Source organism: Lagenorhynchus albirostris, chromosome 18 (assembly GCF_949774975.1).
Source record: "Lagenorhynchus albirostris chromosome 18, mLagAlb1.1, whole genome shotgun sequence".
Lineage (NCBI taxonomy): Eukaryota > Metazoa > Chordata > Mammalia > Artiodactyla > Delphinidae > Lagenorhynchus > Lagenorhynchus albirostris.
Window position 1 is genome coordinate 79,488,045 of NC_083112.1, and position 67,373 is coordinate 79,555,417.

The window sequence follows — 67,373 nt, forward strand, 5'->3', positions numbered from 1 at the left end:
GCTTCGGGGAAGGGTTAGGGTTAGGGTTCGGGCTAGGGTTAGGGTTAGGGGACGGGGACGGTTTAGGGTCCAGGTGAGGTGCCGACAACGCTTTAGGGGGAGCGTGCGTGTGAGGGCGCGGGTTAGTGTTAGCGTACGTCTTAGGATTAGGGGACGGGTGAGGGTCATGCTTCGGGGAAGGGTTAGGGTTAGGGTTCGGGCTAGGGTTAGGGTTAGGGGACGGGGACGGTTTAGGGTCCAGGTGAGGGTCCGACAACGTTTTAGGGGGAGCGTGCGTGTGAGGGGGCGGGTTAGTGTGAGCCTACGGGTTAGGATTAGGTGACGGGTGAGGGTCAGGCTTCGGGCAAGGGTTAGGGTTAGGGTTCGGGCTAGGGTTAGGGTTAGGGGACAGGGACAGTTTAGGGTCCAGGTGAGGGTCCGACAACGCTTTAGGGGAAGCGTGCGTGTGAAAGCGTGGGTTAGTGTTAGCGTACGGGTTAGGATTAGGGGACGGGTGACGGTCAGGCTTCGGGGAAGGGTTAGGGTTAGGGTTCGGGCTAGGGTTAGGGTTAGGGGACGGGGACGGCTTAGGGTCATATTGAGGGTCCGACAACGATTTAGGGGGAGGGTGCGTGTGAGGGCGCGGGTTAGTGTTAGCGTACGGGTTAGGATTAGGGGACGGGTGAGGGTCAGGCTTCGGGGAAGGGTTAGGGTTAGGGTTCGGGCTCGGGTTAGAGTTAGGGTACGGGGACGGTTTAGGGTCCAGGTGAGGTTCCGACAACGCTTTAGGGGGAGCGTGCGTGTGAGGGCGCGGGTTAGTGTGAGCCTACGGGTTAGGATTAGGGGACGGGTGAGGGTCAGGCTTCGGGGAAGGGTTAGGGTTAGGGTTCGGGCTAGGGTTAGGGTTAGGGGACGGGGACGGTTTAGGGTCCAGGTGAGGGTCCGACAACGCTTTAGGGGGAGCGTGCGTGTGAGGGCGCGGGTTAGTGTGAGCCTTCGGGTTAGGATTAGGGGACGGGTGAGGGTCATGCTTCGGGGAAGGGTTAGGGTTAGGGTTGGGGCTAGGGTTAGGGTTAGGGGACGGGGACGGTTTAGGGTCCAGGTGAGGATCCGACAATGCTTTAGGGGGATCGTGCGTGTGAAGGCGCGGGTTAGTGTGAGACTACGGGTTAGGATTAGGTGACGGGTGAGGGTCAGGCTTCGGGGAAGGGTTAGGGTTAGGGTTCGGGCTAGGGTTAGGGTTAGGGGACGGGGACGGTTTAGGGTCCAGGTGAGGGTCCGACAACGCTTTAGGGGGAGCGTGCGTGTGAGTGCGCGGGTTAGTGTTACCGTACGGGTTAGGATTAGGGGACGGGTGAGCGAAAGGCTTCGGGGAAGGGTTAGGGTTAGGGTTCGGGCTAGGGTTAGGGTTAGGGGACGGGGACGGTTTAGGGTCCAGGTGAGGGTCCGACAACGCTTTAGGGGGAGCGTGCGTGTGAGGGCGCGGGTTAGTGTTAGCGTACGGTTTAGGATTAGGGGACGTGTGAGGGTCATGCTTCGGGGAAGGGTTAGGGTTAGGGTTCGGGCTAGGGTTAGGGTTACGGGACGGGGACGGTTTAGGGTCCAGGTGAGGGTCCGACAACGCTTTAGGGGGAGCGTGCGTGTGAGGGCGCGGGTTAGTGTTAGTGTACGGGTTAGGATTAGGTGACGGGTGAGGGTCAGGCTTCGGGGAAGGGTTAGGGTTAGGGTTCGGGCTAGGGTTAGTGTTAGGGGACGGGGACGGTTTAGCGTCCAGGTGAGGGTCCGACAACGTTTTAGGGGGAGCGTGCGTGTGAGGGCGCGGGTTAGTGTTAGCGTACGGCTTAGGATTAGGGGACGGGTGAGGGTCATGCTTCGGGGAAGGGTTAGGGTTAGGGTTCGGGCTAGGGTTAGGGTTAGGGGACGGGGACGGTTTAGGGTCCAGGTGAGGGTCCGACAACGCTTTAGGGGGAGCGTGCGTGTGAGGGCGCGGGTTAGTGTTAGTGTACGGGTTAGGATTAGGGGACGGGTGAGGGTCAGGCTTCGGGGAAGGGTTAGGGTTAGGGTTCGGGCTAGGGTTAGGGTTAGGGGACGGGGACGGCTTAGGCTCCAATTGAGTGTCCGACAACGCTTTAGCGGGAGCGTGCGTGTGAGGGCGCGGGTTAGTGTTACCGTACGGGTTAGGATTAGGGGACGGGTGAGGGTCAGGCTTCGGGGAAAGGTTAGGGTTAGGGTTCGGGCTAGGGTTAGGGTTAGGGTACGGGGACGGTTTAGGGTCCAGGTGAGGTTCCGACAATGCTTTAGGGGGAGCGTGCGTGTGAGGGCGCGGGTTACTGTGAGCCTACGGGTTAGGATTAGGGGACGGGTGAGGGTCAGGCTTCGGGGAAGGGTTAGGGTTAGGGTTCGGGCTAGGGTTAGGGTTAGGGGACGGGGACGGTTTAGGGTCCAGGTGAGGGTCTGACAACGCTTTAGGGGGAGCGTGCGTGTGAGGGCGCGAGTTAGTGTGAGTGTACGGGTTAGGATTAGGTGACGGGTGAGGGTCAGGCTTCGGGGAAGGGTTAGGGTTAGGGTTCGGGCTAGGATTAGGGTTGGGGACGGGGACGGTTTAGGATCCAGCTGAGGGTCCGACAACGCTTTAGGGGGAGCGTGCATGTGAGGGCGCGGGTTAGTGTTAGCGTAAGGGTTAGGATTAGGGGACGGGTGAGGGTCAGGCTTCAGGGAAGGGTTAGGGTTAGGTTTCGGGCTAGGGTTAGGGTTAGGGGACGGGGACGGTTTAGGGTCCAGGTGAGGGTCCGACAACGCTTTAGGGGGAGCGTGAGTGTGAGGGCGCGGGTTAGTGTGAGCCTACGGGTTAGGATTAGGGGACGGGTGAGGGTCAGGCTTCGGGGAAGGGTTAGGGTTAGGGTTCGGGCTAGGGTTAGGGTTAGGGGACGGGGACGGTTTAGGGTCCAGGTGAGGGTCCGACAAAGCTTTAGGGGGAGCGTGCGTGTGAGGGCGCGGGTTAGTGTTAGCGTACGGGTTAGGATTAGGGCACGGGTGAGGGTCATGCTTCGGGGAAGGGTTAGGGTTAGGGTTCGGGCTAGGGTTAGGGTTAGGGGACGGGGACGTTTTAGGGTCCAGGTGAGGGTCCGACAACGCTTTAGGGGGATCGTGCATGTGAGGGCGCGGGTTAGTGTGAGCCTACGGGTTAGGATTAGGTGACGGGTGAGGGTCAGGCTTCGGGGAAGGGTTAGGGTTAGGGTTCGGGCTAGGGTTAGGGTTAGGGGACGGGGACGGTTTAGGGTCCAGGTGAGGGTCCGACAACGCTTTGGGGGAGCGTGCGTGTGAGGGCGCGGGTTAGTGTTACCGTACGGGATAGGATTAGGGGACGGGTGAGCGTCAGGCTTCGGGGAAGGGTTAGGGTTAGGGTTCGGGCTAGGGTTAGGGTTAGGGGACGGGGACGGTTTAGGGTCCAGGTGAGGTGCCGACAACGCTTTAGGGGGAGCGTGCGTGTGAGGGCGCGGGTTAGTGTTAGCGTACGTCTTAGGATTAGGGGACGGGTGAGGGTCATGCTTCGGGGAAGGGTTAGGGTTAGGGTTCGGGCTAGGGTTAGGGTTAGGGGACGGGGACGGTTTAGGGTCCAGGTGAGGGTCCGACAACGCTTTAGGGGGAGCGTGCGTGTGAGGGGGCGGGTTAGTGTGAGCCTACGGGTTAGGATTAGGTGACGGGTGAGGGTCAGGCTTCGGGCAAGGGTTAGGGTTAGGGTTCGGGCTAGGGTTAGGGTTAGGGGACAGGGACAGTTTAGGGTCCAGGTGAGGGTCCGACAACGCTTTAGGGGAAGCGTGCGTGTGAAAGCGTGGGTTAGTGTTAGCGTACGGGTTAGGATTAGGGGACGGGTGACGGTCAGGCTTCGGGGAAGGGTTAGGGTTAGGGTTCGGGCTAGGGTTAGGGTTAGGGGACGGGGACGGCTTAGGGTCATATTGAGGGTCCGACAACGATTTAGGGGGAGGGTGCGTGTGAGGGCGCGGGTTAGTGTTAGCGTACGGGTTAGGATTAGGGGACGGGTGAGGGTCAGGCTTCGGGGAAGGGTTAGGGTTAGGGTTCGGGCTAGGGTTAGGGTTAGGGGACGGGGACGGTTTAGGGTCCAGGTGAGGGTCCGACAACGCTTTAGGGGGAGCGTGCGTGTGAGGGCGCGGGTTAGTGTGAGCCTTCGGGTTAGGATTAGGGGACGGGTGAGGGTCATGCTTCGGGGAAGGGTTAGGGTTAGGGTTGGGGCTAGGGTTAGGGTTAGGGGACGGGGACGGTTTAGGGTCCAGGTGAGGATCCGACAATGCTTTAGGGGGATCGTGCGTGTGAAGGCGCGGGTTAGTGTGAGACTACGGGTTAGGATTAGGTGACGGGTGAGGGTCAGGCTTCGGGGAAGGGTTAGGGTTAGGGTTCGGGCTAGGGTTAGGGTTAGGGGACGGGGACGGTTTAGGGTCCAGGTGAGGGTCCGACAACGCTTTAGGGGGAGCGTGCGTGTGAGTGCGCGGGTTAGTGTTACCGTACGGGTTAGGATTAGGGGACGGGTGAGCGAAAGGCTTCGGGGAAGGGTTAGGGTTAGGGTTCGGGCTAGGGTTAGGGTTAGGGGACGGGGACGGTTTAGGGTCCAGGTGAGGGTCCGACAACGCTTTAGGGGGAGCGTGCGTGTGAGGGCGCGGGTTAGTGTTAGCGTACGGTTTAGGATTAGGGGACGTGTGAGGGTCATGCTTCGGGGAAGGGTTAGGGTTAGGGTTCGGGCTAGGGTTAGGGTTACGGGACGGGGACGGTTTAGGGTCCAGGTGAGGGTCCGACAACGCTTTAGGGGGAGCGTGCGTGTGAGGGCGCGGGTTAGTGTTAGTGTACGGGTTAGGATTAGGTGACGGGTGAGGGTCAGGCTTCGGGGAAGGGTTAGGGTTAGGGTTCGGGCTAGGGTTAGTGTTAGGGGACGGGGACGGTTTAGCGTCCAGGTGAGGGTCCGACAACGTTTTAGGGGGAGCGTGCGTGTGAGGGCGCGGGTTAGTGTTAGCGTACGGCTTAGGATTAGGGGACGGGTGAGGGTCATGCTTCGGTGAAGGGTTAGGGTTAGGGTTCGGGCTAGGGTTAGGGTTAGGGGACGGGGACGGTTTAGGGTCCTGGTGAGGGTCCGACAACGCTTTAGGGGGAGCGTGCGTGTGAGGGCGCAGGTTAGTGTGAGCCTACGGGTTAGGATTAGGTGACGGGTGAGGGTCAGGCTTCGGGGAAGGGTTAGGGTTAGGGTTCGGGCTAGGGTTAGGGTTAGGGGACGGGGACGGTTTAGGGTCCAGGTGATTGTCCGACAACGCTTTAGGGGGAGCGTGCGTGTGAGGGCGCAGGTTAGTGTTAGTGTACGGGTTAGGATTAGGGGACGGGTGAGGGTCAGGCTTCGGGGAAGGGTTAGGGATAGGGTTCGGGCTAGGGTTAGGGTTAGGGGACGGGGACGGCTTAGGCTCCAATTGAGGGTCCGACAACGCTTTAGCGGGAGCGTGCGTGTGAGGGCGCGGGTTAGTGTTAGCGTACGGGTTAGGATTAGGGGACGGGTGAGGGTCAGGCTTCGGGGAAGGGTTAGGGTTAGGGTTCGGGCTAGGGTTAGGGTTAGGGTACGGGGACGGTTTAGGGTCCAGGTGAGGTTCCGACAATGCTTTAGGGGGAGCGTGCGTGTGAGGGCGCGGGTTAGTGTGAGCCTACGGGTTAGGATTAGGGGACGGGTGAGGGTCAGGCTTCGGGGAAGGGTTAGGGTTAGGGTTCGGGCTAGGGTTAGGGTTAGGGGACGGGGACGGTTTAGGGTCCAGGTGAGGGTCCGACAACGCTTTAGGGGGAGCGTGCGTGTGAGGGCGCGGGTTAGTGTGAGCCTACGGGTTAGGATTAGGGGACGGGTGAGGGTCAGGCTTCGGGGAAGGGTTAGGTTTAGGGTTCGGGCTAGGGTTAGCGTTAGGGGACGGGGACGGTTTAGGGTCCAGGTGAGGGTCTGACAACGCTTTAGGGGGAGCCTGCGTGTGAGGGCGCGGGTTAGTGTGAGCCTACGGGTTAGGATTAGGGGACGGGTGAGAGTCAGGCTTCGGGGAAGGGTTAGGGTTAGGGTTCGGGCTAGGGTTAGGGTTAGGGGACGAGGACGGTTTAGGGTCCAGGTGAGGGTCCGACAACGCTTTAGGGGGAGCGTGCGTGTGAGGGCGCGGGTTAGTGTGAGCCTACGGTTTAGGATTAGGGGACGGGTGAGGGTCAGGCTTCGGGGAAGGGTTAGGGTTAGGGTTCGGGCTAGGGTTAGGGTTAGGGGACGGGGACGGTTTAGGGTCCAGGAGAGGGTCCGACAACGCTTTAGGGGGAGCGTGCGTGTGAGGGCGCGGGTTAATGTTACCGTACGGGTTAGGATTAGGGGACGGGTGAGCGTCAGGCTTCGGGGAAGGGTTAGGGTTAGGGTTCGGGCTAGGGTTAGGGTTAGGGGACGGGGACGGTTTAGGGTCCAGGTGATGGTCTGACAACGCTTTAGGGGGAGCGTGCGTGTGAGGGCGCGGGTTAGTGTTAGCGTACGGCTTGGGATTAGGGGACGGGTGAGGGTCATGCTTCGGGGAAGGGTTAGGGTTAGGGTTTGGGCTAGGGTTAGGGTTAGGGTACGGGGACGGTTTAGGGTCCAGGTGAGGGTCCGACAACGCTTTAGGGGGAGCGTGCGTGTGAGGGCGCGGGTTAGTGTGAGCCTACGGGTTAGGATTAGGTGACGGGTGAGGGTCAGGCTTCGGGGAAGGGTTAGGGTTAGGGTTCGGACTAGGGTTAGGGTTAGGGGATGGGGACGGTTTAGGGTCCAGGTGAGGTTCCGACAACGCTTTAGGGGAAGCGTGCGTGTGAGGGCGCGGGTTAGTGTTACCGTACGGGTTAGGATTAGCGGACGGGTGAGCGTCAGGCTTCGGGGAAGTGTTAGGGTTAGGGTTCGGGCTAGGTTTTGGGTTAGGGGACGGGGACGGTTTAGGGTCCAGGTGAGGGTCCGACAACGCTTTAGGGGGAGCGTGCGTGTGAGGGCGCGGGTTAGTGTGAGCCTACGGGTTAGGATTAGGTGACGGGTGAGGGTCAGGCTTCGGGTAAGGGTTAGGGTTAGGGTTCGGGCTAGGGTTAGGGTTAGGGGACGGGGACGGTTTAGGGTCCAGGTGAGGGTCCGACAACGCTTTGGGGGAGCGTGCGTGTGAGGGCGCGGGTTAGTGTTACCGTACGGGATAGGATTAGGGGACGGGTGAGCGTCAGGCTTCGGGGAAGGGTTAGGGTTAGGGTTCGGGCTAGGGTTAGGGTTAGGGGACGGGGACGGTTTAGGGTCCAGGTGAGGTGCCGACAACGCTTTAGGGGGAGCGTGCGTGTGAGGGCGCGGGTTAGTGTTAGCGTACGTCTTAGGATTAGGGGACGGGTGAGGGTCATGCTTCGGGGAAGGGTTAGGGTTAGGGTTCGGGCTAGGATTAGGGTTAGGGGACGGGGACGGTTTAGGGTCCAGGTGAGGGTCCGACAACGCTTTAGGGGGATCGTGCGTGTGAGGGCGCGGGTTAGTGTGAGCCTACGGGTTAGGATTAGGTTACGGGTGAGGGTCAGGCTTCGGGGAAGGGTTAGGGTTAGGGTTCGGGCTAGGGTTAGGGTTAGGGGACGGGGACGGTTTAGGGTCCAGGTGAGGGTCCGACAATGCTTTATGGGGAGCGTGCGTGTGAGGGCGCGGGTTAGTGTTACCGTACGGGTTAGGATTAGGGGACGGGTGAGCGTCAGGCTTCGGGGAAGGGTTAGGGTTAGGGTTTGGGCTAGGCTTAGGGTTAGGGGACAGGGACGGTTTAGGGTCCAGGTGAGGGTCCGACAACGCTTTAGGGGGAGCGTGCGTGTGAAGGCGTGGGTTAGTGTTAGCGTACGGGTTATGATTAGGGGACGGGTGAGGGTCAGGCTTCGGGGAAGGGTTAGGGTTAGGGTTCGGGCTAGGGTTAGGGTTAGGGGACGGGGACGGTTTAGGGTCCAGGTGAGGGTCCGACAACGCTTTAGGGGGAGCGTGCGTGTGAGGGCGCGTGTTAGTGTGAGCCTACGTGTTAGGATTAGGGGACGGGTGAGGGTCAGGCTTCGTTGAAGGGTTAGGGTTAGGGTTCGGGCTAGGGTAAGGGTTAGGGTACGGGGACGGTTTAGGGTTCAGGTGAGGGTCCGACAACGCTTTAGGGGGAGCGTGCGTGTGAGGTCGCGGGTTAGTGTGAGCCTACGGGTTAGGATTAGGTGACAGGTGAGGGTCAGGCTTCGGGGAATTGTTAGGGTTAGGGTTCGGGCTAGGGTTAGGTTTAGTGGATGGGGACGGTTTAGGGTCCAGGTGAGGGTCCGACAACGCTTTAAGGGGAGCATGCGTGTGAAGGCCCGGGTTAGTGTTAGCGTGAGGGTTAGGATTAGGGGACGGGTGAGGGTCAGGCTTCGGGGAAGGGTTAGGGTTAGGGTTCGGGCTAGGGTTAGGGTTAGGGGACGGGGACGGCTTAGGGTCAAATTGAGGGTCCGACAACAATTTAGGGGGAGCGTGCGTGTGAGGGCGCGGGTTAGTGTTAGCGTACGGGTTAGGATTAGGGGACGGGTGAGGGTCAGGCTTCGGGGAAGGTTTAGGGTTAGGGTTCGGGCTCGGGTTAGAGTTAGGGTACGGGACGGTTTAGGGTCCAGGTGAGGTTCCGACAACGCTTTAGGGGGAGCGTGCGTGTGAGGGCGCGGGTTAGTGTGAGCCTACGGGTTAGGATTAGGGGACGGGTGAGGGTCAGGCTTCGGGGAAGGGTTAGGGTTAGGGTTCGGGCTAGGGTTAGGGTTAGGGGACGGGGACGGTTTAGGGTCCAGGTGAGGGTCCGACAACGCTTTAGGGGGAGCGTGCGTGTGAGGGCGCGGGTTAGTGTGAGCCTACGGTTTAGGATTAGGGGACGGGTGAGGGTCATGCTTCGGGGAAGGGTTAGGGTTAGGGTTCGGGCTAGGGTTAGGGTTAGGGGACGGGGACGGTTTAGGGTCCAGGTGAGGGTCCGACAATGCTTTAGGGGGATCGTGCGTGTGAGGGCGCGGGTTAGTGTGAGCCTACGGGTTAGGATTAGGTGACGGGTGAGGGTCAGGCTTCGGGGAATGGTTAGGGTTAGGGTTCGGGCTAGGGTTAGGGTTAGGGGACGGGGACGGTTTAGGGTCCAGGTGAGGGTCCGACAACGCTTTAGGGGGAGCGTGCGTGTGAGGGCGCGGGTTAGTGTTACCGTACGGGTTAGGATTAGGGGACGGGTGAGCGTCAGGCTTCGGGGAAGGGTTAGGGTTAGGGTTCGGGCTAGGGTTAGGGTTAGGGGACGGGGAAGGTTTAGGGTACAGGTGAGGGTCCGACAACGCTTTAGGGGGAGCGTGCGTGTGAGGGCGCGGGTTAGTGTTAGTGTACGGGTTAGGATTAGGGGACGGGTGAGGGTCATGCTTCGGGGAAGGGTTAGGGTTAGGGTTCGGGCTAGGGTTAGGGTTAGCGGACGGGTACGGTTTAGGATCCAGCTGAGGGTCCGACAACGCTTTAGGGGGATCGTGCATGTGAGGGCGCGGGTTAGTGTGAGCCTACGGGTTAGGATTAGGTGACGGGTGAGGGTCAGGCTTCAGGGAAGGGTTAGGGTTAGGGTTCGGGCTAGGGTTAGGGTTAGGGGACGGGGACGGTTTAGGGTCCAGGTGAGGGTCCGACAACGCTTTAGGGGGAGCGTGCGTGTGAGGGCGCGGGTTAATGTTACCGTACGGGTTAGGATTAGGGGACGGGTGAGCGTCAGGCTTCGGGGAAGGGTTAGGGTTAGGGTTCGGGCTAGGGTTAGGGTTAGGGGACGGGGACGGTTTAGGGTCCAGGTGAGGGTCCGACAACGCTTTAGGGGGAGCGTGCGTGTGAGGGCGCGGGTTAGTGTGAGCCTACGGGTTAGGATTAGGGGACGGGTGAGGGTCAGGCTTCGGGGAAGGGTTAGGGTTAGGGTTCGGGCTAGGGTTAGGGTTAGGGGACGGGGACGGCTTAGGGTCCAATTGAGGGTCCGACAACGCTTTAGCGGGAGCATGCGTGTGAGGGCGCGGGTTAGTGTTAGCGTACGGGTTAGGATTAGGGGACGGGTGAGGGTCAGGCTTCGGGGAAGGGTTAGGGTTAGGGTTCGGGCTAGGGTTAGGGTTAGGGTACGGGGACGGTTTAGGGTCCAGGTGAGGTTCCGACAATGCTTTAGGGCGAGCGTGCGTGTGAGGGCGCGGGTTAGTGTGAGCGTACGGGTTAGGATTAGGGGACGGGTGAGGGTCAGGCTTCGGGGAAGGGTTAGGGTTAGGGTTCGGGCTAGGGTTAGGGTTAGGGGACGGGGACGGTTTAGGGTCCAGGTGAGGGTCCGACAACGCTTTAGCGGGAGCGTGCGTGTGAGGGCGCGGTTTAGTGTGAGCCTACGGGTTAGGATTAGGGGACGGGTGAGGGTCAGGCTTCGGGGAAGGGTTAGGGATAGGGTTCGGGCTAGGGTTAGGTTTAGGGGACGGGGACGGTTTTGGTTCCAGGTGAGGGTCTGACAACGCTTTAGGGGGAGCGTGCGTGTGAGGGCGCGAGTTAGTGTGAGGGTACGGGTTAGGATTAGGTGACGGGTGAGGGTCAGGCTTCGGGGAAGGGTTAGGGTTAGGGTTCGGGCTAGGGTTAGGGTTAGGGGACGGGGACGGTTTAGGGTCCAGGTGAGGGTCCAACAACGCTTTAGGGGGAGCGTGCGTGTGAGGGCCCGGGTTAGTGTTACCGTACGGGTTAGGATTAGGGAACGGGTGAGCGTCAGGCTTCGGGGAAGGGTTAGGGTTAGGGTTCGGGCTAGGGTTAGGGTTAGGGGACGGGGACGGTTTAGGGTCCAGGTGAGGGTCCGACAACGCTTTAGGGGGAGCGTGCCTGTGAGGGCGTGGGTTAGTGTTAGCGTACGGGTTAGGATTAGGGGACGGGTGAGGGTCAGGCTTCGGGGAAGGGTTAGGGTTAGGGTTCGGGCTAGGGTTAGGGTTAGGGGACGGGGACGGTTTAGGGTCCAGGTGAGGGTCCGACAACGCTTTAGGGGGAGCGTGCGTGTGAGGGCGCGTGTTAGTGTGAGCCTACGGGTTAGGATTAGGGGACGGGTGAGGGTCAGGCTTCGTTGAAGGGTTAGGGTTAAGGTTCGGGCTAGGGTTAGGGTTAGAGTACGGGGACGGTTTGGGGTCCAGGTGAGGGTCCGACAACGCTTTAGGCGGAGCGTGCGTGTGAGGGCGCGGGTTAGTGTGAGCCTACGGGTTAGGATTAGGTGACGGGTGAGGGTCAGGCTTCGGGGAAGGGTTAGGGTTAGGGTTCGGGCTAGGGTTAGGGTTAGGGGACGCGGACGGTTTAGGGTCCAGGTGAGGGTCCGACAACGCTTTAGGGGGAGCGTGCGTGTGAGGGCGCGGGTTAGTGTGAGCCTACGGGTTAGGATTAGGGGATGGGTGAGGGTCAGGCTTCGGGGAAGGGTTAGGGTTAGGGTTCGGGCTAGGGTTAGGGTTAGGGGACGGGGACGGCTTAGGCTCCAATTGAGGGTCCGACAACGCTTTAGCGGGAGCGTGCGTGTGAGGGCGCGGGTTAGTGTTAGCGTACGGGTTAGGATTAGGGGACGGGTGAGGGTCAGGCTTCAGGGAAGGGTTAGTGTTAGGGTTCGGGCTAGGGTTAGGGTTAGGGTACGGGGACGGTTTAGGGTCCAGGTGAGGATCCGACAATGCTTTAGGGGGAGCGTGCGTGTGAGGGCGCGGGTTAGTGTGAGCCTACGGGTTAGGATTAGGGGACGGGTGAGGGTCAGGCTTCGGGGAATGGTTAGGGTTAGGGTTCGGGCTAGGGTTAGGGTTAGGGTACGGGGACGGTTTAGGGTCCAGGTTAGGGTCTGACAACGCTTTAGGGGGAGTGTGCGTGTGAGGGCGCGGGTTAGTGTTAGCGTACGGGTTAGGATTAGGGGACGGGTGAGGGTCAGGCTTCGGGGAAGGGTTAGGGTTAGGGTTCGGGCTAGGGTTAGGGTTAGGGGACGGGGACGGTTTAGGGTCCAGGTGAGGGTCCGACAACGCTTTAGGGGGAGCGTGCGTGTGAGGGCGCGGGTTAGTGTTAGCGTACGGCTTAGGATTAGGGGACGGGTGAGGGTCATGCTTCGGGGAAGGGTTAAGGTTAGGGTTCGGGCTAGGGTTAGGGTTAGGGGACGGGGACGGTTTAGGGTCAAGGTGAGGGTCCGACAACGCTTTAGGGGGATCGTGCGTGTCAGGGCGCGGGTTAGTGTGAGCCTACGGGTTAGGATTAGGGGACGGGTGAGGGTCAGGCTTCGTTGAAGGTTTAGGTTTAGGGTTCGGGCTAGGGTTAGGGTTAGGGTACGGGGACGGTTTAGGGTCCAGGTGAGGGTCCGACAACGCTTTAGGCTGAGCGTGCGTGTGAGGGCGCGGGTTAGTGTGAGCCTATGGGTTAGGATTAGGTGACGGGTGAGGGTCAGGCTTCGGGGAAGGGTTAGGGTTAGGGTTCGGGCTAGGGTTAGGGTTAGGGGACGGGGACGGTTTAGGGTCCAGGTGAGGGTCCGACAACGCTTTAGGGGGAGCGTGCGTGTGAGGGCGCGGGTTAGTGTTAGTGTACGGGTTAGGATTAGGGGACGGGTGAGGGTCAGGCTTCGGGGAAGGGTTAGGGTTAGGGTTCGGGCTAGGGTTAGTGTTAGGGGACGGGGACGGTTTAGGGTCCAGGTGAGGGTCCGACAACGCTTTAGGGGGAGCGTGCGTGTGAGGGCGTGGGTTAGTGTTAGCGTACGGCTTAGGATTAGGGGACGGGTGAGGGTCATGCTTCGGGGAAGGGTTAGGTTTAGGGTTCGGGCTAGGGTTAGGGTTAGGGGACGGGGACGGTTTAGGGTCCAGGTGAGGGTCCGACAACGCTTTAGGGGGAGCGTGCGTGTGAGGGCGCAGGTTAGTGTGAGCCTACGGGTTAGGATTAGGTGACGGGTGAGGGTCAGGCTTCGGGGAAGGGTTAGGGTTAAGGTTCGGGCTAGGGTTAGGGTTAGGGGACGGGGACGGTTTAGGGTCCAGGTGAGGGTCCGACAACGCTTTAGGGGGAGCGTGCGTGTGAGGGCGCGGGTTAGTGTTAGTGTACGGGTTAGGATTAGGGGACGGGTGAGGGTCAGGCTTCGGGGAAGGGTTAGGGTTAGGGTTCGGGCTAGGGTTAGGGTTAGGGGACGGGGACGGCTTAGGCTCCAATTGAGTGTCCGACAACGCTTTAGCGGGAGCGTGCGTGTGAGGGCGCGGGTTAGTGTTACCGTACGGGTTAGGATTAGGGGACGGGTGAGGGTCAGGCTTCGGGGAAAGGTTAGGGTTAGGGTTCGGGCTAGGGTTAGGGTTAGGGTACGGGGACGGTTTAGGGTCCAGGTGAGGTTCCGACAATGCTTTAGGGGGAGCGTGCGTGTGAGGGCGCGGGTTACTGTGAGCCTACGGGTTAGGATTAGGGGACGGGTGAGGGTCAGGCTTCGGGGAAGGGTTAGGGTTAGGGTTCGGGCTAGGGTTAGGGTTAGGGGACGGGGACGGTTTAGGGTCCAGGTGAGGGTCTGACAACGCTTTAGGGGGAGCGTGCGTGTGAGGGCGCGAGTTAGTGTGAGTGTACGGGTTAGGATTAGGTGACGGGTGAGGGTCAGGCTTCGGGGAAGGGTTAGGGTTAGGGTTCGGGCTAGGATTAGGGTTGGGGACGGGGACGGTTTAGGATCCAGCTGAGGGTCCGACAACGCTTTAGGGGGAGCGTGCATGTGAGGGCGTGGGTTAGTGTTAGCGTACGGGTTAGGATTAGGGGACGGGTGAGGGTCAGGCTTCAGGGAAGGGTTAGGGTTAGGTTTCGGGCTAGGGTTAGGGTTAGGGGACGGGGACGGTTTAGGGTCCAGGTGAGGGTCCGACAACGCTTTAGGGGGAGCGTGAGTGTGAGGGCGCGGGTTAGTGTGAGCCTACGGGTTAGGATTAGGGGACGGGTGAGGGTCAGGCTTCGGGGAAGGGTTAGGGTTAGGGTTCGGGCTAGGGTTAGGGTTAGGGGACGGGGACGGTTTAGGGTCCAGGTGAGGGTCCGACAACGCTTTAGGGGGAGCGTGCGTGTGAGGGCGCGGGTTAGTGTTAGCGTACGGGTTAGGATTAGGGGACGGGTGAGGGTCATGCTTCGGGGAAGGGTTAGGGTTAGGGTTCGGGCTAGGGTTAGGGTTAGGGGACGGGGACGTTTTAGGGTCCAGGTGAGGGTCCGACAACGCTTTAGGGGGATCGTGCATGTGAGGGCGCGGGTTAGTGTGAGCCTACGGGTTAGGATTAGGTGACGGGTGAGGGTCAGGCTTCGGGGAAGGGTTAGGGTTAGGGTTCGGGCTAGGGTTAGGGTTAGGGGACGGGGACGGTTTAGGGTCCAGGTGAGGGTCCGACAACGCTTTGGGGGAGCGTGCGTGTGAGGGCGCGGGTTAGTGTTACCGTACGGGATAGGATTAGGGGACGGGTGAGCGTCAGGCTTCGGGGAAGGGTTAGGGTTAGGGTTCGGGCTAGGGTTAGGGTTAGGGGACGGGGACGGTTTAGGGTCCAGGTGAGGTGCCGACAACGCTTTAGGGGGAGCGTGCGTGTGAGGGCGCGGGTTAGTGTTAGCGTACGTCTTAGGATTAGGGGACGGGTGAGGGTCATGCTTCGGGGAAGGGTTAGGGTTAGGGTTCGGGCTAGGGTTAGGGTTAGGGGACGGGGACGGTTTAGGGTCCAGGTGAGGGTCCGACAACGCTTTAGGGGGAGCGTGCGTGTGAGGGGGCGGGTTAGTGTGAGCCTACGGGTTAGGATTAGGTGACGGGTGAGGGTCAGGCTTCGGGCAATGGTTAGGGTTAGGGTTCGGGCTAGGGTTAGGGTTAGGCGACAGGGACAGTTTAGGGTCCAGGTGAGGGTCCGACAACGCTTTAGGGGAAGCGTGCATGTGAAAGCGTGGGTTAGTGTTAGCGTACGGGTTAGGATTAGGGGACGGGTGACGGTCAGGCTTCGGGGAAGGGTTAGAGTTAGGGTTCGGGCTAGGGTTAGGGTTAGGGGACGGGGACGGCTTAGGGTCATATTGAGGGTCCGACAACGATTTAGGGGGAGGGTGCGTGTGAGGGCGCGGGTTAGTGTTACCGTACGGGTTAGGATTAGGGGACGGGTGAGCGAAAGGCTTCGGGGAAGGGTTAGGGTTAGGGTTCGGGCTAGGGTTAGGGTTAGGGGACGGGGACGGTTTAGGGTCCAGGTGAGGGTCCGACAACGCTTTAGGGGGAGCGTGCGTGTGAGGGCGCGGGTTAGTGTGAGCCTACGTGTTAGGATTAGGGGACGGGTGAGGGTCAGGCTTCGTTGAAGGGTTAGGGTTAGGGTTCGGGCTAGGGTTAGGGTTAGGGTACGGGGACGGTTTAGGGTCCAGGTGAGGGTCCGACAACGCTTTAGGGGGAGCGTGCGTGTGAGGTCGCGGGTTAGTGTGAACTTACGGTTTAGGATTAGGTGACAGGTGAGGGTCAGGCTTCGGGGAATTGTTAGGGTTAGGGTTCGGGCTAGGGTTAGGTTTAGTGGATGGGGACGGTTTAGGGTCCAGGTGAGGGTCCGACAACGCTTTATGGGGAGCATGCGTGTGAGGGCCCGGGTTAGTGTTAGTGTGAGGGTTAGGATTAGGGGACGGGTGAGGGTCAGGCTTCGGGGAAGGGTTAGGGTTAGGGTTCGGGCTAGGGTTAGGGTTAGGGGACGGGGACGGCTTAGGGTCAAATTGAGGGTCCGACAACGATTTAGGGGGAGCGTGCGTGTGAGGGCGCGGGTTAGTGTTAGCGTACGGGTTAGGATTAGGGGACGGGTGAGGGTCAGGCTTCGGGGAAGGGTTAGGGTTAGGGTTCGGGCTCGGGTTAGAGTTAGGGTACGGGGACGGTTTAGGGTCCAGGTGAGGTTCCGACAACGCTTTAGGGGGAGCGTGCGTGTGAGGGCGCGGGTTAGTGTGAGCCTACGGGTTAGGATTAGGGGACGGGTGAGGGTCAGGCTTCGGGGAAGGTTTAGGGTTAGGGTTCGGGCTAGGGTTAGGGTTAGGGGACGGGGACGGTTTAGGGTCCAGGTGAGGGTCCGACAACGCTTTAGGGGGAGCGTGCGTGTGAGGGCGCGGGTTAGTGTGAGCCTACGGGTTAGGATTAGGGGACGGGTGAGGGTCATGCTTCGGGGAAGGGTTAGGGTTAGGGTTCGGGCTAGGGTTAGGGTTAGGGGACGGGGACGGTTTAGGGTCCAGGTGAGGGTCCGACAATGCTTTAGGGGGATCGTGCGTGTGAGGGCGCGGGTTAGTGTGAGCCTACGGGTTAGGATTAGGTGACGGGTGAGGGTCAGGCTTCGGGGAAGGGTTAGGGTTAGGGTTCGGGCTAGGGTTAGGGTTAGGGGACGGGGACGGTTTAGGGTCCAGGTGAGGGTCCGACAACGCTTTAGGGGGAGCGTGCGTGTGAGGGCGCGGGTTAGTGTTACCGTACGGGTTAGGATTAGGGGACGGGTGAGCGTCAGGCTTCGGGGAAGGGTTAGGGTTAGGGTTCGGGCTAGGGTTAGGGTTAGGGGACGGGGACGGTTTAGGGTACAGGTGAGGGTCCGACAACGCTTTAGGGGGAGCGTGCGTGTGAGGGCGCGGGTTAGTGTTAGCGTACGTCTTAGGATTAGGGGACGGGTGAGGGTCATGCTTCGGGGAAGGGTTAGGATTAGGGTTCGGGCTAGGGTTAGGGTTAGGGGACGGGGACGGTTTAGGGTCCGGGTGAGGGTCCGACAACTCTTTAGGGGGATCGTGCATGTGAGGGCGCGGGTTAGTGTGAGCCTACGGGTTAGGATTAGGTGACGGGTGAGGGTCAGGCTTCGGGGAAGGGTTAGGGTTAGGGTTCGGGCTAGGGGACGGGGACGGTTTAGGGTCCAGGAGAGGGTCCGACAACGCTTTAGGGGGAGCGTGCGTGTGAGGGCGCGGGTTAATGTTACCGTACGGGTTAGGATTAGGGGACGGGTGAGCGTCAGGCTTCGGGGAAGGGTTAGGGTTAGGGTTCGGGCTAGGGTTAGGGTTAGGGGACGGGGACGGTTTAGGGTCCAGGTGATGGTCTGACAACGCTTTAGGGGGAGCGTGCGTGTGAGGGCGCGGGTTAGTGTTAGCGTACGGCTTGGGATTAGGGGACGGGTGAGGGTCATGCTTCGGGGAAGGGTTAGGGTTAGGGTTCGGGCTAGGGTTAGGGTTAGGGTACGGGGACGGTTTAGGGTCCAGGTGAGGGTCCGACAACGCTTTAGGGGGAGCGTGCGTGTGAGGGCGCGGGTTAGTGTGAGCCTACGGGTTAGGATTAGGTGACGGGTGAGGGTCAGGCTTCGGGGAAGGGTTAGGGTTAGGGTTCGGGCTAGGGTTAGGGTTAGGGGATGGGGACGGTTTAGGGTCCAGGTGAGGGTCCGACAACGCTTTAGGGGAAGCGTGCGTGTGAGGGCGCGGGTTAGTGTTACCGTACGGGTTAGGATTAGCGGACGGGTGAGCGTCAGGCTTCGGGGAAGGGTTAGGGTTAGGGTTCGGGCTAGGTTTTGGGTTAGGGGACGGGGACGGTTTAGGGTCCAGGTGAGGGTCCGACAACGCTTTAGGGGGAGCGTGCGTGTGAGGGCGCGGGTTAGTGTGAGCCTACGGGTTAGGATTAGGTGACGGGTGAGGGTCAGGCTTCGGGTAAGGGTTAGGGTTAGGGTTCGGGCTAGGGTTAGGGTTAGGGGACGGGGACGGTTTAGGGTCCAGGTGAGGGTCCGACAACGCTTTGGGGGAGCGTGCGTGTGAGGGCGCGGGTTACTGTTACCGTACGGGATAGGATTAGGGGACGGGTGAGCGTCAGGCTTCGGGGAAGGGTTAGGGTTAGGGTTTGGGCTAGGGTTAGGGTTAGGGGACAGGGACGGTTTAGGGTCCAGGTGAGGGTCCGACAACGCTTTAGGGGGAGCGTGCGTGTGAAGGCGTGGGTTAGTGTTAGCGTACGGGTTAGGATTAGGGGACGGGTGAGGGTCAGGCTTCGGGGAAGGGTTAGGGTTAGGGTTCGGGCTAGGGTTAGGGTTAGGGGACGGGGACGGTTTAGGGTCCAGGTGAGGGTCCGACAACGCTTTAGGGGGAGCGTGCGTGTGAGGGCGCGTGTTAGTGTGAGCCTACGTGTTAGGATTAGGGGACGGGTGAGGGTCAGGCTTCGTTGAAGTGTTAGGGTTAGGGTTCGGGCTAGGGTTAGGGTTAGGGTACGGGGACGGTTTAGGGTCCAGGTGAGGGTCCGACAACGCTTTAGGGGGAGCGTGCGTGTGAGGTCGCGGGTTAGTGTGAGCCTACGGGTTAGGATTAGGTGACAGGTGAGGGTCAGGCTTCGGGGAATTGTTAGGGTTAGGGTTCGGGCTAGGGTTAGGTTTAGTGGATGGGGACGGTTTAGGGTCCAGGTGAGGGTCCGACAACGCTTTAAGGGGAGCATGCGTGTGAGGGCCCGGGTTAGTGTTAGCGTGAGGGTCAGGATTAGGGGACAGGTGAGGGTCAGGCTTCGGGGAAGGGTTAGGGCTTGGGTTCGGGCTAGGGTTAGGGTTAGGGGACGGGGACGGCTTAGGGTCAAATTGAGGGTCCGACAACGCTTTAGGGGGAGCGTGCGTGTGAGGGCGCGGGTTACTGTTAGCGTACGGGTTAGGATTAGGGGACGGGTGAGGGTCAGGCTTCGGGGAAGGTTTAGGGTTAGGGTTCGGGCTCGGGTTAGAGTTAGGGTACGGGACGGTTTAGGGTCCAGGTGAGGTTCCGACAACGCTTTAGGGGGAGCATGCGTGTGAGGGCGCGGGTTAGTGTTACCGTACGGGTTAGGATTAGGGGACGGGTGAGCGTCAGGCTTCGGGGAAGGGTTAGGGTTAGGGTTCGGGCTAGGGTTAGGGTTAGGGGACGGGGACGGTTTAGGGTACAGGTGAGGGTCCGACAACGCTTTAGGGGGAGCGTGCGTGTGAGGGCGCGGGTTAGTGTTAGCGTACGGGTTAGGATTAGGGGACGGGTGAGGGTCATGCTTCGGGGAAGGGTTAGGGTTAGGGTTCGGGCTAGGGTTAGGGTTAGGGGACGGGGACGGTTTAGGGTCCAGGTGAGGGTCCGACAACGCTTTAGGGGGATCGTGCATGTGAGGGCGCGGGTTAGTGTGAGCCTACGGGTTAGGATTAGGTGACGGGTAAGGGTCAGGCTTCGGGGAAGGGTTAGGGTTAGGGTTCGGGCTAGGGTTAGGGTTAGGGGACGGGGACGGTTTAGGGTCCAGGAGAGGGTCCGACAACGCTTTAGGGGGAGCGTGCGTGTGAGGGCGCGGGTTAATGTTACCGTACGGGTTAGGATTAGGGGACGGGTGAGCGTCAGGCTTCGGGGAAGGGTTAGGGTTAGGGTTCGGGCTAGGGTTAGGGTTAGGGGACGGGGACGGTTTAGGGTCCAGGTGATGGTCTGACAACGCTTTAGGGGGAGCGTGCGTGTGAGGGCGCGGGTTAGTGTTAGCGTACGGCTTGGGATTAGGGGACGGGTGAGGGTCATGCTTCGGGGAAGGGTTAGGGTTAGGGTTCGGGCTAGGGTTAGGGTTAGGGTATGGGGACGGTTTAGGGTCCAGGTGAGGGTCCGACAATGCTTTAGGGGGAGCGTGCGTGTGAGGGCGCGGGTTAGTGTGAGCCTACGGTTTAGGATTAGGTGACGGGTGAGGGTCAGGCTTCGGGTAAGGGTTAGGGTTAGGGTTCGGGCTAGGGTTAGGGTTAGGGGACGGGGACGGTTTAGGGTCCAGGTGAGGGTCCGACAACGCTTTGGGGGAGCGTGCGTGTGAGGGCGCGGGTTAGTGTTACCGTACGGGATAGGATTAGGGGACGGGTGAGCGTCAGGCTTCGGGGAAGGGTTAGGGTTAGGGTTCGGGCTAGGGTTAGGGTTAGGGGACGGGGACGGTTTAGGGTCCAGGTGAGGTGCCGACAACGCTTTAGGGGGAGCGTGCGTGTGAGGGCGCGGGTTAGTGTTAGCGTACGTCTTAGGATTAGGGGACGGGTGAGGGTCATGCTTCGGGGAAGGTTTAGGGTTAGGGTTCGGGCTAGGGTTAGGGTTAGGGGACGGGGACGGTTTAGGGTCCAGGTGAGGGTCCGACAACGCTTTAGGGGGATCGTGCGTGTGAGGGCGCGGGTTAGTGTGAGCCTACGGGTTAGGATTAGGTGACGGGTGAGGGTCAGGCTTCGGGGAAGGGTTAGGTTTAGGGTTCGGGCTAGGGTTAGGGTTAGGGGACGGGGACGGTTTAGGGTCCAGGTGAGGGTCCGACAATGCTTTATGGGGAGCGTGCGTGTGAGGGCGCGGGTTAGTGTTACCGTACGGGTTAGGATTAGGGGACGGGTGAGCGTCAGGCTTCGGGGAAGGGTTAGGGTTAGGGTTTGGGCTAGGCTTAGGGTTAGGGGACAGGGACGGTTTAGGGTCCAGGTGAGGGTCCGACAACGCTTTAGGGGGAGCGTGCGTGTGAAGGCGTGGGTTAGTGTTAGCGTACGGGTTAGGATTAGGGGACGGGTGAGGGTCAGGCTTCGGAGAAGGGTTAGGGTTAGGGTTCGGGCTAGGGTTAGGGTTAGGGGACGGGGACGGTTTAGGGTCCAGGTGAGGGTCCGACAACGCTTTAGGGGGAGCGTGCGTGTGAGGGCGCGTGTTAGTGTGAGCCTACGTGTTAGGATTAGGGGACGGGTGAGGGTCAGGCTTCGTTGAAGTGTTAGGGTTAGGGTTCGGGCTAGGGTTAGGGTTAGGGTACGGGGACGGTTTAGGGTCCAGGTGAGGGTCCGACAACACTTTAGGGGGAGCGTGCGTGTGAGGTCGCGGGTTAGTGTGAGCCTACGGATTAGGATTAGGTGACAGGTGAGGGTCAGGCTTCGGGGAATTGTTAGGGTTAGGGTTCGGGCTAGGGTTAGGTTTAGTGGATGGGGACGGTTTAGGGTCCAGGTGAGGGTCCGACAACGCTTTAAGGGGAGCATGCGTGTGAGGGCCCGGCTTAGTGTTAGCGTGAGGGTTAGGATTAGGGGACGGGTGAGGGTCAGGCTTCGGGGAAGGGTTAGGGTTAGGGTTCGGGCTAGGGTTAGGGTTAGGGGACGGGGACGGCTTAGGGTCAAATTGAGGGTCCGACAACGATTTAGGGGGAGCGTGCGTGTGAGGGCGCGGGTTAGTGTTAGCGTACGGGTTAGGATTAGGGGAAGGGTGAGGGTCAGGCTTCGGGGAAGGTTTAGGGTTAGGGTTCGGGCTCGGGTTAGAGTTAGGGTACGGGACGGTTTAGGGTCCAGGTGAGGTTCCGACAACGCTTTAGGGGGAGCGTGCGTGTGAGGGCGCGGGTTAGTGTGAGCCTACGGGTTAGGATTAGGGCACGGGTGAGGGTCAGGCTTCGGGGAAGGGTTAGGGTTAGGGTTCGGGCTAGGGTTAGGGTTAGGGGACGGGGACGGTTTAGGGTCCAGGTGAGGGTCTGACAACGCTTTAGGGGGAGCGTGCGTGTGAGGGCGCGGGTTAGTGTGAGCCTACGGGTTAGGATTAGGGGACGGGTGAGTGTCATGCTTCGGGGAAGGGTTAGGGTTAGGGTTCGGGCTAGGGTTAGGGTTAGGGGACGGGGACGGTTTAGGGTCCAGGTGAGGGTCCGGCAATGCTTTAGGGGGATCGTGCGTGTGAGGGCGCGGGTTAGTGTGAGCCTACGGGTTAGGATTAGGTGACGGGTGAGGGTCAGGCTTCGGGGAAGGGTTAGGGTTAGGGTTCGGGCTAGGGTTAGGGTTAGGGGACGGGGACGGTTTAGGGTCCAGGTGAGGGTCCGACAACGCTTTAGGGGGAGCGTGCGTGTGAGGGCGCGGGTTAGTGTTACCGTACGGGTTAGGATTAGGGGACGGGTGAGCGTCAGGCTTCGGGGAAGGGTTAGGGTTAGGGTTCGGGCTAGGGTTAGGGTTAGGGGACGGGGACGGTTTAGGGTACAGGTGAGGGTCCGACAACGCTTTAGGGGGAGCGTGCGTGTGAGGGCGCGGGTTAGTGTTAGCGTACGGGTTAGGATTAGGGGACGGGTGAGGGTCATGCTTCGGGGAAGGGTTAGGGTTAGGGTTCGGGCTAGGGTTAGGGTTAGGGGACGGGGACGGTTTAGGGTCCAGGTGAGGGTCCGACAACGCTTTAGGGGGATCGTGCATGTGAGGGCGCGGGTTAGTGTGAGCCTACGGGTTAGGATTAGGTGACGGGTGAGGGTCAGGCTTCGGGGAAGGGTTAGGGTTAGGGTTCGGGCTAGGGTTAGGGTTAGGGGACGGGGACGGTTTAGGGTCCAGGAGAGGGTCCGACAACGCTTTAGGGGGAGCGTGTGTGTGAGGGCGCGGGTTAATGTTACCGTACGGGTTAGGATTAGGGGACGGGTGAGCGTCAGGCTTCGGGGAAGGGTTAGGGTTAGGGTTCGGGCTAGGGTTAGGGTTAGGGGACGGGGACGCTTTAGGGTCCAGGTGAGGGTCCGACAACGCTTTAGGGGGAGCGTGCGTGTGAGGGCGCGGGTTAGTGTGAGCCTACGGGTTAGGATTAGGGGACGGGTGAGGGTCAGGCTTCGGGGAAGGGTTAGGGTTAGGGTTCGGGCTAGGGTTAGGGTTAGGGGACGGGGACGGTTTAGGGTCCAGGTGAGGGTCCGACAACGCTTTAGGGGGAGCGTGCGTGTGAGGGCGCGGGTTAGTGTTAGTGTACGGGTTAGGATTAGGGGACGGGTGAGGGTCAGGCTTCGAGGAAGGGTTAGGGTTAGGGTTCGGGCTAGGGTTAGTGTTAGGGGACGGGGACGGTTTAGGGTCCAGGTGAGGGTCCGACAACGCTTTAGGGGGAGCGTGCGTGTGAGGGCGCGGGTTAGTGTTAGTGTACGGGTTAGGATTAGGGGACGGGTGAGGGTCAGGCTTCGGGGAAGGGTTAGGGTTAGGGTTCGGGCTAGGGTTAGGGTTAGGGGACGGGGACGGCTTAGGGTCCAATTGAGGGTCCGACTACGCTTTAGCGGGAGCGTGCGTGTGAGGGCGCGGGTTAGTGTTAGCGTACGGGTTAGGATTAGGGGACGGGTGAGGGTCAGGCTTCGGGGAAGGGTTAGGGTTAGGGTTCGGGCTAGGGTTAGGGTTAGGGTACGGGGACGGTTTAGGGTCCAGGTGAGGTTCCGACAATGCTTTAGGGGGAGCGTGCGTGTGAGGGCGCGGGTTAGTGTGAGCGTACGGGTTAGGATTAGGGGACGGGTGAGGGTCAGGCTTCGGGGAAGGGTTAGGGTTAGGGTTCGGGCTAGGGTTAGGGTTAGGGGACGGGGACGGTTTAGGGTCCAGGTGAGGGTCCGACAACGCTTTAGGGGGAGCGTGCGTGTGAGGGCGCGGTTTAGTGTGAGCCTACGGGTTAGGATTAGGGGACGGGTGAGGGTCAGGCTTCGGGGAAGGGTTAGGGATAGGGTTCGGGCTAGGGTTAGGTTTAGGGGACGGGGACGGTTTTGGGTCCAGGTGAGGGTCTGACAACGCTTTAGGGGGAGCGTGCGTGTGAGGGCGCGAGTTAGTGTGAGGGTACGGGTTAGGATTAGGTGACGGGTGAGGGTCAGGCTTCGGGGAAGGGTTAGGGTTAGGGTTCGGGCTAGGGTTAGGGTTAGGGGACGGGGACGGTTTAGGGTCCAGGTGAGGGTCCAACAACGCTTTAGGGGGAGCGTGCGTGTGAGGGCCCGGGTTAGTGTTACCGTACGGGTTAGGATTAGGGAACGGGTGAGCGTCAGGCTTCGGGGAAGTGTTAGGGTTAGGGTTCGGGCTAGGGTTAGGGTTAGGGGACGGGGACGTTTTAGGGTCCAGGTGAGGGTCCGACAACGCTTTAGGGGGAGCGTGCGTGTGAGGGCGTGGGTTAGTGTTAGCGTACGGGTTAGGATTAGGGGACGGTTGAGGGTCAGGCTTCGGGGAAGGGTTAGGGTTAGGGTTCGGGCTAGGGTTAGGGTTAGGGGACGGGGACGGTTTAGGGTCCAGGTGAGGGTCCGACAACGCTTTAGGGGGAGCGTGCGTGTGACGGCGCGGGTTAGTGTGAGCCTACGGGTTAGGATTAGGGGACGGGTGAGGGTCAGGCTTCGGGGAAGGGTTAGGGTTAGGGTTCGGGCTAGGGTTAGGGTTAGGGGACGGGGACGGTTTAGGGTCCAGGTGAGGGTCCGACAACGCTTTAGGGGCAGCGTGCGTGTGAGAGCGCGGGTTAGTGTTAGCGTACGGGTTAGGATTAGGGGACGGGTGAGGGTCAGGCTTCGGGGAAGGGTTAGGGTTAGGGTTCGGGCTAGGGTTAGGGTTAGGGGACGGGGACGGTTTAGGGTCCAGGTGAGGGTCCGACAACGCTTTAGGGGGAGCGTGCGTGTGAGGGCGCGGGTTAGTGTTAGCGTACGGCTTAGGATTATGGGACGGGTGAGGGTCATGCTTCGGGGAAGGGTTAGGGTTAGGGTTCGGGCTAGGGTTAGGGTTAGGGGACGGGGACGGTTTAGGGTCCAGGTGAGGGTCCGACAACGTTTTAGGGGGAGCGTGCGTGTGAGGGCGCGGGTTAGTGTGAGCCTACGGTTTAGGATTAGGGGACGGGTGAGGGTCAGGCTACGTTGAAGGTTTAGGGTTAGGGTTCGGGCTAGGGTTAGGGTTAGGGGACGGGGACGGTTTAGGGTCCAGGTGAGGGTCCGACAACGCTTTAGGGGGAGCGTTCGTGTGAGGGCCCGGGTTAGTGTTAGTGTACGGGTTAGGATTAGGGGACGGGTGAGGGTCAGGCTTCGGGGAAGTGTTAGGGTTAGAGTTCGGGCTAGGGTTAGGTTTAGGGGATGGGGACGGTTTAGGGTCCAGGTGAGGGTCCGACAACGCTTTAGGGGGAGCGTGCGTGTGAGGGCGCGGGTTAGTGTGAGCCTACGGGTTAGGATTAGGGGACGGGTGAGGGTCAGGCTTCGGGGAAGGGTTGGGGTTAGGGTTCGGGCTAGGGTTAGGGTTAGGGGACGGGGACGGTTTAGGGTCCAGGTGAGGGTCCGACAACGCTTTAGGGGGAGCGTGTGTGTGAGGGCGCGGGTTAGTGTGAGCCTACGGGTTAGGATTAGGGGACGGGTGAGGGTCAGGCTTCGGGGAAGGGTTAGGGTTAGGGTTCGGGCTAGGGTTAGGGTTAGGGGACGGGGACGGTTTAGGGTCCAGGTGAGGGTCTGACAACGCTTTAGGGGGAGCGTGCGTGTGAGGGCGCGAGTTAGTGTGAGGGTACGGGTTAGGATTAGGTGACGGGTGAGGGTCAGGCTTCGGGGAAGGGTTAGGGTTAGGGTTCGGGCTAGGGTTAGGGTTAGGGGACGGGGACGGTTTAGGGTCCAGGTGAGGGTCCGACAACGCTTTAGGGGGAGCGTGCGTGTGAGGGCGCGGGTTAGTGTTAGCGTACGGCTTAGGATTATGGGACGGGTGAGGGTCATGCTTCGGGGAAGGGTTAGGGTTAGGGTTCGGGCTAGGGTTAGGTTTAGGGGACGGGGACGGTTTAGGGTCCAGGTGAGGGTCCGACAACGCTTTAGGGGGAGCGTGCGTGTGAGGGCGCGGGTTAGAGTGAGCCTACGGGTTAGGATTAGGGGACGGGTGAGGGTCAGGCTTCGGGGAAGGGTTAGGGTTAGGGTTCGGGCTAGGGTTAGGGTTAGGGGACGGGGACGGTTTAGGGTCCAGGTGAGGGTCTGACAACGCTTTAGGGGGAGCGTGCGTGTGAGGGCGCGAGTTAGTGTGAGGGTACGGGTTAGGATTAGGTGACGGGTGAGGGTCAGGCTTCGGGGAAGGGTTAGGGTTAGGGTTCGGGCTAGGGTTAGGGTTAGGGGACGGGGACGGTTTAGGGTCCAGGTGAGGGTCCAACAACGCTTTAGGGGGAGCGTGCGTGTGAGGGCCCGGGTTAGTGTTACCGTACGGGTTAGGATTAGGGAACGGGTGAGCGTCAGGCTTCGGGGAAGTGTTAGGGTTAGGGTTCGGGCTAGGGTTAGGGTTAGGGGACGGGGACGGTTTAGGGTCCAGGTGAGGGTCCGACAACGCTTTAGGGGGAGCGTGCGTGTGAGGGCGTGGGTTAGTGTTAGCGTACGGGTTAGGATTAGGGGACGGGTGAGGGTCAGGCTTCGGGGAAGGGTTAGGGTTAGGGTTCGGGCTAGGGTTAGGGTTAGGGGACGGGGACGGTTTAGGGTCCAGGTGAGGGTCCGACAACGCTTTAGGGGGAGCGTGCGTGTGAGGGCGCGTGTTAGTGTGAGCCTACGGGTTAGGATTAGGGGACGGGTGAGGGTCAGGCTTCGTTGAAGGGTTAGGGTTAAGGTTCGGGCTAGGGTTAGGGTTAGAGTACGGGGACGGTTTGGGGTCCAGGTGAGGGTCCGACAACGCTTTAGGCGGAGCGTGCGTGTGAGGGCGCGGGTTAGTGTGAGCCTACGGGTTAGGATTAGGTGACGGGTGAGGGTCAGGCTTCGGGGAAGGGTTAGGGTTAGGGTTCGGGCTAGGGTTAGGGTTAGGGGACGCGGACGGTTTAGGGTCCAGGTGAGGGTCCGACAACGCTTTAGGGGGAGCGTGCGTGTGAGGGCGCGGGTTAGTGTGAGCCTACGGGTTAGGATTAGGGGATGGGTGAGGGTCAGGCTTCGGGGAAGGGTTAGGGTTAGGGTTCGGGCTAGGGTTAGGGTTAGGGGACGGGGACGGCTTAGGCTCCAATTGAGGGTCCGACAACGCTTTAGCGGGAGCGTGCGTGTGAGGGCGCGGGTTAGTGTTAGCGTACGGGTTAGGATTAGGGGACGGGTGAGGGTCAGGCTTCAGGGAAGGGTTAGTGTTAGGGTTCGGGCTAGGGTTAGGGTTAGGGTACGGGGACGGTTTAGGGTCCAGGTGAGGATCCGACAATGCTTTAGGGGGAGCGTGCGTGTGAGGGCGCGGGTTAGTGTGAGCCTACGGGTTAGGATTAGGGGACGGGTGAGGGTCAGGCTTCGGGGAAGGGTTAGGGTTAGGGTTCGGGCTAGGGTTAGGGTTAGGGTACGGGGACGGTTTAGGGTCCAGGTTAGGGTCTGACAACGCTTTAGGGGGAGTGTGCGTGTGAGGGCGCGGGTTAGTGTTAGCGTATGGGTTAGGATTAGGGGACGGGTGAGGGTCAGGCTTCGGGGAAGGGTTAGGGTTAGGGTTCGGGCTAGGGTTAGGGTTAGGGGACGGGGACGGTTTAGGGTCCAGGTGAGGGTCCGACAACGCTTTAGGGGGAGCGTGCGTGTGAGGGCGCGGGTTAGTGTTAGCGTACGGCTTAGGATTAGGGGACGGGTGAGGGTCATGCTTCGGGGAAGGGTTAAGGTTAGGGTTCGGGCTAGGGTTAGGGTTAGGGGACGGGGACGGTTTAGGGTCAAGGTGAGGGTCCGACAACGCTTTAGGGGGATCGTGCGTGTCAGGGCGCGGGTTAGTGTGAGCCTACGGGTTAGGATTAGGGGACGGGTGAGGGTCAGGCTTCGTTGAAGGTTTAGGTTTAGGGTTCGGGCTAGGGTTAGGGTTAGGGTACGGGGACGGTTTAGGGTCCAGGTGAGGGTCCGACAACGCTTTAGGCTGAGCGTGCGTGTGAGGGCGCGGGTTAGTGTGAGCCTATGGGTTAGGATTAGGTGACGGGTGAGGGTCAGGCTTCGGGGAAGGGTTAGGGTTAGGGTTCGGGCTAGGGTTAGGGTTAGGGGACGGGGACGGTTTAGGGTCCAGGTGAGGGTCCGACAACGCTTTAGGGGGAGCGTGCGTGTGAGGGCGCGGGTTAGTGTTAGTGTACGGGTTAGGATTAGGGGACGGGTGAGGGTCAGGCTTCGGGGAAGGGTTAGGGTTAGGGTTCGGGCTAGGGTTAGTGTTAGGGGACGGGGACGGTTTAGGGTCCAGGTGAGGGTCCGACAACGCTTTAGGGGGAGCGTGCGTGTGAGGGCGTGGGTTAGTGTTAGCGTACGGCTTAGGATTAGGGGACGGGTGAGGGTCATGCTTCGGGGAAGGGTTAGGTTTAGGGTTCGGGCTAGGGTTAGGGTTAGGGGACGGGGACGGTTTAGGGTCCAGGTGAGGGTCCGACAACGCTTTAGGGGGAGCGTGCGTGTGAGGGCGCAGGTTAGTGTGAGCCTACGGGTTAGGATTAGGTGACGGGTGAGGGTCAGGCTTCGGGGAAGGGTTAGGGTTAAGGTTCGGGCTAGGGTTAGGGTTAGGGGACGGGGACGGTTTAGGGTCCAGGTGAGGGTCCGACAACGCTTTAGGGGGAGCGTGCGTGTGAGGGCGCGGGTTAGTGTTAGTGTACGGGTTAGGATTAGGGGACGGGTGAGGGTCAGGCTTCGGGGAAGGGTTAGGGTTAGGGTTCGGGCTAGGGTTAGGGTTAGGGGACGGGGACGGCTTAGGCTCCAATTGAGTGTCCGACAACGCTTTAGCGGGAGCGTGCGTGTGAGGGCGCGGGTTAGTGTTACCGTACGGGTTAGGATTAGGGGACGGGTGAGAGTCAGGCTTCGGGGAAAGGTTAGGGTTAGGGTTCGGGCTAGGGTTAGGGTTAGGGTACGGGGACGGTTTAGGGTCCAGGTGAGGTTCCGACAATGCTTTAGGGGGAGCGTGCGTGTGAGGGCGCGGGTTACTGTGAGCCTACGGGTTAGGATTAGGGGACGGGTGAGGGTCAGGCTTCGGGGAAGGGTTAGGGTTAGGGTTCGGGCTAGGGTTAGGGTTAGGGGACGGGGACGGTTTAGGGTCCAGGTGAGGGTCTGACAACGCTTTAGGGGGAGCGTGCGTGTGAGGGCGCGAGTTAGTGTGAGTGTACGGGTTAGGATTAGGTGACGGGTGAGGGTCAGGCTTCGGGGAAGGGTTAGGGTTAGGGTTCGGGCTAGGATTAGGGTTGGGGACGGGGACGGTTTAGGATCCAGCTGAGGGTCCGACAACGCTTTAGGGGGAGCGTGCATGTGAGGGCGCGGGTTAGTGTTAGCGTACGGGTTAGGATTAGGGGACGGGTGAGGGTCAGGCTTCAGGGAAGGGTTAGGGTTAGGTTTCGGGCTAGGGTTAGGGTTAGGGGACGGGGACGGTTTAGGGTCCAGGTGAGGGTCCGACAACGCTTTAGGGGGAGCGTGAGTGTGAGGGCGCGGGTTAGTGTGAGCCTACGGGTTAGGATTAGGGGACGGGTGAGGGTCAGGCTTCGGGGAAGGGTTAGGGTTAGGGTTCGGGCTAGGGTTAGGGTTAGGGGACGGGGACGGTTTAGGGTCCAGGTGAGGGTCCGACAACGCTTTAGGGGGAGCGTGCGTGTGAGGGCGCGGGTTAGTGTTAGCGTACGGGTTAGGATTAGGGGACGGGTGTGAGTCATGCTTCGGGGAAGGGTTAGGGTTAGGGTTCGGGCTAGGGTTAGGGTTAGGGGACGGGGACGTTTTAGGGTCCAGGTGAGGGTCCGACAACGCTTTAGGGGGATCGTGCATGTGAGGGCGCGGGTTAGTGTGAGCCTACGGGTTAGGATTAGGTGACGGGTGAGGGTCAGGCTTCGGGGAAGGGTTAGGGTTAGGGTTCGGGCTAGGGTTAGGGTTAGGGGACGGGGACGGTTTAGGGTCCAGGTGAGGGTCCGACAACGCTTTGGGGGAGCGTGCGTGTGAGGGCGCGGGTTAGTGTTACCGTACGGGATAGGATTAGGGGACGGGTGAGCGTCAGGCTTCGGGGAAGGGTTAGGGTTAGGGTTCGGGCTAGGGTTAGGGTTAGGGGACGGGGACGGCTTAGGGTCATATTGAGGGTCCGACAACGATTTAGGGGGAGGGTGCGTGTGAGGGCGCGGGTTAGTGTTACCGTACGGGTTAGGATTAGGGGACGGGTGAGCGAAAGGCTTCGGGGAAGGGTTAGGGTTAGGGTTCGGGCTAGGGTTAGGGTTAGGGGACGGGGACGGTTTAGGGTCCAGGTGAGGGTCCGACAACGCTTTAGGGGGAGCGTGCGTGTGAGGGCGCGGGTTAGTGTGAGCCTACGTGTTAGGATTAGGGGACGGGTGAGGGTCAGGCTTCGTTGAAGGGTTAGGGTTAGGGTTCGGGCTAGGGTTAGGGTTAGGGTACGGGGACGGTTTAGGGTCCAGGTGAGGGTCCGACAACGCTTTAGGGGGAGCGTGCGTGTGAGGTCGCGGGTTAGTGTGAACTTACGGTTTAGGATTAGGTGACAGGTGAGGGTCAGGCTTCGGGGAATTGTTAGGGTTAGGGTTCGGGCTAGGGTTAGGTTTAGTGGATGGGGACGGTTTAGGGTCCAGGTGAGGGTCCGACAACGCTTTATGGGGAGCATGCGTGTGAGGGCCCGGGTTAGTGTTAGTGTGAGGGTTAGGATTAGGGGACGGGTGAGGGTCAGGCTTCGGGGAAGGGTTAGGGTTAGGGTTCGGGCTAGGGTTAGGGTTAGGGGACGGGGACGGCTTAGGGTCAAATTGAGGGTCCGACAACGATTTAGGGGGAGCGTGCGTGTGAGGGCGCGGGTTAGTGTTAGCGTACGGGTTAGGATTAGGGGACGGGTGAGGGTCAGGCTTCGGGGAAGGGTTAGGGTTAGGGTTCGGGCTCGGGTTAGAGTTAGGGTACGGGGACGGTTTAGGGTCCAGGTGAGGTTCCGACAACGCTTTAGGGGGAGCGTGCGTGTGAGGGCGCGGGTTAGTGTGAGCCTACGGGTTAGGATTAGGGGACGGGTGAGGGTCAGGCTTCGGGGAAGGTTTAGGGTTAGGGTTCGGGCTAGGGTTAGGGTTAGGGGACGGGGACGGTTTAGGGTCCAGGTGAGGGTCCGACAACGCTTTAGGGGGAGCGTGCGTGTGAGGGCGCGGGTTAGTGTGAGCCTACGGGTTAGGATTAGGGGACGGGTGAGGGTCATGCTTCGGGGAAGGGTTAGGGTTAGGGTTCGGGCTAGGGTTAGGGTTAGGGGACGGGGACGGTTTAGGGTCCAGGTGAGGGTCCGACAATGCTTTAGGGGGATCGTGCGTGTGAGGGCGCGGGTTAGTGTGAGCCTACGGGTTAGGATTAGGTGACGGGTGAGGGTCAGGCTTCGGGGAAGGGTTAGGGTTAGGGTTCGGGCTAGGGTTAGGGTTAGGGGACGGGGACGGTTTAGGGTCCAGGTGAGGGTCCGACAACGCTTTAGGGGGAGCGTGCGTGTGAGGGCGCGGGTTAGTGTTACCGTACGGGTTAGGATTAGGGGACGGGTGAGCGTCAGGCTTCGGGGAAGGGTTAGGGTTAGGGTTCGGGCTAGGGTTAGGGTTAGGGGACGGGGACGGTTTAGGGTACAGGTGAGGGTCCGACAACGCTTTAGGGGGAGCGTGCGTGTGAGGGCGCGGGTTAGTGTTAGCGTACGTCTTAGGATTAGGGGACGGGTGAGGGTCATGCTTCGGGGAAGGGTTAGGATTAGGGTTCGGGCTAGGGTTAGGGTTAGGGGACGGGGACGGTTTAGGGTCCAGGTGAGGGTCCGACAACTCTTTAGGGGGATCGTGCATGTGAGGGCGCGGGTTAGTGTGAGCCTACGGGTTAGGATTAGGTGACGGGTGAGGGTCAGGCTTCGGGGAAGGGTTAGGGTTAGGGTTCGGGCTAGGGGACGGGGACGGTTTAGGGTCCAGGAGAGGGTCCGACAACGCTTTAGGGGGAGCGTGCGTGTGAGGGCGCGGGTTAATGTTACCGTACGGGTTAGGATTAGGGGACGGGTGAGCGTCAGGCTTCGGGGAAGGGTTAGGGTTAGGGTTCGGGCTAGGGTTAGGGTTAGGGGACGGGGACGGTTTAGGGTCCAGGTGATGGTCTGACAACGCTTTAGGGGGAGCGTGCGTGTGAGGGCGCGGGTTAGTGTTAGCGTACGGCTTGGGATTAGGGGACGGGTGAGGGTCATGCTTCGGGGAAGGGTTAGGGTTAGGGTTCGGGCTAGGGTTAGGGTTAGGGTACGGGGACGGTTTAGGGTCCAGGTGAGGGTCCGACAACGCTTTAGGGGGAGCGTGCGTGTGAGGGCGCGGGTTAGTGTGAGCCTACGGGTTAGGATTAGGTGACGGGTGAGGGTCAGGCTTCGGGGAAGGGTTAGGGTTAGGGTTCGGGCTAGGGTTAGGGTTAGGGGATGGGGACGGTTTAGGGTCCAGGTGAGGGTCCGACAACGCTTTAGGGGAAGCGTGCGTGTGAGGGCGCGGGTTAGTGTTACCGTACGGGTTAGGATTAGCGGACGGGTGAGCGTCAGGCTTCGGGGAAGGGTTAGGGTTAGGGTTCGGGCTAGGTTTTGGGTTAGGGGACGGGGACGGTTTAGGGTCCAGGTGAGGGTCCGACAACGCTTTAGGGGGAGCGTGCGTGTGAGGGCGCGGGTTAGTGTGAGCCTACGGGTTAGGATTAGGTGACGGGTGAGGGTCAGGCTTTGGGTAAGGGTTAGGGTTAGGGTTCGGGCTAGGGTTAGGGTTAGGGGACGGGGACGGTTTAGGGTCCAGGTGAGGGTCCGACAACGCTTTGGGGGAGCGTGCGTGTGAGGGCGCGGGTTAGTGTTACCGTACGGGATAGGATTAGGGGACGGGTGAGCGTCAGGCTTCGGGGAAGGGTTAGGGTTAGGGTTTGGGCTAGGGTTAGGGTTAGGGGACAGGGACGGTTTAGGGTCCAGGTGAGGGTCCGACAACGCTTTAGGGGGAGCGTGCGTGTGAAGGCGTGGGTTAGTGTTAGCGTACGGGTTAGGATTAGGGGACGGGTGAGGGTCAGGCTTCGGGGAAGGGTTAGGGTTAGGGTTTGGGCTAGGGTTAGGGTTAGGGGACGGGGACGGTTTAGGGTCCAGGTGAGGGTCCGACAACGCTTTAGGGGGAGCGTGCGTGTGAGGGCGCGTGTTAGTGTGAGCCTACGTGTTAGGATTAGGGGACGGGTGAGGGTCAGGCTTCGTTGAAGGGTTAGGGTTAGGGTTCGGGCTAGGGTTAGGGTTAGGGTACGGGGACGGTTTAGGGTCCAGGTGAGGGTCCGACAACGCTTTAGGGGGAGCGTGCGTGTGAGGTCGCGGGTTAGTGTGAGCCTACGGGTTAGGATTAGGTGACAGGTGAGGGTCAGGCTTCGGGGAATTGTTAGGGTTAGGGTTCGGGCTAGGGTTAGGTTTAGTGGATGGGGACGGTTTAGGGTCCAGGTGAGGGTCCGACAACGCTTTAAGGGGAGCATGCGTGTGAGGGCCCGGGTTAGTGTTAGCGTGAGGGTCAGGATTAGGGGACAGGTGAGGGTCAGGCTTCGGGGAAGGGTTAGGGCTTGGGTTCGGGCTAGGGTTAGGGTTAGGGGACTGGGACGGCTTAGGGTCAAATTGAGGGTCCGACAACGCTTTAGGGGGAGCGTGCGTGTGAGGGCGCGGGTTACTGTTAGCGTACGGGTTAGGATTAGGGGACGGGTGAGGGTCAGGCTTCGGGGAAGGTTTAGGGTTAGGGTTCGGGCTCGGGTTAGAGTTAGGGTACGGGACGGTTTAGGGTCCAGGTGAGGTTCCGACAACGCTTTAGGGGGAGCATGCGTGTGAGGGCGCGGGTTAGTGTTACCGTACGGGTTAGGATTAGGGGACGGGTGAGCGTCAGGCTTCGGGGAAGGGTTAGGGTTAGGGTTCGGGCTAGGGTTAGGGTTAGGGGACGGGGACGGTTTAGGGTACAGGTGAGGGTCCGACAACGCTTTAGGGGGAGCGTGCGTGTGAGGGCGCGGGTTAGTGTTAGCGTACGGGTTAGGATTAGGGGACGGGTGAGGGTCATGCTTCGGGGAAGGGTTAGGGTTAGGGTTCGGGCTAGGGTTAGGGTTAGGGGACGGGGACGGTTTAGGGTCCAGGTGAGGGTCCGACAACGCTTTAGGGGGATCGTGCATGTGAGGGCGCGGGTTAGTGTGAGCCTACGGGTTAGGATTAGGTGACGGGTAAGGGTCAGGCTTCGGGGAAGGGTTAGGGTTAGGGTTCGGGCTAGGGTTAGGGTTAGGGGACGGGGACGGTTTAGGGTCCAGGAGAGGGTCCGACAACGCTTTAGGGGGAGCGTGCGTGTGAGGGCGCGGGTTAATGTTACCGTACGGGTTAGGATTAGGGGACGGGTGAGCGTCAGGCTTCGGGGAAGGGTTAGGGTTAGGGTTCGGGCTAGGGTTAGGGTTAGGGGACGGGGACGGTTTAGGGTCCAGGTGATGGTCTGACAACGCTTTAGGGGGAGCGTGCGTGTGAGGGCGCGGGTTAGTGTTAGCGTACGGCTTGGGATTAGGGGACGGGTGAGGGTCATGCTTCGGGGAAGGGTTAGGGTTAGGGTTCGGGCTAGGGTTAGGGTTAGGGTATGGGGACGGTTTAGGGTCCAGGTGAGGGTCCGACAATGCTTTAGGGGGAGCGTGCGTGTGAGGGCGCGGGTTAGTGTGAGCCTACGGTTTAGGATTAGGTGACGGGTGAGGGTCAGGCTTCGGGTAAGGGTTAGGGTTAGGGTTCGGGCTAGGGTTAGGGTTAGGGGACGGGGACGGTTTAGGGTCCAGGTGAGGGTCCGACAACGCTTTGGGGGAGCGTGCGTGTGAGGGCGCGGGTTAGTGTTACCGTACGGGATAGGATTAGGGGACGGGTGAGCGTCAGGCTTCGGGGAAGGGTTAGGGTTAGGGTTCGGGCTAGGGTTAGGGTTAGGGGACGGGGACGGTTTAGGGTCCAGGTGAGGTGCCGACAACGCTTTAGGGGGAGCGTGCGTGTGAGGGCGCGGGTTAGTGTTAGCGTACGTCTTAGGATTAGGGGACGGGTGAGGGTCATGCTTCGGGGAAGGGTTAGGGTTAGGGTTCGGGCTAGGGTTAGGGTTAGGGGACGGGGACGGTTTAGGGTCCAGGTGAGGGTCCGACAACGCTTTAGGGGGATCGTGCGTGTGAGGGCGCGGGTTAGTGTGAGCCTACGGGTTAGGATTAGGTTACGGGTGAGGGTCAGGCTTTGGGGAAGGGTTAGGTTTAGGGTTCGGGCTAGGGTTAGGGTTAGGGGACGGGGACGGTTTAGGGTCCAGGTGAGGGTCCGACAATGCTTTATGGGGAGCGTGCGTGTGAGGGCGCGGGTTAGTGTTACCGTACGGGTTAGGATTAGGGGACGGGTGAGCGTCAGGCTTCGGGGAAGGGTTAGGGTTAGGGTTTGGGCTAGGCTTAGGGTTAGGGGACAGGGACGGTTTAGGGTCCAGGTGAGGGTCCGACAACGCTTTAGGGGGAGCGTGCGTCTGAAGGCGTGGGTTAGTGTTAGCGTATGGGTTAGGATTAGGGGACGGGTGAGGGTCAGGCTTCGGAGAAGGGTTAGGGTTAGGGTTCGGGCTAGGGTTAGGGTTAGGGGACGGGGACGGTTTAGGGTCCAGGTGAGGGTCCGACAACGCTTTAGGGGGAGCGTGCGTGTGAGGGCGCGTGTTAGTGTGAGCCTACGTGTTAGGATTAGGGGACGGGTGAGGGTCAGGCTTCGTTGAAGTGTTAGGGTTAGGGTTCGGGCTAGGGTTAGGGTTAGGGTACGGGGACGGTTTAGGGTCCAGGTGAGGGTCCGACAACACTTTAGGGGGAGCGTGCGTGTGAGGTCGCGGGTTAGTGTGAGCCTACGGATTAGGATTAGGTGACAGGTGAGGGTCAGGCTTCGGGGAATTGTTAGGGTTAGGGTTCGGGCTAGGGTTAGGTTTAGTGGATGGGGACGGTTTAGGGTCCAGGTGAGGGTCCGACAACGCTTTAAGGGGAGCATGCGTGTGAGGGCCCGGCTTAGTGTTAGCGTGAGGGTTAGGATTAGGGGACGGGTGAGGGTCAGGCTTCGGGGAAGGGTTAGGGTTAGGGTTCGGGCTAGGGTTAGGGTTAGGGGACGGGGACGGCTTAGGGTCAAATTGAGGGTCCGACAACGATTTAGGGGGAGCGTGCGTGTGAGGGCGCGGGTTAGTGTTAGCGTACGGGTTAGGATTAGGGGAAGGGTGAGGGTCAGGCTTCGGGGAAGGTTTAGGGTTAGGGTTCGGGCTCGGGTTAGAGTTAGGGTACGGGACGGTTTAGGGTCCAGGTGAGGTTCCGACAACGCTTTAGGGGGAGCGTGCGTGTGAGGGCGCGGGTTAGTGTGAGCCTACGGGTTAGGATTAGGGCACGGGTGAGGGTCAGGCTTCGGGGAAGGGTTAGGGTTAGGGTTCGGGCTAGGGTTAGGGTTAGGGGACGGGGACGGTTTAGGGTCCAGGTGAGGGTCTGACAACGCTTTAGGGGGAGCGTGCGTGTGAGGGCGCGGGTTAGTGTGAGCCTACGGGTTAGGATTAGGGGACGGGTGAGTGTCATGCTTCGGGGAAGGGTTAGGGTTAGGGTTCGGGCTAGGGTTAGGGTTAGGGGACGGGGACGGTTTAGGGTCCAGGTGAGGGTCCGACAATGCTTTAGGGGGATCGTGCGTGTGAGGGCGCGGGTTAGTGTGAGCCTACGGGTTAGGATTAGGTGACGGGTGAGGGTCAGGCTTCGGGGAAGGGTTAGGGTTAGGGTTCGGGCTAGGGTTAGGGTTAGGGGACGGGGACGGTTTAGGGTCCAGGTGAGGGTCCGACAACGCTTTAGGGGGAGCGTGCGTGTGAGGGCGCGGGTTAGTGTTACCGTACGGGTTAGGATTAGGGGACGGGTGAGCGTCAGGCTTCGGGGAAGGGTTAGGGTTAGGGTTCGGGCTAGGGTTAGGGTTAGGGGACGGGGACGGTTTAGGGTACAGGTGAGGGTCCGACAACGCTTTAGGGGGAGCGTGCGTGTGAGGGCGCGGGTTAGTGTTAGCGTACGGGTTAGGATTAGGGGACGGGTGAGGGTCATGCTTCGGGGAAGGGTTAGGGTTAGGGTTCGGGCTAGGGTTAGGGTTAGGGGACGGGGACGGTTTAGGGTCCAGGTGAGGGTCCGACAACGCTTTAGGGGGATCGTGCATGTGAGGGCGCGGGTTAGTGTGAGCCTACGGGTTAGGATTAGGTGACGGGTGAGGGTCAGGCTTCGGGGAAGGGTTAGGGTTAGGGTTCGGGCTAGGGTTAGGGTTAGGGGACGGGGACGGTTTAGGGTCCAGGAGAGGGTCCGACAACGCTTTAGGGGGAGCGTGTGTGTGAGGGCGCGGGTTAATGTTACCGTACGGGTTAGGATTAGGGGACGGGTGAGCGTCAGGCTTCGGGGAAGGGTTAGGGTTAGGGTTCGGGCTAGGGTTAGGGTTAGGGGACGGGGACGGTTTAGGGTCCAGGTGAGGGTCCGACAACGCTTTAGGGGGAGCGTGCGTGTGAGGGCGCGGGTTAGTGTGAGCCTACGGGTTAGGATTAGGGGACGGGTGAGGGTCAGGCTTCGGGGAAGGGTTAGGGTTAGGGTTCGGGCTAGGGTTAGGGTTAGGGGACGGGGACGGTTTAGGGTCCAGGTGAGGGTCCGACAACGCTTTAGGGGGAGCGTGCGTGTGAGGGCGCGGGTTAGTGTTAGTGTACGGGTTAGGATTAGGGGACGGGTGAGGGTCAGGCTTCGAGGAAGGGTTAGGTTTAGGGTTCGGGCTAGGGTTAGTGTTAGGGGACGGGGACGGTTTAGGGTCCAGGTGAGGGTCCGACAACGCTTTAGGGGGAGCGTGCGTGTGAGGGCGCGGGTTAGTGTTAGTGTACGGGTTAGGATTAGGGGACGGGTGAGGGTCAGGCTTCGGGGAAGGGTTAGGGTTAGGGTTCGGGCTAGGGTTAGGGTTAGGGGACGGGGACGGCTTAGGGTCCAATTGAGGGTCCGACAACGCTTTAGCGGGAGCGTGCGTGTGAGGGCGCGGGTTAGTGTTAGCGTACGGGTTAGGATTAGGGGACGGGTGAGGGTCAGGCTTCGGGGAAGGGTTAGGGTTAGGGTTCGGGCTAGGGTTAGGGTTAGGGTACGGGGACGGTTTAGGGTCCAGGTGAGGTTCCGACAATGCTTTAGGGGGAGCGTGCGTGTGAGGGCGCGGGTTAGTGTGAGCGTACGGGTTAGGATTAGGGGACGGGTGAGGGTCAGGCTTCGGGGAAGGGTTAGGGTTAGGGTTCGGGCTAGGGTTAGGGTTAGGGGACGGGGACGGTTTAGGGTCCAGGTGAGGGTCCGACAACGCTTTAGGGGGAGCGTGCGTGTGAGGGCGCGGTTTAGTGTGAGCCTACGGGTTAGGATTAGGGGACGGGTGAGGGTCAGGCTTCGGGGAAGGGTTAGGGATAGGGTTCGGGCTAGGGTTAGGTTTAGGGGACGGGGACGGTTTTGGGTCCTGGTGAGGGTCTGACAACGCTTTAGGGGGAGCGTGCGTGTGAGGGCGCGAGTTAGTGTGAGGGTACGGGTTAGGATTAGGTGACGGGTGAGGGTCAGGCTTCGGGGAAGGGTTAGGGTTAGGGTTCGGGCTAGGGTTAGGGTTAGGGGACGGGGACGGTTTAGGGTCCAGGTGAGGGTCCAACAACGCTTTAGGGGGAGCGTGCGTGTGAGGGCCCGGGTTAGTGTTACCGTACGGGTTAGGATTAGGGAACGGGTGAGCGTCAGGCTTCGGGGAAGTGTTAGGGTTAGGGTTCGGGCTAGGGTTAGGGTTAGGGGACGGGGACGTTTTAGGGTCCAGGTGAGGGTCCGACAACGCTTTAGGGGGAGCGTGCGTGTGAGGGCGTGGGTTAGTGTTAGCGTACGGGTTAGGATTAGGGGACGGGTGAGGGTCAGGCTTCGGGGAAGGGTTAGGGTTAGGGTTCGGGCTAGGGTTAGGGTTAGGGGACGGGGACGGTTTAGGGTCCAGGTGAGGGTCCGACAACGCTTTAGGGGGAGCGTGCGTGTGACGGCGCGGGTTAGTGTGAGCCTACGGGTTAGGATTAGGGGACGGGTGAGGGTCAGGCTTCGGGGAAGGGTTAGGGTTAGGGTTCGGGCTAGGGTTAGGGTTAGGGGACGGGGACGGTTTAGGGTCCAGGTGAGGGTCCGACAACGCTTTAGGGGCAGCGTGCGTGTGAGGGCGCGGGTTAGTGTTAGCGTACGGGTTAGGATTAGGGGACGGGTGAGGGTCAGGCTTCGGGGAAGGGTTAGGGTTAGGGTTCGGGCTAGGGTTAGGGTTAGGGGACGGGGACGGTTTAGGGTCCAGGTGAGGGTCCGACAACGCTTTAGGGGGAGCGTGCGTGTGAGGGCGCGGGTTAGTGTTAGCGTACGGCTTAGGATTATGGGACGGGTGAGGGTCATGCTTCGGGGAAGGGTTAGGGTTAGGGTTCGGGCTAGGGTTAGGGTTAGGGGACGGGGACGGTTTAGGGTCCAGGTGAGGGTCCGACAACGTTTTAGGGGGAGCGTGCGTGTGAGGGCGCGGGTTAGTGTGAGCCTACGGTTTAGGATTAGGGGACGGGTGAGGGTCAGGCTACGTTGAAGGTTTAGGGTTAGGGTTCGGGCTAGGGTTAGGGTTAGGGGACGGGGACGGTTTAGGGTCCAGGTGAGGGTCCGACAACGCTTTAGGGGGAGCGTTCGTGTGAGGGCCCGGGTTAGTGTTAGTGTACGGGTTAGGATTAGGGGACGGGTGAGGGTCAGGCTTCGGGGAAGTGTTAGGGTTAGAGTTCGGGCTAGGGTTAGGTTTAGGGGATGGGGACGGTTTAGGGTCCAGGTGAGGGTCCGACAACGCTTTAGGGGGAGCGTGCGTGTGAGGGCGCGGGTTAGTGTGAGCCTACGGGTTAGGATTAGGGGACGGGTGAGGGTCAGGCTTCGGGGAAGGGTTAGGGTTAGGGTTCGGGCTAGGGTTAGGGTTAGGGGACGGGGACGGTTTAGGGTCCAGGTGAGGGTCCGACAACGCTTTAGGGGGAGCGTGTGTGTGAGGGCGCGGGTTAGTGTGAGCCTACGGGTTAGGATTAGGGGACGGGTGAGGGTCAGGCTTCGGGGAAGGGTTAGGGTTAGGGTTCGGGCTAGGGTTAGGGTTAGGGGACGGGGACGGTTTAGGGTCCAGGTGAGGGTCTGACAACGCTTTAGGGGGAGCGTGCGTGTGAGGGCGCGAGTTAGTGTGAGGGTACGGGTTAGGATTAGGTGACGGGTGAGGGTCAGGCTTCGGGGAAGGGTTAGGGTTAGGGTTCGGGCTAGGGTTAGGGTTAGGGGACGGGGACGGTTTAGGGTCCAGGTGAGGGTCCGACAACGCTTTAGGGGGAGCGTGCGTGTGAGGGCGCGGGTTAGTGTTAGCGTACGGCTTAGGATTATGGGACGGGTGAGGGTCATGCTTCGGGGAAGGGTTAGGGTTAGGGTTCGGGCTAGGGTTAGGTTTAGGGGACGGGGACGGTTTAGGGTCCAGGTGAGGGTCCGACAACGCTTTAGGGGGAGCGTGCGTGTGAGGGCGCGGGTTAGAGTGAGCCTACGGGTTAGGATTAGGGGACGGGTGAGGGTCAGGCTTCGGGGAAGGGTTAGGGTTAGGGTTCGGGCTAGGGTTAGGGTTAGGGGACGGGGACGGTTTAGGGTCCAGGTGAGGGTCTGACAACGCTTTAGGGGGAGCGTGCGTGTGAGGGCGCGAGTTAGTGTGAGGGTACGGGTTAGGATTAGGTGACGGGTGAGGGTCAGGCTTCGGGGAAGGGTTAGGGTTAGGGTTCGGGCTAGGGTTAGGGTTAGGGGACGGGGACGGTTTAGGGTCCAGGTGAGGGTCCAACAACGCTTTAGGGGGAGCGTACGTGTGAGGGCCCGGGTTAGTGTTACCGTACGGGTTAGGATTAGGGGACGGGTGAGCGTCAGGCTTCGGGGAAGTGTTAGGGTTAGGGTTCGGGCTAGGGTTAGGGTTAGGGGACGGGGACGGTTTAGGGTCCAGGTGAGGGTCCGACAACGCTTTAGGGGGAGCGTGCGTGTGAGGGCGCGGGTTAGTGTGAGCCTACGGTTTAGGATTAGGGGACGGGTGAGGGTCAGGCTACGTTGAAGGTTTAGGGTTAGGGTTCGGGCTAGGGTTAGGGGACGGGGACGGGGACGGTTTAGGGTCCAGGTGAGGGTCCGACAACGCTTTAGGGGGAGCGTTCGTGTGAGGGCCCGGGTTAGTGTTAGTGTACGGGTTAGGATTAGGGGACGGGTGAGGGTCAGGCTTCGGGGAAGTGTTAGGGTTAGAGTTAGGGCTAGGGTTAGGTTTAGGGGATGGGGACGGTTTAGGGTCCAGGTGAGGGTCCGACAACGCTTTAGGGGGAGCGTGCGTGTGAGGGCGCGGGTTAGTGTGAGCCTACGGGTTAGGATTAGGGGACGGGTGAGGGTCAGGCTTCGGGGAAGTGTTAGGGTTAGGGTTCGGGCTAGGGTTAGGGTTAGGGGACGGGGACGGTTTAGGGTCCAGGTGAGGGTCCGACAACGCTTTAGGGGGAGCGTGTGTGTGAGGGCGCGGGTTAGTGTGAGCCTACGGGTTAGGATTAGGGGACGGGTGAGGGTCAGGCTTCGGGGAAGGGTTAGGGTTAGGGTTCGGGCTAGGGTTAGGGTTAGGGGACGGGGACGGTTTAGGGTCCAGGTGAGGGTCTGACAACGCTTTAGGGGGAGCGTGCGTGTGAGGGCGCGAGTTAGTGTGAGGGTACGGGTTAGGATTAGGTGACGGGTGAGGGTCAGGCTTCGGGGAAGGGTTAGGGTTAGGGTTCGGGCTAGGGTTAGGGTTAGGGTACGGGGACGGTTTAGGGTCCAGGTGAGGGTCCGACAACGCTTTAGGGGGAGTGTGCGTGTGAGGGCGCGGGTTAGTGTTAGCGTACGGCTTAGGATTATGGGACGGGTGAGGGTCATGCTTCGGGGAAGGGTTAGGGTTAGGGTTCGGGCTAGGGTTAGGGTTAGGGGACGGGGACGGTTTAGGGTCCAGGTGAGGGTCCGACAACGCTTTAGGGGGAGCGTGCGTGTGAGGGCGCGGGTTAGTGTGAGCCTACGGGTTAGGATTAGGGGACGGGTGAGGGTCAGGCTTCGGGGAAGGGTTAGGGTTAGGGTTCGGGCTAGGGTTAGGGTTAGGGGACGGGGACGGTTTAGGGTCCAGGTGAGGGTCCGACAACGCTTTAGGGGGAGCGTGCGTGTGAGGGCGTGGGTTAGTGTTAGCGTACGGGTTAGGATTAGGGGACGGGTGAGGGTCAGGCTTCGGGGAAGGGTTAGGGTTAGGGTTCGGGCTAGGGTTAGGGTTAGGGTACGGGGACGGTTTAGGGTCCAGGTGAGGGTCCGACAACACTTTAGGGGGAGCGTGCGTGTGAGGTCGCGGGTTAGTGTGAGCCTACGGATTAGGATTAGGTGACAGGTGAGGGTCAGGCTTCGGGGAATTGTTAGGGTTAGGGTTCGGGCTAGGGTTAGGTTTAGTGGATGGGGACGGTTTAGGGTCCAGGTGAGGGTCCGACAACGCTTTAAGGGGAGCATGCGTGTGAGGGCCCGGCTTAGTGTTAGCGTGAGGGTTAGGATTAGGGGACGGGTGAGGGTCAGGCTTCGGGGAAGGGTTAGGGTTAGGGTTCGGGCTAGGGTTAGGGTTAGGGGACGGGGACGGCTTAGGGTCAAATTGAGGGTCCGACAACGATTTAGGGGGAGCGTGCGTGTGAGGGCGCGGGTTAGTGTTAGCGTACGGGTTAGGATTAGGGGAAGGGTGAGGGTCAGGCTTCGGGGAAGGTTTAGGGTTAGGGTTCGGGCTCGGGTTAGAGTTAGGGTACGGGACGGTTTAGGGTCCAGGTGAGGTTCCGACAACGCTTTAGGGGGAGCGTGCGTGTGAGGGCGCGGGTTAGTGTGAGCCTACGGGTTAGGATTAGGGCACGGGTGAGGGTCAGGCTTCGGGGAAGGGTTAGGGTTAGGGTTCGGGCTAGGGTTAGGGTTAGGGGACGGGGACGGTTTAGGGTCCAGGTGAGGGTCTGACAACGCTTTAGGGGGAGCGTGCGTGTGAGGGCGCGGGTTAGTGTGAGCCTACGGGTTAGGATTAGGGGACGGGTGAGTGTCATGCTTCGGGGAAGGGTTAGGGTTAGGGTTCGGGCTAGGGTTAGGGTTAGGGGACGGGGACGGTTTAGGGTCCAGGTGAGGGTCCGACAATGCTTTAGGGGGATCGTGCGTGTGAGGGCGCGGGTTAGTGTGAGCCTACGGGTTAGGATTAGGTGACGGGTGAGGGTCAGGCTTCGGGGAAGGGTTAGGGTTAGGGTTCGGGCTAGGGTTAGGGTTAGGGGACGGGGACGGTTTAGGGTCCAGGTGAGGGTCCGACAACGCTTTAGGGGGAGCGTGCGTGTGAGGGCGCGGGTTAGTGTTACCGTACGGGTTAGGATTAGGGGACGGGTGAGCGTCAGGCTTCGGGGAAGGGTTAGGGTTAGGGTTCGGGCTAGGGTTAGGGTTAGGGGACGGGGACGGTTTAGGGTACAGGTGAGGGTCCGACAACGCTTTAGGGGGAGCGTGCGTGTGAGGGCGCGGGTTAGTGTTAGCGTACGGGTTAGGATTAGGGGACGGGTGAGGGTCATGCTTCGGGGAAGGGTTAGGGTTAGGGTTCGGGCTAGGGTTAGGGTTAGGGGACGGGGACGGTTTAGGGTCCAGGTGAGGGTCCGACAACGCTTTAGGGGGATCGTGCATGTGAGGGCGCGGGTTAGTGTGAGCCTACGGGTTAGGATTAGGTGACGGGTGAGGGTCAGGCTTCGGGGAAGGATTAGGGTTAGGGTTCGGGCTAGGGTTAGGGTTAGGGGACGGGGACGGTTTAGGGTCCAGGAGAGGGTCCGACAACGCTTTAGGGGGAGCGTGTGTGTGAGGGCGCGGGTTAATGTTACCGTACGGGTTAGGATTAGGGGACGGGTGAGCGTCAGGCTTCGGGGAAGGGTTAGGGTTAGGGTTCGGGCTAGGGTTAGGGTTAGGGGACGGGGAAGGTTTAGGGTCCAGGTGAGGGTCCGACAACGCTTTAGGGGGAGCGTGCGTGTGAGGGCGCGGGTTAGTGTGAGCCTACGGGTTAGGATTAGGGGACGGGTGAGGGTCAGGCTTCGGGGAAGGGTTAGGGTTAGGGTTCGGGCTAGGGTTAGGGTTAGGGGACGGGGACGGTTTAGGGTCCAGGTGAGGGTCCGACAACGCTTTAGGGGGAGCGTGCGTGTGAGGGCGCGGGTTAGTGTTAGTGTACGGGTTAGGATTAGGGGACGGGTGAGGGTCAGGCTTCGAGGAAGGGTTAGGGTTAGGGTTCGGGCTAGGGTTAGTGTTAGGGGACGGGGACGGTTTAGGGTCCAGGTGAGGGTCCGACAACGCTTTAGGGGGAGCGTGCGTGTGAGGGCGCGGGTTAGTGTTAGTGTACGGGTTAGGATTAGGGGACGGGTGAGGGTCAGGCTTCGGGGAAGGGTTAGGGTTAGGGTTCGGGCTAGGGTTAGGGTTAGGGGACGGGGACGGCTTAGGGTCCAATTGAGGGTCCGACAACGCTTTAGCGGGAGCGTGCGTGTGAGGGCGCGGGTTAGTGTTAGCGTACGGGTTAGGATTAGGGGACGGGTGAGGGTCAGGCTTCGGGGAAGGGTTAGGGTTAGGGTTCGGGCTAGGGTTAGGGTTAGGGGACGGGGACGGTTTAGGGTCCAGGTGAGGGTCCGACAACGCTTTAGGGGGAGCGTGCGTGTGAGGGCGCGGTTTAGTGTGAGCCTACGGGTTAGGATTAGGGGACGGGTGAGGGTCAGGCTTCGGGGAAGGGTTAGGGATAGGGTTCGGGCTAGGGTTAGGTTTAGGGGACGGGGACGGTTTTGGGTCCAGGTGAGGGTCTGACAACGCTTTAGGGGGAGCGTGCGTGTGAGGGCGCGAGTTAGTGTGAGGGTACGGGTTAGGATTAGGTGACGGGTGAGGGTCAGGCTTCGGGGAAGGGTTAGGGTTAGGGTTCGGGCTAGGGTTAGGGTTAGGGGATGGGGACGGTTTAGGGTCCAGGTGAGGGTCCAACAACGCTTTAGGGGGAGCGTGCGTGTGAGGGCCCGGGTTAGTGTTACCGTACGGGTTAGGATTAGGGAACGGGTGAGCGTCAGGCTTCGGGGAAGTGTTAGGGTTAGGGTTCGGGCTAGGGTTAGGGTTAGGGGACGGGGACGTTTTAGGGTCCAGGTGAGGGTCCGACAACGCTTTAGGGGGAGCGTGCGTGTGAGGGCGTGGGTTAGTGTTAGCGTACGGGTTAGGATTAGGTGACGGGTGAGGGTCAGGCTTCGGGGAAGGGTTAGGGTTAGGGTTCGGGCTAGGGTTAGGGTTAGGGGACGGGGACGGTTTAGGGTCCAGGTGAGGGTCCGACAACGCTTTAGGGGGAGCGTGCGTGTGACGGCGCGGGTTAGTGTGAGCCTACGGGTTAGGATTAGGGGACGGGTGAGGGTCAGGCTTCGGGGAAGGGTTAGGGTTAGGGTTCGGGCTAGGGTTAGGGTTAGGGGACGGGGACGGTTTAGGGTCCAGGTGAGGGTCCGACAACGCTTTAGGGGCAGCGTGCGTGTGAGGGCGCGGGTTAGTGTTAGCGTACGGGTTAGGATTAGGGGACGGGTGAGGGTCAGGCTTCGGGGAAGGGTTAGGGTTAGGTTTCGGGCTAGGGTTAGGGTTAGGGGACGGGGACGGTTTAGGGTCCAGGTGAGGGTCCGACAACGCTTTAGGGGGAGCGTGCGTGTGAGGGCGCGGGTTAGTGTTAGCGTACGGCTTAGGATTATGGGACGGGTGAGGGTCATGCTTCGGGGAAGGGTTAGGGTTAGGGTTCGGGTTAGGGTTAGGGTTAGGGGACGGGGACGGTTTAGGGTCCAGGTGAGGGTCCGACAACGTTTTAGGGGGAGCGTGCGTGTGAGGGCGCGGGTTAGTGTGAGCCTACGGTTTAGGATTAGGGGACGGGTGAGGGTCAGGCTACGTTGAAGGTTTAGGGTTAGGGTTCGGGCTAGGGTTAGGGTTAGGGGACGGGGACGGTTTAGGGTCCAGGTGAGGGTCCGACAACGCTTTAGGGGGAGCGTTCGTGTGAGGGCCCGGGTTAGTGTTAGTGTACGGGTTAGGATTAGGGGACGGGTGAGGGTCAGGCTTCGGGGAAGTGTTAGGGTTAGAGTTCGGGCTAGGGTTAGGTTTAGGGGATGGGGACGGTTTAGGGTCCAGGTGAGGGTCCGACAACGCTTTAGGGGGAGCGTGCGTGTGAGGGCGCGGGTTAGTGTGAGCCTACGGGTTAGGATTAGGGGACGGGTGAGGGTCAGGCTTCGGGGAAGGGTTAGGGTTAGGGTTCGGGCTAGGGTTAGGGTTAGGGGACGGGGACGGTTTAGGGTCCAGGTGAGGGTCCGACAACGCTTTAGGGGGAGCGTGTGTGTGAGGGCGCGGGTTAGTGTGAGCCTACGGGTTAGGATTAGGGGACGGGTGAGGGTCAGGCTTCGGGGAAGGGTTAGGGTTAGGGTTCGGGCTAGGGTTAGGGTTAGGGGACGGGGACGGTTTAGGGTCCAGGTGAGGGTCTGACAACGCTTTAGGGGGAGCGTGCGTGTGAGGGCGCGAGTTAGTGTGAGGGTACGGGTTAGGATTAGGTGACGGGTGAGGGTCAGGCTTCGGGGAAGGGTTAGGGTTAGGGTTCGGGCTAGGGTTAGGGTTAGGGGACGGGGACGGTTTAGGGTCCAGGTGAGGGTCCGACAACGCTTTAGGGGGAGCGTGCGTGTGAGGGCGCGGGTTAGTGTTAGCGTACGGCTTAGGATTATGGGACGGGTGAGGGTCATGCTTCGGGGAAGGGTTAGGGTTAGGGTTCGGGCTAGGGTTAGGTTTAGGGGACGGGGACGGTTTAGGGTCCAGGTGAGGGTCCGACAACGCTTTAGGGGGAGCGTGCGTGTGAGGGCGCGGGTTAGAGTGAGCCTACGGGTTAGGATTAGGGGACGGGTGAGGGTCAGGCTTCGGGGAAGGGTTAGGGTTAGGGTTCGGGCTAGGGTTAGGGTTAGGGGACGGGGACGGTTTAGGGTCCAGGTGAGGGTCTGACAACGCTTTAGGGGGAGCGTGCGTGTGAGGGCGCGAGTTAGTGTGAGGGTACGGGTTAGGATTAGGTGACGGGTGAGGGTCAGGCTTCGGGGAAGGGTTAGGGTTAGGGTTCGGGCTAGGGTTAGGGTTAGGGGACGGGGACGGTTTAGGGTCCAGGTGAGGGTCCAACAACGCTTTAGGGGGAGCGTGCGTGTGAGGGCCCGGGTTAGTGTTACCGTACGGGTTAGGATTAGGGGACGGGTGAGCGTCAGGCTTCGGGGAAGTGTTAGGGTTAGGGTTCGGGCTAGGGTTAGGGTTAGGGGACGGGGACGGTTTAGGGTCCAGGTGAGGGTCCGACAACGCTTTAGGGGGAGCGTGCGTGTGAGGGCGCGGGTTAGTGTGAGCCTACGGTTTAGGATTAGGGGACGGGTGAGGGTCAGGCTACGTTGAAGGTTTAGGGTTAGGGTTCGGGCTAGGGTTAGGGGACGGGGACGGGGACGGTTTAGGGTCCAGGTGAGGGTCCGACAACGCTTTAGGGGGAGCGTTCGTGTGAGGGCCCGGGTTAGTGTTAGTGTACGGGTTAGGATTAGGGGACGGGTGAGGGTCAGGCTTCGGGGAAGTGTTAGGGTTAGAGTTCGGGCTAGGGTTAGGTTTAGGGGATGGGGACGGTTTAGGGTCCAGGTGAGGGTCCGACAACGCTTTAGGGGGAGCGTGCGTGTGAGGGCGCGGGTTAGTGTGAGCCTACGGGTTAGGATTAGGGGACGGGTGAGGGTCAGGCTTCGGGGAAGTGTTAGGGTTAGGGTTCGGGCTAGGGTTAGGGTTAGGGGACGGGGACGGTTTAGGGTCCAGGTGAGGGTCCGACAACGCTTTAGGGGGAGCGTGTGTGTGAGGGCGCGGGTTAGTGTGAGCCTACGGGTTAGGATTAGGGGACGGGTGAGGGTCAGGCTTCGGGGAAGGGTTAGGGTTAGGGTTCGGGCTAGGGTTAGGGTTAGGGGACGGGGACGGTTTAGGGTCCAGGTGAGGGTCTGACAACGCTTTAGGGGGAGCGTGCGTGTGAGGGCGCGAGTTAGTGTGAGGGTACGGGTTAGGATTAGGTGACGGGTGAGGGTCAGGATTCGGGGAAGGGTTAGGGTTAGGGTTCGGGCTAGGGTTAGGGTTAGGGTACGGGGACGGTTTAGGGTCCAGGTGAGGGTCCGACAACGCTTTAGGGGGAGCGTGCGTGTGAGGGCGCGGGTTAGTGTTAGCGTACGGCTTAGGATTATGGGACGGGTGAGGGTCATGCTTCGGGGAAGGGTTAGGGTTAGGGTTCGGGCTAGGGTTAGGGTTAGGGGACGGGGACGGTTTAGGGTCCAGGTGAGGGTCCGACAACGCTTTAGGGGGAGCGTGCGTGTGAGGGCGCGGGTTAGTGTGAGCCTACGGGTTAGGATTAGGGGACGGGTGAGGGTCAGGCTTCGGGGAAGGGTTAGGGTTAGGGTTCGGGCTAGGGTTAGGGTTAGGGGACGGGGACGGTTTAGGGTCCAGGTGAGGGTCTGACAACGCTTTAGGGGGAGCGTGCGTGTGAGGGCGCGAGTTAGTGTGAGGGTACGGGTTAGGATTAGGTGACGGGTGAGGGTCAGGCTTCGGGGAAGGGTTAGGGTTAGGGTTCGGGCTAGGGTTAGGGTTAGGGGACGGGGACGGTTTAGGGTCCAGGTGAGGGTCCAACAACGCTTTAGGGGGAGCGTGCGTGTGAGGGCCCGGGTTAGTGTTACCGTACGGGTTAGGATTAGGGGACGGGTGAGCGTCAGGCTTCGGGGAAGTGTTAGGGTTAGGGTTCGGGCTAGGGTTAGGGTTAGGGGACGGGGACGGTTTAGGGTCCAGGTGAGGGTCCGACAACGCTTTAGGGGGAGCGTGCGTGTGAGGGCGTGAGTTAGTGTTAGCGTACAGGTTAGGATTAGGGGACGGGTGAGGGTCAGGCTTCGGGGAAGGGTTAGGGTTAGGGTTCGGGCTAGGGTTAGGGATAGGGGACGGGGACGGTTTAGGGTCCAGGTGAGGGTCCGACAACGCTTTAGGGGGAGCGTGCGTGTGAGGGCGCGGGTTAGTGTGAGCCTACGGGTTAGGATTAGGTGACGGGTGAGGGTCAGGCTTCGGGGAAGGGTTAGGGTTAGGGTTCGGGCTAGGGTTAGGGTTAGGGGACGGGGACGGTTTAGGGTCCAGGTGAGGGTCCGACAACGCTTTAGGGGGAGCGTGCGTGTGAGGGCGCGGGTTAGTGTTAGAGTACGGCTTAGGATTAGGGGACGGGTGAGGGTCATGCTTCGGGGAAGGGTTAGGGTTAGGGTTCGGGCTAGGGTTAGGGTTAGGGGACGGGGACGGTTTAGGGTCCAGGTGAGGGTCCGACAACGCTTTAGGGGGATCGTGCGTGTGAGGGCGCGGGTTAGTGTGAGCCTACGGTTTAGGATTAGGGGACGGGTGAGGGTCAGGCTTCGGGTAAGGGTTAGGGTTAGGGTTCGGGCTAGGGTTAGGGTTAGGGGACGGGGACGGTTTAGGGTCCAGGTGAGGGTCCGACAACGCTTTAGGGGGAGCGTGCGTGTGAGGGCGCAGGTTAGTGTTAGTGTACGGGTTAGGATTAGGGGACGGGTGAGGGTCAGGCTTCGGGGAAGCGTTAGGGTTAGGGTTCGGGCTAGGGTTAGGGTTAGGGGACGGGGACGGCTTAGGCTCCAATTGAGGGTCCGACAACGCTTTAGCGGGAGCGTGCGTGTGAGGGCGCGGGTTAGTGTTAGAGTACGGGTTAGGATTAAGGGAGGGGTGAGGGTCAGGCTTCGGGGAAGGGTTAGGGTTAGGGTTCGGGCTAGGGTTAGGGTTAGGGTACGGGGACGGTTTAGGGTCCAGGTGAGGTTCCGACAATGCTTTAGGGGGAGCGTTCGTGTGAGGGCGCGGGTTAGTGTGAGCGTACGGGTTAGGATTAGGGGACGGGTGAGGGTCAGGCTTCGGGGAAGGGTTAGGGTTAGGGTTCGGGCTAGGGTTAGGGTTAGGGGACGGGGACGGTTTAGGGTCCAGGTGAGGGTCCGACAACGCTTTAGGGGGAGCGTGCGTGTGAGGGCGCGGGTTAGTGTGAGCCTACGGGTTAGGATTAGGGGACGGGTGAGGGTCAGGCTTCGGGGAAGGGTTAGGGTTAGGGTTCGGGCTAGGGTTAGGGTTAGGGGACGGGGACGGTTTTGGGTCCAGGTGAGGGTCCGACAACGCTTTAGGGGGAGCGTGCGTGTGAGGGCGCGAGTTAGTGTGAGGGTACGGGTTAGGATTAGGTGACGTGTGAGGGTCAGGCTTCGGGGAAGGGTTAGGGTTAGGGTTCGGGCTAGGGTTAGGGTTAGGGGACGCGGACGGTTTAGGGTCCAGGTGAGGGTACAACAACGCTTTAGGGGGAGCGTGCGTGTGAGGGCCCGGGTTAGTGTTACCGTACGGGTTAGGATTAGGGAACGGGTGAGCGTCAGGCTTCGGGGAAGTGTTAGGGTTAGGGTTCGGGCTAGGGTTAGGGTTAGGGGAAGGGGACGGTTTAGGGTCCAGGTGAGGGTCCGACAACGCTTTAGGGGGAGCGTGCGTGTGAGGGCGTGGGTTAGTGTTAGCGTACGGGTTAGGATTAGGGGACGGGTGAGGGTCAGGCTTCGGGGAAGGGTTAGGGTTAGGGTTCGGGCTAGGGTTAGGGTTAGGGGACGGGGACGGTTTAGGGTCCAGGTGAGGGTCCGACAATGCTTTAGGGGGAGCGTGCGTGTGAGGGCGCGGGTTAGTGTGAGCCTACGGGTTAGGATTAGGGGACGGGTGATGGTCAGGCTTCGTTGAAGGGTTAGGGTTAGGGTTCGGGCTAGGGTTAGGGTTAGGGTACGGGGACGGTTTGGGGTCCAGGTGAGGGTCCGACAACGCTTTAGGGGGAGCGTGCGTGTGAGGGCGCGGGTTAGTGTGAGCCTACGGGTTAGGATTAGGTGACGGGTGAGGGTCAGACTTCGGGGAAGGGTTAGGGTTAGGGTTCGGGCTAGGGTTAGGGTTAGGGGACGGGGACGGTTTAGGGTCCAGGTGAGGGTCCGACAACGCTTTAGGGGGAGCGTGCGTGTGAGGGCGCGGGTTAGTGTTAGCGTACGGGTTAGGATTAGGGGACGGGTGAGGGTCAGGCTTCGGGGAAGGGTTAGGGTTAGGGTTCGGGCTAGGGTTAGTGTTAGGGGACGGGGACGGTTTAGGGTCCAGGTGAGGGTCCGACAACGCTTTAGGGGGAGCGTGCGTGTGAGGGCGCAGGTTAGTGTTAGAGTACGGCTTAGGATTAGGGGACGGGTGAGGGTCATGCTTCGGGGAAGGGTTAGGGTTAGGGTTCGGGCTAGGGTTAGGGTTACGGGACGGGGACGGTTTAGGGTCCAGGTGAGGGTCCGACAACGCTTTAGGGGGAGCGTGCGTGTGAGGGCGCGGGTTAGTGTTAGTGTACGGGTTAGGATTAGGTGACGGGTGAGGGTCAGGCTTCGGGGAAGGGTTAGGGTTAGGGTTCGGGCTAGGGTTAGTGTTAGGGGACGGGGACGGTTTAGGGTCCAGGTGAGGGTCCGACAACGCTTTAGGGGGAGCGTGCGTGTGAGGGCGCGGGTTAGTGTTAGCGTACGGCTTAGGATTAGGGGACGGGTGAGGGTCATGCTTCGGGGAAGGGTTAGGGTTAGGGTTCGGGCTAGGGTTAGGGTTAGGGGACGGGGACGGTTTAGGGTCCTGGTGAGGGTCCGACAACGCTTTAGGGGGAGCGTGCGTGTGAGGGCGCAGGTTAGTGTGAGCCTACGGGTTAGGATTAGGTGACGGGTGAGGGTCAGGCTTCGGGGAAGGGTTAGGGTTAGGGTTCGGGCTAGGGTTAGGGTTAGGGGACGGGGACGGTTTAGGGTCCAGGTGAGGGTCCGACAACGCTTTAGGGGGAGCGTGCGTGTGAGGGCGCGGGTTAGTGTGAGCCTACGGTTTAGGATTAGGGGACGGGTGAGGGTCAGGCTTCGGGTAAGGGTTAGGGTTACGGTTCGGGCTAGGGTTAGGGTTAGGGGACGGGGACGGTTTAGGGTCCAGGTGAGGGAACGACAACGCTTTAGGGGGAGCGTGCGTGTGAGGGCGCGGGTTAGTGTTAGTGTACGGGTTAGGATTAGGGGACGGGTGAGGGTCAGGCTTCGGGGAAGGGTTAGGGTTAGGGTTCGGGCTAGGGTTAGGGTTAGGGGACGGGGACGGCTTAGGCTCCAATTGAGGGTCCGACAACGCTTTAGCGGGAGCGTGCGTGTGAGGGCGCGGGTTAGTGTTAGCGTACGGGTTAGGATTAGGGGAGGGGTGAGGGTCAGGCTTCGGGGAAGGTTTAGGGTTAGGGTTCGGGCTAGGGTTAGGGTTAGGGGACGGGGACGGTGTAGGGTCCAGGTGAGGGTCTGACAACGCTTTAGGGTGAGCGTGCGTGTGAGCGCGCGGGTTAGTGTTAGCGTACGGGTTAGGATTAGGGGACGGGTGAGGGTCAGGCTTCGGGGAAGGGTTAGGGTTAGGGTTCGGGCTAGGGTTAGGGTTAGGGGACGGGGACGGTTTAGGGTCCAGGTGAGGTTCCGACAATGCTTTAGGGGGAGCGTGCGTGTGAGGGCGCAGGTTAATGTGAGCCTACGGGTTAGGATTAGGGGACGGGTGAGGGTCAGGCTTCGGGGAAGGGTTAGGGTTAGGGTTCGGGCTAGGGTTAGGGTTAGGGGACGGGGACGGTTTAGGGTCCAGGTGAGGGTCCGACAACGCTTTAGGGGGAGCGTGCGTGTGAGGGCGCGGGTTAGTGTGAGCCTACGGGTTAGGATTAGGGGACGGGTGAGGGTCAGGCTTCGGGGAAGGGTTACGTTTAGGGTTCGGGCTAGGGTTAGCGTTAGGGGACGGGGACGGTTTAGGGTCCAGGTGAGGGTCTGACAACGCTTTAGGGGGAGCGTGCGTGTGAGGGCGCGGGTTAGTGTGAGCCTACGGGTTAGGATTAGGGGACGGGTGAGGGTCAGGCTTCGGGGAAGGGTTAGGGTTAGGGTTCGGGCTAGGGTTAGGGTTAGGGGACGGGGACGGTTTAGGGTCCAGGTGAGGGTCCGACAACGCTTTAGGGGGAGCGTGCGTGTGAGGGCGCGGGTTAGTGTGAGCCTACGGGTTAGGATTAGGTGACGGGTGAGGGTCAGGCTTCGGGGAAGTGTTAGGGTTAGGGTTCGGGCTAGGGTTAGGGTTAGGGGACGGGGACGGTTTAGGGTCCAGGTGAGGGTCCGACAACGCTTTAGGGGGAGCGTGCGTGTGAGGGCGCGGGTTAGTGTTAGCGTAAGGGTTAGGATTAGGGGACGGGTGAGGGTCAGGCTTCGGGGAAGGTTTAGGGTTAGGGTTCGGGCTAGGGTTAGGGTTAGGGGACGGGGACGGTGTAGGGTCCAGGTGAGGGTCTGACAACGCTTTAGGGTGAGCGTGCGTGTGAGCGCGCGGGTTAGTGTTAGCGTACGGGTTAGGATTAGGGGACGGGTGAGGGTCAGGCTTCGGGGAAGGGTTAGGGTTAGGGTTCGGGCTAGGGTTAGGGTTAGGGGACGGGGACGGTTTAGGGTCCAGGTGAGGGTCTGACAACGCTTTAGGGGGAGCGTGCGTGTGAGGGCGCGGGTTAGTGTTAGCGTACTGCTTAGGATTAGGGGACGGGTGAGGGTCATGCTTCGGGGAAGGGTTAGGGTTAGGGTTCGGGCTAGGGTTAGGGTTAGGGGACGGGGACGGTTTAGGGTCCAGGTGAGTGTCCGACAACGCTTTAGGGGGATCGTGCGTGTGAGGGCGCGGGTTAGTGTGAGCCTACGGTTTAGGATTAGGGGACGGGTGAGGGTCAGGCTTCGGGTAAGGGTTAGGGTTACGGTTCGGGCTAGGGTTAGGGTTAGGGGACGGGGACGGTTTAGGGTCCAGGTGAGGGTCCGACAACGCTTTAGGGGGAGCGTGCGTGTGAGGGCGCGGGTTAGTGTTAGTGTACGGGTTAGGATTAGGGGACGGGTGAGGGTCAGGCTTCGGGGAAGGGTTAGGGTTAGGGTTCGGGCTAGGGTTAGGGTTAGGGGACGGGGACGGCTTAGGCTCCAATTGAGGGTCCGACAACGCTTTAGCGGGAGCGTGCGTGTGAGGGCGCGGGTTAGTGTTAGCGTACGGGTTAGGATTAGGGGAGGGGTGAGGGTCAGGCTTCGGAGAAGGGTTAGGGTTAGGGTTCGGGCTAGGGTTAGGGTTAGGGTACGGGGACGGTTTAGGGTCCAGGTGAGGTTCCGACAATGCTTTAGGGGGAGCGTGCGTGTGAGGGCGCGGGTTAGTGTGAGCGTACGGGTTAGGATTAGGGGACGGGTGAGGGTCAGGCTTCGGGGAAGGGTTAGGGTTAGGGTTCGGGCTAGGGTTAGGGTTAGGGGACGGGGACGGTTTAGGGTCCAGGTGAGGGTCCGACAACGCTTTAGGGGGAGCGTGCGTGTGAGGGCGCGAGTTAGTGTGAGGGTACGGGTTAGGATTAGGGGACGGGTGATGGTCAGGCTTCGGGGAAGGGTTAGGGTTAGGGTTCGGGCTAGGGTTAGGGTTAGGGGACGGGGACGGTTTTGGGTCCAGGTGAGGGTCTGACAACGCTTTAGGGGGAGCGTGCGTGTGAGGGCGCGAGTTAGTGTGAGGGTACGGGTTAGGATTAGGTGACGGGTGAGGGTCAGGCTTCGGGGAAGGGTTAGGGTTAGGGTTCGGGCTAGGGTTAGGGTTAGGGGACGGGGACGGTTTAGGGTCCAGGTGAGGGTCCAACAACGCTTTAGGGGGAGCGTGCGTGTGAGGGCCCGGGTTAGTGTTACCGTACGGGTTAGGATTAGGGAACGGGTGAGCGTCAGGCTTCGGGGAAGTGTTAGGGTTAGGGTTCGGGCTAGGGTTAGGGTTAGGGGACGGGGACGGTTTAGGGTCCAGGTGAGGGTCCGACAACGCTTTAGGGGGAGCGTGCGTGTGAGGGCGTGGGTTAGTGTTAGCGTACGGGTTAGGATTAGGGGATGGGTGAGGGTCAGGCTTCGGGGAAGGGTTAGGGTTAGGGTTCGGGCTAGGGTTAGGGTTAGGGGACGGGGACGGTTTAGGGTCCAGGTGAGGGTCCGACAATGCTTTAGAGGGAGCGTGCGTGTGAGGGCGCGGGTTAGTGTGAGCCTACGGGTTAGGATTAGGGGACGGGTGATGGTCAGGCTTCGTTTAAGGGTTAGGGTTAGGGTTCGGGCTAGGGTTAGGGTTAGGGTACGGGGACGGTTTGGGGTCCAGATGAGGGTCCGACAACGCTTTAGGGGGAGCGTGCGTGTGAGGGCGTGGGTTAGTGTGAGCCTACGGGTTAGGATTAGGTGACGGGTGAGGGTCAGGCTTCGGGGAAGGGTTAGGGTTAGGGTTCGGGCTAGGGTTAGGGTTAGGGGACGGGGACGGTTTAGGGTCCAGGTGAGGGTCCGACAACGCTTTAGGGGGAGCCTGCGTGTGAGGGCGCGGGTTAGTGTTAGCGTACGGGTTAGGATTAGGGGACGGGTGAGGGTCAGGCTTCGGGGAAGGGTTAGGGTTAGGGTTCGGGCTAGGGTTAGGGTTAGGGGACGGGGACGGTTTAGGGTCCAGGTGAGGGTCCAACAACGCTTTAGGGGGAGCGTGCGTGTGAGGGCGCGGGTTAGTGTTAGCGTACGGTTTAGGATTAGGGGACGTGTGAGGGTCATGCTTCGGGGAAGGGTTAGGTTTAGGGTTCGGGCTAGGGTTAGGGTTACGGGACGGGGACGGTTTAGGGTCCAGGTGAGGGTCCGACAACGCTTTAGGGGGAGCGTGCGTGTGAGGGCGCGGGTTAGTGTTAGTGTACGGGTTAGGATTAGGTGACGGGTGAGGGTCAGGCTTCGGGGAAGGGTTAGGGTTAGGGTTCGGGCTAGGGTTAGTGTTAGGGGACGGGGACGGTTTAGGGTCCAGGTGAGGGTCCGACAACGCTTTAGGGGGAGCGTGCGTGTGAGGGCGCGGGTTAGTGTTAGCGTACGGCTTAGGATTAGGGGACGGGTGAGGGTCATGCTTCGGGGAAGGGTTAGGGTTAGGGTTCGGGCTAGGGTTAGGGTTAGGGGACGGGGACGGTTTAGGGTCCTGGTGAGGGTCCGACAACGCTTTAGGGGGAGCGTGCGTGTGAGGGCGCAGGTTAGTGTGAGCCTACGGGTTAGGATTAGGTGACGGGTGAGGGTCAGGCTTCGGGGAAGGGTTAGGGTTAGGGTTCGGGCTAGGGTTAGGGTTAGGGGACGGGGACGGTTTAGGGTCCAGGTGAGGGTCCGACAACGCTTTAGGGGGAGCGTGCGTGTGAGGGCGCGGGTTAGTGTTAGCGTACGGGTTAGGATTAGGGGACGGGTGAGGGTCAGGCTTCGGGGAAGGGTTAGGGTTAGGGTTCGGGCTAGGGTTAGTGTTAGGGGACGGGGACGGTTTAGGGTCCAGGTGAGGGTCCGACAACGCTTTAGGGGGAGCGTGCGTGTGAGGGCGCGGGTTAGTGTGAGCGTACGGTTTAGGATTAGGGGACGTGTGAGGGTCATGCTTCGGGGAAGGGTTAGGGTTAGGGTTCGGGCTAGGGTTAGGGTTACGGGACGGGGACGGTTTAGGGTCCAGGTGAGGGTCCGACAACGCTTTAGGGGGAGCGTGCGTGTGAGGGCGCGGGTTAGTGTTAGTGTACGGGTTAGGATTAGGTGACGGGTGAGGGTCAGGCTTCGGGGAAGGGTTAGGGTTAGGGTTCGGGCTAGGGTTAGTGTTAGGGGACGGGGACGGTTTAGGGTCCAGGTGAGGGTCCGACAACGCTTTAGGGGGAGCGTGCGTGTGAGGGCGCGGGTTAGTGTTAGCGTACGGCTTAGGATTAGGGGACGGGTGAGGGTCATGCTTCGGGGAAGGGTTAGGGTTAGTGTTCGGGCTAGGGTTAGGGTTAGGGGACGGGGACGGTTTAGGGTCCTGGTGAGGGTCCGACAACGCTTTAGGGGGAGCGTGCGTGTGAGGGCGCAGGTTAGTGTGAGCCTACGGGTTAGGATTAGGTGACGGGTGAGGGTCAGGCTTCGGGGAAGGGTTAGGGTTAGGGTTCGGGCTAGGGTTAGGGTTAGGGGACGGGGACGGTTTAGGGTCCAGGTGAGGGTCCGACAACGCTTTAGGGGGAGCGTGCGTGTAGGGCGCAGGTTAGTGTTAGTGTACGGGTTAGGATTAGGGGACGGGTGAGGGTCAGGCTTCGGGGAAGGGTTAGGGATAGGGTTCGGGCTAGGGTTAGGGTTAGGGGACGGGGACGGCTTAGGCTCCAATTGAGGGTCCGACAACGCTTTAGCGGGAGCGTGCGTGTGAGGGCGCGGGTTAGTGTTAGCGTACGGGTTAGGATTAGGGGACGGGTGAGGGTCAGGCTTCGGGGAAGGGTTAGGGTTAGGGTTCGGGCTAGGGTTAGGGTTAGGGGACGGGGACGGTTTAGGGTCCAGGTGAGGGTCCAACAACGCTTTAGGGGGAGCGTGCGTGTGAGGGCCCGGGTTAGTGTTACCGTACGGGTTAGGATTAGGGAACGGGTGAGCGTCAGGCTTCGGGGAAGTGTTAGGGTTAGGGTTCGGGCTAGGGTTAGGGTTAGGGGACGGGGACGGTTTAGGGTCCAGGTGAGGGTCCGACAACGCTTTAGGGGGAGCGTGCGTGTGAGGGCGTGGGTTAGTGTTAGCGTACGGGTTAGGATTAGGGGATGGGTGAGGGTCAGGCTTCGGGGAAGGGTTAGGTTTAGGGTTCGGGCTAGGGTTAGCGTTAGGGGACGGGGACGGTTTAGGGTCCAGGTGAGGGTCTGACAACGCTTTAGGGGGAGCGTGCGTGTGAGGGCGCGGGTTAGTGTGAGCCTACGGGTTAGGATTAGGGGACGGGTGAGGGTCAGGCTTCGGGGAAGGGTTAGGGTTAGGGTTCGGGCTAGGGTTAGGGTTAGGGGACGGGGACGGTTTAGGGTCCAGGTGAGGGTCCGACAACGCTTTAGGGGGAGCGTGCGTGTGAGGGCGCGGGTTAGTGTGAGCCTACGGGTTAGGATTAGGTGACGGGTGAGGGTCAGGCTTCGGGGAAGGGTTAGGGTTAGGGTTCGGGCTAGGGTTAGGGTTAGGGGACGGGGACGGTTTAGGGTCCAGGTGAGGGTCCGACAACGCTTTAGGGGGAGCGTGCGTGTGAGGGCGCGGGTTAGTGTTAGCGTAAGGGTTAGGATTAGGGGACGGGTGAGGGTCAGGCTTCGGGGAAGGTTTAGGGTTAGGGTTCGGGCTAGGGTTAGGGTTAGGGGACGGGGACGGTTTAGGGTCCAGGTGAGGGTCTGACAACGCTTTAGGGTGAGGGTGCGTGTGAGGGCGCGGGTTAGTGTTAGCGTACGGGTTAGGATTAGGGGACGGGTGAGGGTCAGGCTTCGGGGAAGGGTTAGGGTTAGGGTTCGGGCTAGGGTTAGGGTTAGGGGACGGGGACGGTTTAGGGTCCAGGTGAGGGTCTGACAACGCTTTAGGGGGAGCGTGCGTGTGAGGGCCCGGGTTAGTGTTACCGTACGGGTTAGGATTAGGGGACGGGTGAGGGTCATGCTTCGGGGAAGGGTTAGGGTTAGGGTTCGGGCTAGGGTTAGGGTTAGGGGACGGGGACGGTTTAGGGTCCAGGTGAGGGTCCGACAACGCTTTAGGGGGATCGTGCGTGTGAGGGCGCGGGTTAGTGTGAGCCTACGGTTTAGGATTAGGGGACGGGTGAGGGTCAGGCTTCGGGTAAGGGTTAGGGTTAGGGTTCGGGCTAGGGTTAGGGTTAGGGGACGGGGACGGTTTAGGGTCCAGGTGAGGGTCCGACAACGCTTTAGGGGGAGCGTGCGTGTGAGGGCGCGGGTTAGTGTTAGTGTACGGGTTAGGATTAGGGGACGGGTGAGGGTCAGGCTTCGGGGAAGGGTTAGGGTTAGGGTTCGGGCTAGGGTTAGGGTTAGGGGACGGGGACGGCTTAGGCTCCAATTGAGGGTCCGACAACGCTTTAGGGGGAGCGTGCGTGTGAGGGCGCGGGTTAGTGTGAGCCTACGGGTTAGGATTAGGGGACGAGTGAGGGTCAGGTTTCGGGGAAGGGTTAGGGTTAGGGTTCGGGCTAGGGTTAGGGTTAGGGGACGGGGACGGTTTTGGGTCCAGGTGAGGGTCTGACAACGCTTTAGGGGGAGCGTGCGTGTGAGGGCGCGAGTTAGTGTGAGGGTACGGGTTAGGATTAGGTGACGGGTGAGGGTCAGGCTTCGGGGAAGGGTTAGGGTTAGGGTTCGGGCTAGGGTTAGGGTTAGGGGACGGGGACGGTTTAGGGTCCAGGTGAGGGTCCAACAACGCTTTAGGGGGAGCGTGCGTGTGAGGGCCCGGGTTAGTGTTACCGTACGGGTTAGGATTAGGGAACGGGTGAGCGTCAGGCTTCGGGGAAGTGTTAGGGTTAGGGTTCGGGCTAGGGTTAGGGTTAGGGGACGGGGACGGTTTAGGGTCCAGGTGAGGGTCTGACAACGCTTTAGGGGGAGCGTGCGTGTGAGGGCGTGGGTTAGTTTTAGCGTACGGGTTAGGATTAGGGGACGGGTGAGGGTCAGGCTTCAGGGAAGGGTTAGGGTTAGGGTTCGGGCTAGGGTTAGGGTTAGGGGACGGGGACGGTTTAGGGTCCAGGTGAGGGTCCGACAATGCTTTAGGGGGAGCGTGCGTGTGAGGGCGCGGGTTAGTGTGAGCCTACGGGTTAGGATTAGGGGACGGGTGATGGTCAGGCTTCGTTGAAGGGTTAGGGTTAGGGTTCGGGCTAGGGTTAGGGTTAGGGTACGGGGACGGTTTGGGGTCCAGATGAGGGTCCGACAACGCTTTAGGGGGAGCGTGCGTGTGAGGGCGCGGGTTAGTGTGAGCCTACGGGTTAGGATTAGGTGGCGGATGAGGGTCAGGCTTCGGGGAAGGGTTAGGGTTAGGGTTCGGGCTAGGGTTAGGGTTAGGGGACGGGGACGGTTTAGGGTCCAGGTGAGGGTCCGACAACGCTTTAGGGGGAGCCTGCGTGTGAGGGCGCGGGTTAGTGTTAGCGTACGGGTTAGGATTAGGGGACGGGTGAGGGTCAGGCTTCGGGGAAGGGTTAGGGTTAGGGTTCGGGCTAGGGTTAGTGTTAGGGGACGGGGACGGTTTAGGGTCCAGGTGAGGGTCCGACAACGCTTTAGGGGGAGCGTGCGTGTGAGGGCGCGGGTTAGTGTTAGCGTACGGTTTAGGATTAGGGGACGTGTGAGTGTCATGCTTCGGGGAAGGGTTAGGGTTAGGGTTCGGGCTAGGGTTAGGGTTACGGGACGGGGACGGTTTAGGGTCCAGGTGAGGGTCCGACAACGCTTTAGGGGGAGCGTGCGTGTGAGGGCGTGGGTTAGTGTTAGTGTACGGGTTAGGATTAGGTGACGGGTGAGGGTCAGGCTTCGGGGAAGGGTTAGGGTTAGGGTTCGGGCTAGGGTTAGTGTTAGGGGACGGGGACGGTTTAGGGTCCAGGTGAGGGTCCGACAACGCTTTAGGGGGAGCGTGCGTGTGAGGGCGCGGGTTAGTGTTAGCGTACGGCTTAGGATTAGGGGACGGGTGAGGGTCATGCTTCGGGGAAGGGTTAGGGTTAGGGTTCGGGCTAGGGTTAGGGTTAGGGGACGGGGACGGTTTAGGGTCCTGGTGAGGGTCCGACAACGCTTTAGGGGGAGCGTGCGTGTGAGGGCGCAGGTTAGTGTGAGCCTACGGGTTAGGATTAGGTGACGGGTGAGGGTCAGGCTTCGGGGAAGGGTTAGGGTTAGGGTTCGGGCTAGGGTTAGGGTTAGGGGACGGGGACGGTTTAGGGTCCAGGTGAGGGTCCGACAACGCTTTAGGGGGAGCGTGCGTGTGAGGGCGCAGGTTAGTGTTAGTGTACGGGTTAGGATTAGGGGACGGGTGAGGGTCAGGCTTCGGGGAAGGGTTAGGGATAGGGTTCGGGCTAGGGTTAGGGTTAGGGGACGGGGACGGCTTAGGCTCCAATTGAGGGTCCGACAACGCTTTAGCGGGAGCGTGCGTGTGAGGGCGCGGGTTAGTGTTAGCGTACGGGTTAGGATTAGGGGACGGGTGAGGGTCAGGCTTCGGGGAAGGGTTAGGTTTAGGGTTCGGGCTAGGGTTAGCGTTAGGGGACGGGGACGGTTTAGGGTCCAGGTGAGGGTCTGACAACGCTTTAGGGGGAGCGTGCGTGTGAGGGCGCGGGTTAGTGTGAGCCTACGGGTTAGGATTAGGGGACGGGTGAGGGTCAGGCTTCGGGGAAGGGTTAGGGTTAGGGTTCGGGCTAGGGTTAGGGTTAGGGGACGGGGACGGTTTAGGGTCCAGGTGAGGGTCTGACAACGCTTTAGGGGGAGCGTGCGTGTGAGGGCACGAGTTAGTGTGAGGGTACGGGTTAGGATTAGGTGACGGGTGAGGGTCAGGCTTCGGGGAAGGGTTAGGGTTAGGTTTCGGGCTAGGGTTAGGGTTGGGGACGGGGACGGTTTAGGGTCCAGGTGAGGGTCCAACAACGCTTTAGGGGGAGCGTGCGTGTGAGGGCCCGGGTTAGTGTTACCGTACGGGTTAGGATTAGGGGACGGGTGAGCGTCAGGCTTCGGGGAAGTGTTAGGGTTAGGGTTCGGGCTAGGGTTAGGGTTAGGGGACGGGGACGGTTTAGGGTCCAGGTGAGGGTCCGACAACGCTTTAGGGGGAGCGTGCGTGTGAGGGCGTGAGTTAGTGTTAGCGTACGGGTTAGGATTAGGGGACGGGTGAGGGTCAGGCTTCGGGGAAGGGTTAGGGTTAGGGTTCGGGCTAGGGTTAGGGTTAGGGGACGGGGACGGTTTAGGGTCCAGGTGAGGGTCCGACAACGCTTTAGGGGGAGCGTGCGTGTGAGTGCGCGGGTTAGTGTGAGCCTACGGGTTAGGATTAGGGGACGGGTGAGGGTCAGGCTTCGTTGAAGGGTTAGGGTTAGGGTTCGGGCTAGGGTTAGGGTTAGGGTACGGGGACGGTTTAGGGTCCAGGTGAGGGTCCGACAACGCTTTAGGGGGAGCGTGCGTGTGAGGGCGCGGGTTAGTGTGAGCCTACGGGTTAGGATTAGGTGACGGGTGAGGGTCAGGCTTTGGGGAAGGGTTAGGGTTAGGGTTCGGGCTAGGGTTAGGGTTAGGGGACGGGGACGGTTTAGGGTCCAGGTGAGGGTCCGACAACGCTTTAGGGGGAGCGTGCGTGTGAGGGCGCGGGTTAGTGTTAGCGTACGGGTTAGGATTAGGGGACGGGTGAGGGTCAGGCTTCAGGGAAGGGTTAGGGTTAGGGTTCGGGCTAGGGTTAGTGTTAGGGTACGGGGACGGTTTAGGGTCCAGGTGAGGGTCCGACAACGCTTTAGGGGGAGCGTGCGTGTGAGGGCGCGGGTTAGTGTTAGCGTACGGCTTAGGATTATGGGACGGGTGAGGGTCATGCTTCGGGGAAGGGTTAGGGTTAGGGTTCGGGCTAGGGTTAGGGTTAGGGGACGGGGACGGTTTAGGGTCCAGGTGAGGGTCCGACAACGCTTTAGGGGGAGCGTGCGTGTGAGGGCCCGGGTTAGTGTTAGTGTACGGGTTAGGATTAGGGGACGGGTGAGGGTCAGGCTTCGGGGAAGTGTTAGGGTTAGGGTTCGGGCTAGGGTTAGGTTTAGGGGATGGGGACGGTTTAGGGTTCAGGTGAGGGTCCGACAACGCTTTAGGGGGAGCGTGCGTGTGAGGGCGCGGGTAAGTGTGAGCCTACGGGTTAGGATTAGGGGACGGGTGAGGGTCAGGCTTCGGGGAAGGGTTAGGGTTAGGGTTCGGGCTAGGGTTAGGGTTAGGGGACGGGGACGGTTTGGGGTCCAGGAGAGGGTCCGACAACGCTTTAGGGGGAGCGTGCGTGTGAGGGCGCGGGTTAGTGTGAGCCTACGGGTTAGAATTAGGGGACGGGTGAGGGTCAGGCTTCGGGGAAGTGTTAGGGTTAGGGTTCGGGCTAGGGTTAGGGTTAGGGGACGGGGACGGTTTAGGGTCCAGGTGAGGGTCCGACAACGCTTTAGGGGGAGCGTGCGTGTGAAGGCGCGAGTTAGTGTGAGGGTACGGGTTAGGATTAGGTGACGGGTGAGGGTCAGGCTTCGGGGAAGGGTTAGGGTTAGGGTTCGGGCTAGGGTTAGGGTTAGGGGACGGGGACGGTTTAGGGTCCAGGTGAGGGTCCAACAACGCTTTAGGGGGAGCGTGCGTGTGAGGGCCCGGGTTAGTGTTACCGTACGGGTTAGGATTAGGGGACGGGTGAGCGTCAGGCTTCGGGGAAGGGTTAGGGTTAGGGTTCGGGCTAGGGTTAGGGTTAGGGGACGGGGACGGTTTAGGGTCCAGGTGAGGTTCCGACAATGCTTTAGGGGGAGCGTGCGTGTGAGGGCGCCAGTTAGTGTGAGCGTACGTGTTAGGATTAGGGGACGGGTGAGGGTCAGGCTTCGGGGAAGGGTTAGGGTTAGGGTTTGAGCTAGGGTTAGGGTTAGGGGACGGGGACGGTTTAGGGTCCAGGTGAGGGTCTGACAACGCTTTAGGGGGAGCGTGCGTGTGAGGGCGCGGGTTAGTGTGAGCCTACGGGTTAGGATTAGGTGACGGGTGAGGGTCAGGCTTCGGGGAAGGGTTAGGGTTAGGGTTCGGGCTAGGGTAGGGTTAGGGGACAGGGACGGTTTAGGGTCCAGGTGAGGGTCCGACAACGCTTTAGGGGGAGCGTGCGTGTGAGGGCGCGGGTTAGTGTGAGCCTACGGGTTAGGATTAGGGGACGGGTGAGGGTCAGGCTTCGGGGAAGGGTTAGGGTTAGGGTTCGGGCTAGGGTTAGGGTTAGGGGATGGGGACGGTTTAGGGTCCAGGTGAGGGTCCGACAACGCTTTAGGGGGAGCGTGCGTGTGAGGGCGCGGGTTAGTGTGAGCCTACGGGTTAGGATTAGGGGACGGGTGAGGGTCAGGCTTCGGGGAAGGGTTAGGGTTAGGGTTCGGGCTAGGGTTAGGGTTAGGGGATGGGGACGGTTTAGGGTCCAGGTGAGGGTCCGACAACGCTTTAGGGGGAGCGTGCGTGTGAGGGCGCGGGTTAGTGTTAGCGTACGGCTTAGGATTAGGGGACGGGTGAGGGTAATGCTTCGGGGAAGGGTTAGGGTTAGGGTTCGGGCTAGGGTTAGGGTTAGGGGACGGGGACGGTTTAGGGTCCAGGTGAGGGTCTGACAACGCTTTAGGGGGAGCGTGCGTGTGAGGGCGCGGGTTAGTGTGAGCCTACGGGTTAGGATTAGGGGACGGGTGAGGGTCAGGCTTCGGGGAAGGGTTAGGGTTAGGGTTCGGGCTAGGGTTAGGGTTAGGGGACGGGGACGGTTTTGGGTCCAGGTGAGGGTCTGACAACGCTTTAGGGGGAGCGTGCGTGTGAGGGCGCGAGTTAGTGTGAGGGTACGGGTTAGGATTAGGTGACGGGTGAGGGTCAGGCTTCGGGGAAGGGTTAGGGTTAGGGTTCGGGCTAGGGTTAGGGTTAGGGGACGGGGACGGTTTAGGGTCCAGGTGAGGGTCCAACAACGCTTTAGGGGGAGCGTGCGTGTGAGGGCCCGGGTTAGTGTTACCGTACGGGTTAGGATTAGGGAACGGGTGAGCGTCAGGCTTCGGGGAAGTGTTAGGGTTAGGGTTCGGGCTAGGGTTAGGGTTAGGGGACGGGGACGGTTTAAGGTCCAGGTGAGGGTCCGACAACGCTTTAGGGGGAGTGTGCGTGTGAGGGCGTGGGTTAGTGTTAGCGTACGGGTTAGGATTAGGGGACGGGTGAGGGTCATGCTTCGGGGAAGGGTTAGGGTTAGGGTTCGGGCTAGGGTTAGGGTTAGGGGACGGGGACGGTTTAGGGTCCAGGTGAGGGTCCGACAACGCTTTAGGGGGAGCGTGCGTGTGAGGGCGCGGGTTAGTGTGAGCCTACGGGTTAGGATTAGGGGACGGGTGAGGGTCAGGCTTCGTTGAAGGGTTAGGGTTAGGGTTCGGGCTAGGGTTAGGGTTAGGGGACGGGGACGGTTTAGGGTCCAGGTGAGGGTCTGACAACGCTTTAGGGGGAGCGTGCGTGTGAGGGCGCGGGTTAGTGTGAGCCTACGGGTTAGGATTAGGTGACGGGTGAGGGTCAGGCTTCGGGGAAGTGTTAGGGTTAGGGTTCGGGCTAGGGTTAGGGTTAGGGGACGGGGACGGTTTAGGGTCCAGGTGAGGGTCCGATAACGCTTTAGGGGGAGCGTGCGTGTGAGGGCGCGTGTTAGTGTTAGCGTACGGCTTAGGATTAGGGGACGGGTGAGGGTCATGCTTCGGGGAAGGGTTAGGGTTAGGGTTCGGGCTAGGGTTAGGGTTAGGGGACGGGGACGGTTTAGGGTCCAGGTGAGGGTCCGACAACGCTTTAGGGGGAGCGTGCGTGTGAGGGCGCGGGTTAGTGTTAGTGTACGGGTTAGGATTAGGGGACGGGTGAGGGTCAGGCTTCGGGGAAGGGTTAGGGTTAGGGTTCGGGCTAGGGTTAGTGTTAGGGGACGGGGACGGTTTAGGGTCCAGGTGAGGGTCCGACAACGCTTTAGGGGGAGCGTGCGTGTGAGGGCGCGGGTTAGTGTTAGCGTACGGCTTAGGATTAGGGGACGGGTGAGGGTCATGCTTCGGGGAAGGGTTAGGGTTAGGGTTCGGGCTAGGGTTAGGGTTAGGGGACGGGGACGGTTTAGGGTCCAGGTGAGGGTCCGACAACGCTTTAGGGGGAGCGTGCGTGTGAGGGCGCGGGTTAGTGTTAGTGTACGGGTTAGGATTAGGGGACGGGTGAGGGTCAGGCTTCGGGGAAGGGTTAGGGTTAGGGTTCGGGCTAGGGTTAGGGTTAGGGGACGGGGACGGCTTAGGCTCCAATTGAGGGTCCGACAACGCTTTAGCGGGAGCGTGCGTGTGAGGGCGCGGGTTAGTGTTAGCGTACGGGTTAGGATTAGGGGACGGGTGAGGGTCAGGCTTCGGGGAAGGGTTAGGGTTAGGGTTCGGGCTAGGGTTAGGGTTAGGGGACGGGGACGGTTTAGGGTCCAGGTGAGGTTCCGACAATGCTTTAGAGGGAGCGTGCGTGTGAGGGCGCGGGTTAGTGTGAGCCTACGGGTTAGGATTAGGGGACGGGTGAGGGTCAGGCTTCGGGGAAGGGTTAGGGTTAGGGTTCGGGCTAGGGTTAGGGTTAGGGGACGGGGACGGTTTAGGGTCCAGGTGAGGGTCCGACAACGCTTTAGGGGGAGCGTGCGTGTGAGGGCGTGGGTTAGTGTGAGCCTACGGGTTAGGATTAGGGGACGGGTGAGGGTCAGGCTTCGTTGAAGGGTTAGGGTTAGGGTTCGGGCTAGGGTTAGGGTTAGGGGACGGGGACGGTTTAGGGTCCAGGTGAGGGTCCGACAACGCTTTAGGGGGAGCGTGCGTGTGAGGGCGCGGGTTAGTGTGAGCCTACGGGTTAGGATTAGGTGACGGGTGAGGGTCAGGCTTCGGGGAAGGGTTAGGGTTAGGGTTCGGGCTAGGGTTAGGGTTAGGGGACGGGGACGGTTTACGGTCCAGGTGAGGGTCCGACAACGCTTTAGGGGGAGCGTGCGTGTGAGGGCGCGGGTTAGTGTTAGCGTACGGGTTAGGATTAGGGGACGGGTGAGGGTCAGGCTTCGGGGAAGGGTTAGGGTTAGGGTTCGGGCTAGGGTTGGGGTTAGGGGACGGGGACGGTTTTGGGTCCAGGTGAGGGTCTGACAACGCTTTAGGGGGAGCGTGCGTGTGAGGGCGCGGGTTAGTGTTAGCGTACGGGTTAGGATTAGGTGACGGGTGAGGGTCAGGCTTCGGGGAAGGGTTAGGGTTAGGGTTCGGGCTAGGGTTAGGGTTAGGGGACGGGGACGGTTTAGGGTCCAGGTGAGGGTCCGACAACGCTTTAGGGGGAGCGTGCGTGTGAGGGCGCGGGTTAGTGTTAGCGTACGGCTTAGGATTAGGGGACGGGTGAGGGTCATGCTTCGGGGAAGGGTTAGGGTTAGGGTTCGGGCTAGGGTTAGGGTTAGGGGACGGGGACGGTTTAGGGTCCAGGTGAGGGTCCGACAACGCTTTAGGGGGAGCGTGCGTGTGAGGGCGCGGGTTAGTGTGAGCCTACGGGTTAGGATTAGGGGACGGGTGAGGGTCAGGCTTCGGGGAAGGGTTAGGGTTAGGGTTCGGGCTAGGGTTAGGGTTAGGGGACGGGGACGGTTTTGGGTCCAGGTTAGGGTCTGACAACGCTTTAGGGGGAGCGTGCGTGTGAGGGCGCGAGTTAGTGTGAGGGTACGGGTTAGGATTAGGTGACGGGTGAGGGTCAGGCTTCGGGGAAGGGTTAGGGTTAGGGTTCGGGCTAGGGTTAGGGTTAGGGGACGGGGACGGTTTAGGGTCCAGGTGAGGGTCCAACAACGCTTTAGGGGGAGCGTGCGTGTGAGGGCCCGGGTTAGTGTTACCGTACGGGTTAGGATTAGGGAACGGGTGAGCGTCAGGCTTCGGGGAAGTGTTAGGGTTAGGGTTCGGGCTAGGGTTAGGGTTAGGGGACGGGGACGGTTTAAGGTACAGGTGAGGGTCCGACAACGCTTTAGGGGGAGCGTGCGTGTGAGGGCGTGGGTTAGTGTTAGCGTACGGGTTAGGATTAGGGGACGGGTGAGGGTCAGGCTTCGGGGAAGGGTTAGGGTTAGGGTTCGGGCTAGGGTTAGGGTTAGGGGACGGGGACGGTTTAGGGTCCAGGTGAGGGTCCGACAACGCTTTAGGGGGAGCGTGCGTGTGAGGGCGCAGGTTAGTGTGAGCCTACGGGTTAGGATTAGGGGACGGGTGAGGGTCAGGCTTCGTTGAAGGGTTAGGGTTAGGGTTCGGGCTAGGGTTAGGGTTAGG